This window comes from Salmo trutta, chromosome 9 (assembly GCF_901001165.1).
Source record: "Salmo trutta chromosome 9, fSalTru1.1, whole genome shotgun sequence".
Classification (NCBI taxonomy): Eukaryota; Metazoa; Chordata; class Actinopteri; order Salmoniformes; family Salmonidae; genus Salmo; species Salmo trutta.
The window spans coordinates 1,793,486-1,865,574 of NC_042965.1; the positions used below are offsets into that span (position 1 = coordinate 1,793,486).

Here is a 72,089-nt window from a genome sequence, read left to right on the forward strand (position 1 = left end):
TTTTAACTCACGGTGCCATGTCATAGCTGCCACCCCATTCTTACTGCAGACATCTGTGAATCTTAATTAGGAACAGATATTTAATAGAGTTTTTGGAAAAACTGGTCGCATAAAAACCTATGGGAAATGTTACTGCAATTACATTACCAAAGTTTGCATCTGCACAGTTCTTCCACTAAATTCATTTTAGTCAATGGTTTTTGTTTGGCATACATTTTAAAGTGAAAGAAACTGAGTCAAAATGTAATTCCGTTACCGTAGAATTGCCCACAACCCATATGAGGCTTATCATGCATGATGCAGTTTGTCTAGCCTGGGTGCGAGTCTAAAGCCGTTTACTACATACGTGATTTGAGGAGTTAGAGAGGTAACTTTGGTCAACTCGGAGTTCAACTCGGGCTAACCGGCACCACGAAAGTGTCTCACCTTTTAGCCAGGTGCATTTCTATGACAATGAATGGATTGATGTTTCAGCATTGTCTCAATGAAGAGTTGGGCTTTCGACATGCACCCACAGTTACAAGACTGCTAGCCCATACAAGTGCTTGGGAGTATGGCTGGGCGGTACACTGTCCTTCCCTCAGCACATATCAAAGCTGCAGGCTAAGGTTAAATCTAGACTTGGTTTCCTCTATTGTAATCGCTCCTCTTTCACCCCAGCTGCCAAACTGTCAATTAGCCTATCAGAAGCTTCTAAAGCCATGACATCATTTTCTGGAATTTTCCAAGCTGTTTAAAGGCACAGTCAACTTACTGTATGTAAACTTCTGACCACTGGAATTGTGATACAGTGAATTATAAGTTAAATAATCTGTCTGTAAACAATTGTTAGAAAAATGACTTGTGTCATGCACAAAGTAGATGTCATAACCGACTTGCCAAAACTATAGTTTGTTAACAAGAAATGTGTGGAGTGGTTGAAAAACGAGTTTTAATGACTCCAACCTAAGAGTATGTAAACTTCCGACTTCAACTGTATCTTCATATCAGCAAGAAATAATTTTCAAAAAACAAAAGTTTAAAATTGCTACACACATTTTATAGGGTTAGGGTTAGTGTTCCCACACTGCCAAATCTCCATGTTTTAGCACTTTACGGAAGACAAGAGGCGATCACCAGTGCTAATTAGCTATCTAGTGTGCTCAAACACCTGTGTGTAAGCGTAACTGGGTTCCGAAAAACATATCGCCAGCAATGGTTATTGACGTTTCTGAACATTAAAACAGAGAGTCGGGATTGTAGTTTACATGGTCCCACCGGTAATTGGTGCTTATAACTGAGAACCCTTGTGATAAGACAGAATGCCTTGTTAATGCCTTGGGTTCTCGAGAGCAACAAGCCTGCTAGAGTTAGCAGCAGGCAGGCGAGGAACTCAGTCGGGGTCTCAACTTAATGTTGCGAGTTAAAACAGTACAATACACAAGGTGCAATTTCAGCATCTGGTTGTGCATCAGCAGATTTTCTCTTATTTCAGTCACTGATAGTCGCTCAATTTGCCCATGTCAGCAAAACATTTTTTAGATTGGTATATTAGTCTAGAAGCCTGCTATCTAAACTTGTAGTAATCATGGTCGAATTACCAGCCAGGGGGCCCCCACACATTTTGTTAGTCAGTCCCATTCAGATATCATATTAATAACTGCAAACATTTATCTCCACCCTCCAGCAAAATGTGTAGAATTGCAGGAAATTAGCTGTAAAACAGAAAATGTTCCTTTTCACCTCCTTGGCAAAATGTGTAGAATTGTAGCAAACTTGGGGGGTGGATGTGGGTATGCAGACCCCAGCGCAACTGCGGCCCCTCATGAGTTCAGATTTTTTTGTGGCCCCACCCGCATCAAAGTTGCCTATCCCTGTGGTATGGGTTTGTGACCAACCAGAAACAATTTACGGCAATTCTACACCATATGTGGAGACAGCTAGCTTCAGGTAAAGTTTCTGCAGAATTCGTGAAAGAAGTCTGGATAATCTATTTTGGTCAATTGTGTTGATGGGAGTGACCGCTTCATTTATGCTGTGGATTTAAAAAATTAACATGTCAGCTTGTGCACACTAAACTAGCTAACATAGATGAATGAAACTGCTCTCTGAACAGATGGACATGACTATATTTCTCTTGTAAATATTGCTATATACCCTCGTGCAATTTTGTAAAGATTCACTAGCAAGATTACTTTTTTTGCACTTCTCTTCAGCTACAATATGTATCCCTTAGCCAGCTGGGCTAAGGGATACAAACATCAATCAGTCATGTTACCATGTAGAAAAAGCGTGAACTAGCTGCCTACCTTTGTTTCTTTGATGATGGCAGCCATCACTGTCTTCTGTTTGTTTAACAAATGAATGATTCGTTTCAAAGCTGAAATCTTTTCTCTTCTTGTTGTGAGACGGTCTGTGCTATCCGGACTCCTTGGGACATCCCTACCCCATTGAAGTTCAAATTAAAAATGGTTAAAGAGGCATGGAAACACTTTAGGAAGTAAAGCGAAGGAAAGAGATGTATTCCATCCATTAATATTGAACATGTGCATTTAACGTAGAAACACCTCCGTTTTCCATTCCCCTTTAAGGTAATGTTTAAGGTTAGGTTTAAATAAGGGCTATGGTTAGGGTAGGAGTTCGGATTAGGATTTACAGTAGGGACGTCCCAAGGATCTCGGATAGCACTGACCATCAGGGTTGACAGGTCAAGCGAACATTTCTATCACAATGACCACTTAAAACCCGCCCAAAAGGCCTGAAAACTAGCCCACATTTGTTTTCACAGCAAGAGGAGTTGCCATATTTATATAATAAACCTTTTTTCCATAACATTATTGAGCCAATTTAGAAGGAATATCAAATCTGTCACGTCACATGCGCGGAATACAACAGCTGTAGACCTTACCGTGAAATGCTTACTTACAAGCCCTTAACCAACAATGCAGTTAATTAAGAAAATAGAGTTAAGAAGATATTTACTAAATAAAGTAAAAAAACAAAAATTATAAAAAGTTACTACCTGTACATGGTACCATGTACAGGTAGTACCAGTACCGAGTCAATGTGCGGGGGTACAGGTTAGTTGAGGTCATTTGTACATGTAGGTAGGGGTAAAGTGATTATGCATAGATAATAAACAGCGAGTAGCAGCAGTGTAAAAACAAAAGGGGGGGGGGGGGGGGGGGGTCAATGCAAATAGCCAGGTGTCCATTTCATTAATTGTTCAGCAGTCTTATGGCTTGGGGGTAGAAGCTGTTAAGGAGCCTTTTGGACCTAGACTTGGCGCTCCGGTACAGTTTGCCGTGCAGTAGCAGAGAGAATAATTATTGCGAGCTATGACATGACGTAATAAAGAAATTTGAATGTTGCAAGATTAAATATAATTCGCCATCATCAAACTCAACAGATCATTGTCCATCAGTGGATGTCGATTTAACTCGTTTGACTGCTATGGTTAAGCAATAAACTACAAGGGGGCCTTGACGCAATGCGGAGTGACTGGATACATATACCAAAAACCCCTAGGGTGCCTTATTGCCATCATAAACTGTTTATTTGGCATACCAATGGTATATGGTCTGATATACCACAGCTTTCAGCCAATCAACATTCAGGGCTCAAACCAGGTTTATAATTGAAAAAAAATCCCTTTTGCACATGTGCATAACTATACATAAGTATTGGGAAGGAATACTCTTTGGGAAGGAATACTGTCACCTCCAGGTAGATGTTTGTCCCCCTGTGTGCTGACAGTGTCAGGTTCTTGTCCAGTTCTGGCATTTAGGTCGCCACAGACTAGTACTATACATGTCCCTGGGCCTGGAAATGGTTGATCTCCCTTCTAGGATGGAGAAGCGGTCTTCATTAAAGTATGGGGATTCTATTGGGGGGATATAGGTCGAACACAAGGACATTTTTCGCTGTTGAGATAATTTCCTTATTAATTTCTAGCCAGATGTAAAATGTTCCTGTTTTGACTAATTTAATAGAGTGGGTTAGGTCTGCTCTATACCAAATTAGCATAGCCTTGAGTCTCTTCCCTGTTTCACACCTGGTAGTTTGGTGGACGGGACTACCAGATCTCTGTAACCTAGAGGGCAACCAGTGGGTCAGTCTCCTCTATACCATGTTTCTTGTAGGATGACAATGTCTGTATTTCCAAACTATTTGATGAAGTCTGGGTTCCTGTTCTTTAGGCCAAAGGCAGATGATCTCAGACCTTGTATATTCCAGGATGAGATAGTAAAAGCTTTGTGTTCCATAGTGTCTAGTGTTGTTTTCCTGTGGTTTAGGCCCGGACCATTACAGTAGGTGTAAGCAGAGCATGTTGAGCATCTGATACATACCTCTTAGGTCACAGTATTGGGCTTGGGCCTGTTACTCTGCTCACGGCCTGGGCACATGTGTGGCTGTCATGTTGAGGTCTTTGCTGCAGGGGCGGGGGGTAGATGTGGCATAGGTCTGATCTGGGGGGCCTATAATGTGTGGCCAGGGTTTGTTTGGGGTGGTCTCAGCTGGTTGGGGTGTGGCTGGTGAAGCTGTGGTCTGGGTGTAGGTCCTCTTGGCGTGGGTTCTCTCGGTGCAGGTCCTTCGGGAGGGGGTCTTGTAGGTCTGAGAGGGTGTCTCGCTGGTCTGGGCAGGGTGTCCGTTGCTCCTGTGTGAGGTGCTGGGGCTGCGGTTGAGGTTTGACATCCTTCAGGGTCCTGGCAAAAGTTGGGATTGCTGCCTTGTAGAGGTGGACCTGGTCGTAAAAGCTGTTCCTAGTCAAGGGTGGAGTGGTGAGCCAAGTAGACATCAGGTTTTGAGGCACAGTGTTTTCGTGGTAGCAGGGTGGAGATAACCATTTGCGCGTTGGAGAAAGTGGAAGAAGCTTTTTCAATCACTCCCTTGAGTGCTGTGGCCTCCCTTTTCCTGCTGGGCCCTCAGGTCGTTTGTGCGTGTGTGAATTATCATGTGGCTGGTGGACCCTAGTCTGTCCTCTGACAACCGCTCCAGGGCATGCCTAGTGTTTGAGCACCAGAGTTTAGCCACTTTTTATTTGGGAAAGTTCTCTCGTTTGAATATATTTGCCATTTGAGTCAATGAGGAGCAGAATTTCTGGCTTTTGTGTGTCCACAGTGGGTGTGTGGGGGTTGTCAGGAGGGCTATCAGGGGGACTGTTAGGAGGGTGGTGGGGTCTGTTGGGATGGTAGGTCCTGTGTTGTCTGTTCCATTGTGGTTTTGAGGTAGTGGTCCAGGTCTGAGTTGGGCTGTTCTGCTGGCTTCTCTGTGGGAGTGTCCTGCTCTCTGTCACACCTCAGCTTTCTCACCTTCTCCTTCTTAGGGATAGGCGTCCCGTCAACGGGACAGGTGTCAATCACGCAGCGCCTTGTGTCACGATCGCAGATTTTAAAGAAACAACAAATGTCGGTACATACAAGTGTCTTATATTGGCTGAAAGCTTAAATTATTGTTAATATAACTGCCCAGTCCAATTTACAGTAGCTATTACTGCAAAAAAAAATGCCATGCTATTGTTTGAGGAGAGCTCCAAACAACAAAACACTTTTTTCCCCACAATAGGTTTGATAAATTCACCTCTGAAGGTGAAATGTGTACTTACATTCTGAGATCTTGCTCTGATTTATCCTCCAAAAGGTCCCAGAGATTACATGAAGTTTCGTTTTGTTACATAAAATCCTTTTTCATATCCTAAAAAGGTCCATAAAGCTTGCACGATCGATTTTGTATTTCCACTCTTTCAATTTGCAAACAAAGGAATCTGTGAAAATCTAACCCCAAACATTGTTTCAACCAGTCAAATCATGTTTGTATTTATTCCTCAGAGATCCTAGAACGTAACCAGACTTCACTATATTGTTATCCTATAGGACACAAAATTTGGTCAGAGAGCGACGCCTTCATGGCACGCCAATGACGAGGGCGGTCTTCACTTGATCAACTGTAACTTTGTCAAATAAGCACTAATCAGGGTCAAACAAAGCTACAGTTGAAGTCGGAAGTTTCCATACACTTAGGTTGGAGTCATTAAAACTTGTTTTTCAACCACTCCACAAATTTCTTGTTAACAAACTATAGTTTTGGTAAGTTGGTTAGGACATCTACTTTGAGCATGACAGAAGTAATTTTTCCAACAATTGTTTACAGACAGATTATTTCACTTATAAGTCACTGTATCACAATTCCAGTGGGTCAGAAGTCTGCATACACTAAGTTGAGTGTGCCTTTAAACAGCTTGAAAATTCCATAAAATGATGTCATGGCTTTAGAAGCTTCTGATAGGCTAACTGACGTCATTTGAGTCAATTGGAGGTGTACCTGTGGATGTATTTCAAGGCCTACCTTCAAACTCAGTGCCACTTTGCTTGACATCATGGGAAAACCAAAAGAAATCAGCCAAGACCTCAGAAAAACAATTATAGACCTCCACAAGTCTGGTTCATCCTTGGGAGCAATTTCCAAACACCTGAAGGTACCACGTTCATCTGTACAAACAATAGTACGCAAGTATAAACACCATGGGACCATGCAGCCGTCATACCGCTCAGGAAGGAGACGCATTCTGTCTCCTAGAGATGAACGTACTTTGGTGCGAAAAGTGCAAATCAATTCTAGAACAACAGCAAAGGACCTTGTGAAGATGCTGGAGGAAACAGGTACTAAAGTATCTATATCCACAGTAAAACGAGTCCTAAATTGACATAACCTGAAAGACCGCTCAGCAAGGAAGAAGCCACTGCTCCAAAACCGCCATAAAAAAGCCAGACTACGGTTTGCAACTGCACATGGGGATAAAGATCAAACTTTTTGGAGAAATGTCCTCTGGTCTGATGAAACAAAAATAGAACCATTTGGCCATAATGACCATCGTTATGTTTGGAGGGAAAAGGGGGATGCTTGCAAGCTGAAGAACACCATCCCAGCCGTGAAGCACAGGGGTGGCAGCATCATGTTGTGGGGGTGCTTTGCTGCAGGAGGGACTGGTGCACTTCAAAAAATAGATGGCATCATGTGGGAGGAAAATTATGTGGATATATTGTAGCAACATCTCAAGACATCAGTCAGGAAGTTAAAGCTTGGTCGCAAATGGCTCTTCCAAATGGACAATGACCCCAAGCATACTTCCAAAGTTGTGGCAAAATGGCTTAAGGACAACAAAGTAAAGGTATTGGAATGGCCATCACAAAGCCCTGACCTCAATCCATTAGAAAATTTGTGGGCAGAACTGAAAAAGCACGTGCGAGCAAGGAGGCCTACAAACCTGACTCAGTTACACCAGCTCTGTCAGGAGGAATGGGCCAAATTATTGTGGGAAGCTTGTAGAAGGCTACCCGAAGCGTTTGACCCAAGCTAAACAACTGAAAGGCAATGCTACCAAATACTAATTGAGTGTATGTAAACTTCTGACCCACTCTATTTCACATTCTTAAAATAAAGTGGTGATTCTAACTGACCTAAGACAGGGAATTTTTACAAGGATTAAATGTCAGGAATTGTGAAAAACTGAGTTTAAATGTATTTGGCTAAGGTGTATGTAAACTTCCGACTTCAACTGTAGCTAGATAGCCAATGAGGTGGGCTTTACAGGAGTATCCGGAAACCCCATATTTGTCGCACAATGTAGCTGCTATGATGTTGCTGCTATGAAAACTGGGTGTTTTGCAAATGTTGAACTTATAATATGGCTACTAATACTGGAAAAGCTAAATTATAGTCCAAGTGTTCAGATTTGACGATATTCTTGCAGAAAAATGTAATGTGAATGTAAATGTCTCTTTCACGATTTGCCCAAATGTACCTGGGCGACTTCATACTAAATGTAATGTAGTTTGCTCATACATCAAGTTATCCGTCTGAAACTTCGCACATATACTGCTGCCATCTTGTGGACACCATCGGAATTACAACCAGACTGATGGCTAGATTTGGGACCTTTCTGTTGCATTTCAAAGATGGTGGTAGAAAGTAAAAAAAAACTGATGTTTTTATCTTTGTTTTTCTTCCACCAGATCTATTGTGTTATATTCTCCTACATTCAATTCACATTTCCACAAACTTCAAAGTGTTTCCTTTCAAATGGTACCAAGAATATGCATATCCATGCTTCAGTGCCTGAGCTACAGGCAGTTAGATTTGGGTATGTCATTTTAGGCGAAAATTGAAAAAAAGGGGGCTATCCCTATTAATGCTGTTAGCTGTGCCATGTGTGCCACTCCCTCCTCCTCCACTGCATTTACCTGTGCCATGTGTTACTCTCCCTCCTCCACTGCATTTACCTGTGCCATGTGTTACTCTCCCTCCTCCTTCACTGCATTTACCTGTGCCATGTGTTACTCTCCCTCCTCCTCCACTGCATTTACCTGTGCCATGTGTTACTCTCCCTCCTCCTCCACTGCATTTACCTGTGCCATGTGTTACTCTCCCTCCTCCTCCACTGCATTTACCTGTGCCATGTGTTACTCTCCCTCCTCCTTCACTGCATTTACCTGTGCCATGTGTTTCTCTCCCTCCTCCTCCACTGCATTTACCTGTGCCATGTGTTCCTCTCTCACCTCATTCCGGAATGCAGCCAGCTGTCTCAGACAGGCGTCCATCTCTACCTTCAGCCCTCCGGGTCTTGTTGTGGGGGCTGTTGTTGTGCTGGTCTGTTTTGAGGGGTCTGTTCTGTCTGGATTGTGTGGTCTAGCTCTCTGAGCTCCACCGTGTCGCTCCAGCTCTGTGAATTGTTCCCTCTCAATGATGGAGAAGTGCAGTCCAGCTGACGACTATCCTCGTCTGCAGGACAGTTTGAGGAGGTGATCAGACTCACTCAGGATGGGGGAGTCATCACAGAGAGAGCTTTTCCTGCTGTGCTCGCTCTCTGATCCCGTATAAGTCCAGCTGGAACTGCTTGAGGATGCCCTGCACCATTAATGTCCCAGACTTGTTTCAATTTCCTCAATGTCTAGTATTCTGAGTTTCCACCCTGGGCCAATACCCTCTCTCTTGACATAGGGGTAGTGTGCTCCTCTAGCACACAAAATTAAGTTTCTTACGTTCTCCTCTTTGTAGCAGTCAGCAAATAGTGTTTCTGGATTGTCCTTAAGCTTATTTTTGTAATTATTCCATGCAGTATCTTTAATATACTGTGATGACATCTGCACAGGGTTAAGCCATAGCGCAGGGGGGCTTCAAAGACCTCTGCATTTGGGTGGGGGAGGCTGTGAAACACTCCTGCCATTGTTAGGCTCAAGAGTTTTCATATCTCACTTCAGTGCTAATTTAAGTTGCAGCCAGGTCTGTTCTGTCCTAGCAGCTTGGTAGCCTTATTTACTAGGCTTTAAATAAACAAAATCACCTAGAGATTGTCTTTTACTTTTTCAGAAGTAGGTTCAGACTGAACATTACTCAGTTGTGTGTTGGATGGTATTTCCAGGTTTTGGTTTGTTAGAGTCTTTTTGATAGTCCTTGGTAGTCAGAATCTATTCAGGTAATTTTGTCCAAAATCAAGGTTTTAGGTATGGAATTTTGATGTAGAGGGTATAAGTCCTGTATAAGTCCTTGTGGAAAAAAAATCCAAGTTTTTCTACATTATTCCAACAATAATTATATATTTTTTTGCAAAGGAACTCATGACTTCTCTCTCTCCCTCTCAGCAACAGCCTGCCTCGCTTCCTGACAGTCATCATGGCACAGTGAAATATAGTGTTTTAAAGAGAAATGCCTTGGCAGCCACAGTGAAAAAAAGAAATTGCCCAATATCCTGCAACCAACACATTTTCACACACGACTTCATTTTCAAAGTAGCCCCATTTATTAGGAAAACCAGACATGGCAACCCTGCTGACCATTGTGAATTGCTGCATTCGCGACCACCGTATTGCACACATCATTGAATCACTTTATTATGCAACAAATACGAAATCAACTGAATAGGACATTGTCATCCATGGTCCTATTACTTGTTTTCATAGAACCGGCTATGAAAGAAAGTACATTTTTACTAATTGTGTTGCGCAAGAGCAGAGAAAAGCAGTCACGTGCCATTATAAGCTGTGCTGTCACTGGGACACGTGATGGCCAAACTGCACCTAATAAGTGTAAACCACAGTACATTGTGAATCAGTTATTAATTGCATTGCAAAAAGTCTCAATGATAGGATATTTACTGTCCATAAGATGCAAGCTACTTGGATCAACAGCGGTCCAACTTGCACTTCTTTCAGAAAACCTATCAGGCACTATTACACAATTGTATAGTATGAAACCAGGTTCACTGCAAACACATAGGCATAAAATGATTCAATACTTTATTGAGTTGCAAAAAGGAGAAAAACTTACATGCACTGATTAAAATCAAGAGAAAATAATTTGATAAGACAAGATCATTTAAAATGTTGTATACAGACAAGACAAAGAAATACAATTCCATCATATTGTATATAACAATATTCTGTTCAGTTTGTAAAACAAACTACTAAGGTATGAATTTCCAATACTGTAGCAGCCAATACATAAATAAATACTTAATTTTCTCAAACAAGCCACATCAATGACAGTCATTTAAAACAAGGAAACAAAAGAATGATTTAACACCAAAGGAATTCACACAGTACCTTCCTTCATGATCTTTGTTGATATTTGTTTTGATTTTGGTAAACAAATTGCATCGTAAACATCGGTCAACTTCTGCACAGTGGGTCATGCCGCTATTTGAAGGAGGGTAAGTTTGGCACTTTTATACTGATGTCTCCAATGTTGATGTTTCTGGGCATTTCGGGAAGGTTCATGTTCTTTACGGCAGATACAGCACGAGCAGGTGCACCTGCAATACCAGCCTACACACAAAACACAGTTAAGAGTCACCAGAAACGCTTACAAACATATTGCACAACTTTCCCACCACCAGACCTAATCACAATGGACAGGGACACACAACTGCACAGTACTAAATATAAAAGCACTATACGGAGACAGTCACCAACAGACAAAATGCAAAGCATCAACTATTAACAGACGTGTGCAAATGTACATTCAAATGCCTAGCTTCATATGCACATGCATTATTTAATTCATTTATGATTTACATCACAACCAGAGCCAATTATGAATCAACTGTGAGAACATAGTGCTACATTCATAAATCTTGAAATATTCAATAATATTGACTTTTAAAAAGACGGAGGCAGCATTGCTTGAAAAGTGAACCCACCAAATTCTTGAGGACTGATGAGGATAAAAATGCAAGGAGAGAATTGGGTAGAGAAAAAAATTGAATTTGATATGAGAAGGAAATGAAGCTATAGATATGTATAGAATCTTTATTGAATTCCGAAAAACAAATTTGAACATGACTGAAGTGAAATATCTTATTTATGCGTCTTAGGAAAGAGGAACGAACTAGAGCAATATCAGATGAACTAAAGAAAATTATCACATTGCACTAAGATGTATTTTGCTACATGTTTATATATACTGTATTTATGTGAAAAGTTCTCAGATTAAAATTGTTCTCTGTGAAATAACACCATTATGACAATTCAGTATAGTTTTGTAGTCCTTTTTCTGGCCATTCCTAAAGTACAATAAACAGACTGTTTCACTGAAAGTGGATTTAAAAATGTGGGAACTTTTTCAAGGATATACAGTGCATTCGGAAAGTATTCAGACGCCTTCCCCTTTTCCACATTACAGCCTTATTCTAAAATGGATTAAATATTTGTTTTCCAATCTACACACACAATACCCCATAATGACAAAGCAAAAACAGGTTGAGACATTTTTGCAAAAAAAATAAATATATATTGTTTTTACAGAAATAGCGTATTTTACATAAGTATTCACACCCTTTGCTATGAGACTAGAAATTGAGCTCAGGTGCATCCTGTTTCCATTGATCATCCTTGAGATGTTTCTACAACTTGGGTGTCCACCTGTGGTAAATTCAATTGATTGGACATGATTTGAAAAGATACACACAACCAGTCTATATTAGGGCTGTGGCGGTCACAACATTTTGTCAGCTGGTGATTGTCAAGCAAATAACTGCTGGTCTCACAGTAATTGACCTTTAACACAAACACACCATCTCCTGGCTTCCACACAGCCTACAAGCCACTGATGCAGACCTTAGGAACATCTACAGTTTAGTCAATCAATGTAATATAGCATACACCGTAACACCTTAACAATAAATCCATGTCTAAAGAAACATGATATGAAGAAAATGTAGTCTATTTCAGAAGAAAATCATTCCAAACTGAGTTGTCCTTATGTTAGGTCCTGATCTGGCTATGCCATATGGCTGTGGGCTACACTAGTTCATTTAGCAGACAAGGTTTGCTTAGAATTCCGTGGCATTATTTTATATTATGAAGAATACAATTGAACAAAGCTGAATAAAATAGAAAGGATATTTTCTCCAAACGATGAGGGAGTGTGCACATGCGGCTATTCTGTGTTGAGCGGTTAACAAAGAAATAGGTACCCCTTTATGCTTAATTTAAAAAGTTAGGTAACTTTAGTTCTACAAACGTTGGGGTATATGTTTTGATTTTTAATACATTGTAAGGCTGCTTGAAAGGCATGACCTCTGCTTTGTTTTTGGCGCAGGCTGTACACACTTCAGTCTCTCCTTCACAATTTGACAAGCATCTGATAATGCTTCAAATTTCCCGGCGGCATCCCGTGTGTGGCCGAAACGCCCCCTAAAAAAAATCCATGCCTTTTGCAGGCTAGTGGCCATTGTGCCCTTGGGCTATATATAATAATTATAATTTCCTTCTCCCAGAGTGCTCCAAATCTGGGGTACCAAAACATTTCTGCAGCATTGAATGTCCCCAAGAACAAAGTGGCCTACATCATTCTTAAATGGAAGAAGTCTGTAACCACCAAGACTTACTAGAGCTGGCCACACAGCCAAACTGAGCAATCGGGGTAGAAGGGCCCTGATCAGGGAGGTGACCAAGAACCAGATGGTCGCTTCAGAGTTCCTCTGTGGAGATTGGAGAACTTTCCAGAAGGATAACCATCTCTGCAGCACTCCACAAATCTGGGCTTTATGGTAGAGTGGCCAGACGGAACCCACTCCTCAGTAAAGGCACATGACAGCCCGCTTGGCGTTTGCAAAAAGGCAACTAAAGGACTCTCAGACCATGAGAAACAAGATCCTCTAGTCTGATGAAACCAAGATTGAACTTCTTGGCCTGAATGCCAAACATCACATCTGGAGGAAACCTGGCAACATCCCCATGGTGAAGCATTGGGGTGGCAGCATCATGCTGTGGGGATGTCTTTCAGCGGCGGGGACTGGGAGACTAGTCAGGATCGAGGGAAAGATAGACAGAGCAAAGTACAGAGAGATTGTTGATGAAAACCTGCTCCAGAGCACTCAGGACCTCAGACTGGGGCGAAGGGACAAGTCTCTGAATGTCCTTGAGCCCGGACTTGAACCCGATCAAACATCTATGGAGAGACCTGAAAATAGCTGTGCAACGACGCTCCCCATCCAACTTGACAGAGCTTGAGTAGATCTGCAGAGAAGAATGGGAGAAACCCCCCAAATACAGGTGTGCCAAGACAATGCTGTAATCACTGCCAAAAGTGCTTCAACAAACTAGAGTCTGAATACTTAAATGAAATATTAAATGTACTTTTTTTTTTTTAATTGTAATAAATGTGCAAAATTTTCTAAAACACCTGTTTTTGCCTCATCATTATGTGGTATTGTGTGTAGATTGAGGATTTAAAAAATGATGTTTTAGAAAAAGGCTATAATGTAGCAAAAAGTGAAAAGGAGTTTGAATACTTTCCGAATGCATTGCACTGTAATATATTAGAATTGTAACAACTCAGTGGAAACACGCTGAGGTAAGGACTTACTAGTTGTATCGGGGGTGACAAGGTTCAGTGTTTGTCATATTTTACAATGTTCAATCTAATGTTTAATTATTAAAATGTACAGGAAAGTGTATAGCGACATACTATTTCCATAGTATTACCTAATGACATCATCCATGTGGGGAATTGCTGTAATACTGCCTCACAGGACCATCTCAATTTTAACCAGCATGGCTACCACAGCATTCTGCAGTGATACACCATCCCATCTGGTTTGTGCTTAGTGGGACTATCATGTTTTTCAACAGGACAATGACCCAACACACCTCCAGGCTGTGTAAAGGCTATTTTTCCATGAAGGAGAGTGATGGAGTGCTGCATCAGATGACCTGGCCTCCACAATCCCCCGACCTCAACCAAACTTGATGGGTTTGGGATGAGTCGGACCACAGAGTGAAGGAAAAGCAGCCAACAAGTGCTCCGCATATGTTGAACTCCTTCAAGACTGTTGGGAAAGCATTCCAGGTGAAGCTGGTTGAGAGAATGCCAAGAGTGTGCAAAGCTGTCACCAAGGCAAAGGGTGCCTACTTTGAAGAACCTCAAATATATTTGGATTTATTTAACACTTTTTTGGTTACTACATGATTCCATGTGTCATTTCATAGTTTTGATGTCTTCACTATTATTCTGCAATGTAGAAAATAGTACAAATAAAGAAAAACCCTTGAATGAGTAGGTGTTCTAAAACTTTTGACCGGTAGTGTATATTTCCACACTATGAAGTTAGAAGAATACTGTGGAATGGTGAAAATTATGATAACGCCCTTTTAGTGTAATTGCGGTTTGGCCTGCATGGTGAAATCCCCAGGTGGTAAATTAGTTGATAGACCAATAAGAAAAAGCGCCAAACCTCTGCCAATAACGGTTATTTTTCAGGTTTTCCCCTCCCCACAAAATTCTTGAGAAATTGCTCTTTACTATGAACCTGTTTATTTTTTGACCATTTTAATATATAAGAAAATATAGATTTTTTAAATCACAGTAAGGTACTTATGTTACCCAGAAATGGTTTAATATTGGAGATAAAAACAGCTGCATTGGGCCTTTAATTAAAAACATTGCAATGAAATACATGGAAGTTTCAAATGATAATTGAAACATGTTAACCAATTTCCGAAATAGCCAAGTCATTTGTGGTTTCAATGCTCCTTTTAAGTACCATTGATACATTTTAGGGTATGCTGTAAAAATATTTAGATGTTAGTGATGTCATTTTGTTATTAAGTGGTCAGTCTATGGAGAACTACGGATAGTGTAAATAAATTTGGGAAGTTACAGTACTTGTTGGAAATTTAGCAGTACCTGTGTCTACCTGTCCTGTCTGGGAGACTGAAAGATAAATGTCTGTAAAGAGAGAAGAATGGAAAGAACTAGAAAGGGTCAGGGGAAAAGAGGAATGAGGAATGTTGTTAAAGCAGATCAAAGAAATTACAGTTTATATAAATAGAAAGTGATAAGACCTATCGTAGACCGCATTCATAGACTGCACTGAGAGAGGCCTCAACACCTCCAAAGGCATAGCAACATTTCTGATGTTTCATATTGATGACCATGTGAAAGTGAACTAAATACAACCGATCATTCTTCACCAATTTGTATTGACTTTTAGAAAAAGTTTTACACACTAGGAATTGATTTTGTTTACGTCATTATTTATGGCTCTGAATTAGCGTTGAAGTTTGAATGATCATGACTATAAGAACACTGCGGTCTAGGGTAGGTCCAAGAAGGAAAAGACGGAGCACATCTGATGTTTGTTGAGCAGTCAAAGACTTGGCGTACAATACAATAATGATTCCATTTAAAATCAACCACACAATACGGCCAAAAGTTGTTACCAAAGCATGGTTTCCATTGTTAGATACAGCCCCATCGCTACAGTGAGGTAATATCTGTAAATGTTAGCCAATGGTGCAGCACCAATTTGATTTAAAGATAAGTTAACAGCAAGTTACACATCCGTAGGACTTTTGAGTCACACCATGTAACCTTACATTGTGCAGTAAGCAAACAAAACCTAAAAGAACTCAAAAGAACTTTGATAAACATTTGTGGCATTCAAATATTTGGCTTCATATCCATTTATTTAACTGGAATATTTTGTGTGTGTGTCAATTAAAAAATACACAGGGTCTTGTATTTAGATGGATCAGAATACACCTAGTCAGTCATAATGGCATTGTTCTGCCATTGGTAAATGGCAATGATTCCATAAAATTATCTCTGGCTGTAACAAATCAGGTTTTCATGAATGATGACATTTAGAAATTGTATTCAAAGAGATCTGAGAACAAAGAAATGTCTAGGCCTTAATATCTAGACTTGAACATCGAATGTTGTTAATTCAACATCGCTCTCTGACCACAACTAACCATTCAACAGCCATAGAAACACTACCAACATCTCCCCATTTAAGCAAATACGTCAACACGAGATGTCCAGTCTGTAGAGTGGGATGAGCAATGCATCTCATGAGTGTGTGATTGTTGAGGATCAAGATTCCGCAGATGCATTGGACAATGTGTAAATTTAGATTCCAGAGAAGAGACAATCGGTGTCTGTGATGATGATTATAACTTAGGGGTAGGAAGGAAGATAAATGTAATTCTGTGTGGTTCAGCAGTGCAGTAGCGGAGGGCCAGAGAGCACAAACACTCAGAGTCAGGAGCATCACAAGGGCACTGGAGAGGCATGCAGGTTCCAGCATACACACATGCCTACACATACCTGGAGTATGAGAAGTCAGAACGAATTACTGCTACTCTTACCTCCGATTTCTCCATTTTGTTTTGGGCGTCCACCTGTGTGATGATCTCGTTCATGTTGGTCTCTAGCACCATTCCTCCCATCACCATCTCTGCCAGTATATTGTGTACCTACAGGTTGAGTCCAAAATGTTCTATTTATAGGCTCTTCTCAGACTGAGAAAACATCCTACTGCTTTCACCCAAAAGAGATGTTTTAGGGGAGATTATTTTCTGTGCCTTTCATATACTTGTAACCTGCTGTAGAGAAAAGGTTTTCACGAACTCGGTCCTCTGTACACATGAATATCAATGGCATCTGTGTGTGTGAAATGCTGCAACCTGTGCAGAAAGTACTGTAATATCATGCTTCGCTGCCACAGACTTGGCTAGACATTCACAATAGATTTTCTTGTGACAAAAGCCAGCAGGGCCGAAGCATTGTCACAGGGATATCATTAAGATGACGCTGATAGACACAACCACCCTGTTTCTACAAGGATTTTGCTGCATACATGCATTTCGCTGCACCCGCTATAACATCTGCTAAACTGTGTACACGACCAACTTTGATTTGATGGGAGATGAATTCAGACAGCCTTATAGTAAACAAATTACACTATAACACAGTGAGTTTCTATGGGAAGTCAGACATTCATTGTGAGCATTTAATGCCGCTGTTTGGGGCAAGGTTGACTTACATCCTTGGTATAGTAAATATAAAAATGAAGGATGAAATAATAGGATATAGTTGATAAAATAATTCCTCTACCTTGTCCACGTGGAAAATTAAGTCAAGTTCACAAACATTCTCAAAGCATTTGTCCAGAGTTTCCACAAACACCTGTGGAGAGACGATCACATTCACTGAACAGTAACAATTTACCGTCCACCGAAAACTATCTAAAATTGTGGTACCAAATGGTCGTAGATGAACAATATATATATATTTTTAAATACAATTCCCCTAAGACTTTGGAAACATTACCTGGATAAGGTCAAGGATGCCAAGCTCACTCTCCGAGGAATCGACGCAGAATACGAAGTAGAGCGTAGCATAGTGTCTGTAGATGAGCTTGTTCTCTGACCCACCGATCAACCTAACGACACAAAAACAAAATGAAGGGATAATCAAAACTCTGAACAGGGGTGTACTCATTAGTGCAAACCGTAACAAAACCTTGAATGAAAAAGTGTTTCTAATTGGGCAAATTCAGGTAGGTCCTGTCCAGCCCGTATGCATGAGTTTGGAGTCTAGTAAATAAACCCCAGTTGGTGTGCGTTTGCCTGGGATCTGTGAAGACTGGCATGCATGTGGAAGTGAGCCAAGGTTGGTTAACAGAGATCAATGCAACAAGACATCTGTCCTGTGTGCTTACACTACAAACTGACACATCAGCAGCACCGTCTCCTAGTACTTCACCTCTACATCGGAACAACAGTCCACACGACAAGGGGCACACACTCACACGGCACCAATCAATGCATGGGATAGTCCAGTGTCATGTTAATTACTCAACACACTCATTCCATGATGTGAAACACAGCCAAGCATGCTGGTATGATGAACAAGTAAAAGGGTCACGTGTCTAGCGCAAGTACAGAAGCCTTGAACAATCTTTGTAAGGCCTGGTAAAAACATGATGACCTGGATCTGCTTGAGCAACATCATACTTGCTGATGAGCCTAAACAGTAGCAACAATCATATACCAGGGATCTATTTACTAAGAACCAAAAAAAAAAAAGCAAACAGGCCAAAACAGAGGGAGACTAACCTGAACTTGTCCAATAAGAAAGGCTCATTCTCGATGCAAAACATTTTTGCTACGGTGTGCACCAATGATCACACCCCAATTGTATTATTCTGTTGTGTGAGAGGAGGTTCCATAATGCAATAGCCTGCTTCATGAATAATTAAATATTTAACTATTCATGATGATCCAATTTCTCTCCCCCCCAAGCTGGCCACCATCTGATACCACTCTCCCTCTGTCCCTTAGCTCTCCCATGCAGTGCAATGCGTCATGGGGATGTTGCATCATGAAAAGCTGATTGAACTCGTGCAGCGTTTTGTTGAGCAGCCCACATCATAAGATCAAATCGTTGGTTTGTATCAGTTGTACATGACATTGAAAGGTGATGCATTTCATTGTTTCATGAGCAGGAAATGTTAAGACAAAGCCTTCTATATCAATAGGGTCCAACATGTGGGGGTTATTGTTTTCAGTACTTGTGGACAGTTTATGACATCTTAAAAGAAATCTTACATTCCACCTTCTAGGAAATTGCACACGTTCTCATCCCTTTTGGATACCAGATGAAATGTTTCTCTGATGATTTGTTGTTCTGTGTCTTCACTCTGTGGAACATAAAGGACAAACAGTCAGTGTGGATGAGAAAACAAAAATGTAAAGCTTTTGGTATAGGTCTGCAGAACATTTGTTTAAAACTATCCATTATTTTGTTCTGATAATTTACTGATGGCTGAGACTACCATATTTACACACGAATAACCTGGAAAAGTAGCAGTACATCCAAATGGTCACATAACCATGCATTTTTTGAGGAATTGAAAGCAGTAACTTCCCTCAATGTACAACCCTCAATGAGCTTTACTGACTAAGCCCAATAAAAAAAATATTTAAAAAAGTTAAGATACACTACATAACCAACAGTATGAGGACACCAGCTCATGAAACATCTCATTCCAAAAATCATGGGCAATAATATGGAGTTGGTCCCCCCCTTTGCTATTATGAACAGCCTCCACTCTTCTGGGAAGGCATTTCACTAGATGTTGGAACATTGCTGCAGGGACTTGCTTCCATTCAGCCACAAGAGCATTAGTGACGTTGGGCACTAATGCTGGGCGATTAGGCTTTGCTCGCAGTCAGCATTCCAATTCATCTCAAAGGTGTTCGAAGAGGTGGAGGTCAGGGCTCAGAAGCCAGTCAAGTTCTTCCACACGATCTCGACAAACCATTTCTGTATTTTCAAACCATTTCAAACCATTTTCTGGACCTCGCTTTGTCTATGGGGGCATTGTCATGTTGAAACAGGAAAAAGGGCCTTCCCAAACTGTTGCCACAAAGTTGGAAGCACAGAATTGTCTAGAATGTCATTGTATGCTACAGCGTTAAAGACTTCCCTTCACTGGAACTAATGAGCCTTGCCCGAACAATGAAAAACAGCCCCAGACCATTATTCCTCCTCCACCAAACTTTACAGTTGGCACTATGCATTCGGGCACGTAGCGTTCTCCTGGCATCCGCCGAACCCAACTTCATCCGTTAGACATCCAGATAGTGAAGCATGATTCATCACTCCAGAGAACGCGTTTCCACTGGTCCAGAGTCCAAAGGCGGAGAGCTTTACACCACTCCAGCCGATGCTTGGCATTGAGCATGGTGATTTAGGCTTGTGTGCGGCTGCTCGGCCATGGAAACCCATTTCATGAAGCTCCCGACGAACAGTTATTGTGCTGACGTTGCTTCCAGATGCTGTATGGAACTCGGTAGTGAGTGCTGCAACCGAGGACAGATGATTTTTACGCACTTCACGCTTCAGCACTCGGCGGTCCCGTTCTGTGATCTTGTGTGGCCTACCACTTCGTGGCTGAGCCATTGTTGCTCTTAGACGTTTCCACTTCACAATAACAGCACTTACAGTTGACCGGGGCAGCTCTGAACTCTTTAGTAAGGCCATGCTACTTCCAATGTTTGTCTGTGGAGATTGCATGGCTGTGTGCTCGACTTTATACACCTTTCAGCAATGGATGTTGCTGAAATAGCCGAATCCACTAATCTGAAGGGGTGTCCACATACACGTATATATTTCACTTTGACCTAGCTAGCTTGCTACTCAAAACACACAGCTCAAGCAAAGAGAGACGCTATGTTAGCCATTTGGCTATGGCTATCCAACCCTGGAATTCTTCCAAGTCAAGGTAATCTTTTGGTTTAATTAAATGTATTGCCACCGGGGCCCGCTGGTGTAACTGCTAAAGTGCTTGATTGTGGAGAGTTTACTAATGCGTTACTTCTATTAGCTATATCTACTACGACGTTAGATATGATGACAATGATGTAGTTTGTGTGTAGCGGTTATGATATGAAGGCTTGGCAAAAAAAAATCTCCTGGTTACAGACAGCTGATGTGTTGTGCACTGAAGTCCACAAGCAAAGGGAAAAAGTGAGATGAGAGGAGAGCGCGTAGATGCGGGACAGAATTTCAATGAGTATAGTGATCATGCTGTTAGTATGTGGCTGCTATGAAAGCGAACTGTGTTTGCGGGTGATAAGGGGTGTATTCATTCCACCGATTCTGTTGAAAATGTTTATTAAACTGAAGCAAACAGAACGAAAAACAGGAATATACATACCCAAATTTGTCTAATAGAAACTCTCGTTTGCAACTTTTGGAGTAATGATTACGCCCTAGATCAGCTAGATGCAGGCAAGAGTGTGCAGGGCGATATTAAATGTGTCACCATCTGTCACCTTGATTACAAAAAAAATATATAAAATGTTTTAAACTCTCCATGAACGTTGTAAACGTTCATTCGTAGGCTAGGTTGTAGCAACCTCATGTTGAGTATAGGGAAATTTGAGTATCATATAGTAGCCTAAATCTATTAACATTACATTGAGCTGGGTGAATAGAACATGAAGGACAGTCATCTAATATGCTGTAATAGAAATAAGTTCATGCTCAAATAAAAGTGTCATCCTCCCTCATCTTAAATGGCACCGAAATAACGAGAAAACAAGGCACTAAAAATCCAGAAATGAGCCTCTCAAGTTGAGCAGCAGTCAAAGGCTTTGGCCGGGGGCTTTCCTTGGCTCATTGCACTCTAGCAACTTGTGGCGGGCTGGGCACCTGCAAGCTGACTTCGGTCGTTGGGTTAAGCAAGCAGTGTGTTAAGAAGCAGTGCAGCATGGGGGGGGTAAAATTACACAAAAAAAAAATATTCCATCGATGTATAATTCTTGTGCAATTCAAATCTAAAGTGCATTCGGAAAGTATTCAGACCTCTAGCCTTTCTCCACATTTTGTTACAGCCTTATCTTCCCCCCCACCCCACACACACACACACACACTACCCCATAATGACAAAGCAAAACCTTTAATTTTGGCAAGTGTATTACAAATATAAAAAAAACTTTGTATGAACATAAGATTCAACAACAGACATAAACTGAACAAGTTTCACAGACATGTGAACAGAAATTGAATAATGTGTCCCTGAACAAAAAAGAGGGGGTGAAAATCAAAAGTAACAGTCAGTATCTGGTGCATTAAGTACTGCAGTGCATCTCCTCCTCATGGACTGCACCAGATTTGCCAGTTCTTGCTGTGAGATGTTCCCAAACATTTCTGGGGGGGGGGGGGGGGGGGGGGGGGCACGCACAGAACGAGCAGCATGGCTGGTGGCATTGTCATGCTGGATGTCTTCACTGTAACGCACAGCGTTGAGATTGCCTGCAATGACAACAAGCTCAGTCCAATGGTGCTGTGACACACCGCCCCAGACCATGATGGACCCTCCACCTCCAAATCGATCCCGCTCCAGAGTACAGGCCTCGGTGTAACGCGTATTCCTTCGACGATAAACGCGAATCCGACCATCACCCCTGGTGAGACAAATCCGTGACTCGTCAGTGAAGAGCACTTTTTGCCAGTCCTGTGTGGTCCAGCAATGGTGGGTGTGCCCATAGGCGACGTTGTTGCCGGTGATGTCTGGTGAGGACCTGCCTTACAACAGGCCTACAAGCCCGCAGTACAGCCTCTCTCAACCTATTGCGGACACTGAGCACTGATGGAGGGATTGTGCGTTCCTGGTGTAACTCAGGCAGTTGTTGTTGCCATCCTGTACCTGTCCCGCAGGTGTAATGTTCGGATGTACCGATCCTGTGCAGGTGTTGTTACACATGGTCTGCCACTGCAAGGACGATCAGCGTCTCACTGTACGGACATCGCAATTTATTGCCCTGGTCACATCTGCAGTCCTCATGCCTCCTTGCAGCATGCCTAAGGCACGTTCATGCAGATGAGCAAAGACCCTAGGCATCTTTCTTTTGGTGTTTTATCAGTCAGCAGAAAGGCCTCTTTAGTGTCTTGAGTTTTCATAGCTGTGACCTTAATTGCCTACCGTCTGCAAGCTGTTAGTGTCTTAACCGTTCCACAGATGCATGTTAATTGTTTATGGTTCATTGAACAAGCATGGGAAACAGTGTTTAAACCATTTACAATGAAGATCTGTGAAGCTATTTGGATTTTTGCAAATTATCTTTGAAAGACAGGGTCCTGAAAAAGGGACGTTTCTTTTTTTGCTGAGTTTAAATAATTTACATAAGTAATCAGATCCTTTACTCAGTACTTTGTTGAAACACCTTTGGCAGTGATTACCACCTCAAGCCTTCTTGGGTATGACGCTACAAGTTTGGCACACCTGTATTTGGGGAGTTTCTCCTATTCTTCTCTGCAGATCTTCTCAAGCTCTGTCAGGTTGGGTGGGGAGCATTGCTGCACAGCTATTTTCAGGTCTCTCCAGAGATGTTTGATTGGGTTCAAGTTCGGGCTCTGGCTGGGCCACTCAAGGACAATCAGAGACTTGTCCCGAAACCACTCCTGCATTGTCTAACATGGAACCCAAACCGCGTGCGCCATCGTGCGGTCTCGTGCATACATTTATTTTGTCCCCCTACACCAAACGTGATCACGACACGCAGGTTAAAATATTAAAACAAACTCTGAACCAATTACATTAATTTAGGGACAGGTCGAAAAGCATTAAACATTTATGGTAATTTAGCTAGTTAGCTTGCACTTGCTAGCTAATTTGTCCTATTTAGCTAGCTTGCTGTTGCTAGCTAATTTGTCTTGGGATATAAACAGAGTTGTTATTTTACCTGAAATGTACAAGGTCCTCTACTCCGACAATTAATCCACACATAACACGGCCAACCGAATTGTTTCTAGTCAACTCTCCTCCTTCCAGGCTTTTTCATATTTGAACTTATATGGTGAGCACATCTACACTTTCATAGTATTACCACGACAACCGGCAAAACAATTCATCTTTCAATCACCCACGTGGGTATAACCAATGAGGAGATAGCACGTGGGTACCTGCTTCTATAAACCAATGAGGAGATGGGAGAGGCAGGACTAGTCTACCAGTCCCTGGCGCTGAAAAACATCCCCACAGCATGACGCTGCCACCACCATGCTTCACCGTAGGGATCAAGCCAGGTTTCCTTCAGACGTGATGCTTGGCATTCAGGCCAAAGAGTTCAATCTTGGTTTCATCAGACCAGAAAATCTTGTTTCTCATGGTCCGAGTGTCCTTTAGGTGCCTTTTGGCAAACTCCAAGCAGGTTGTCATGTGCCTTTTACTGAGGAGCTGGTTCCGTCTGGCCACTCTACCATAAAGGCCTGATTGGTGGAGTGCTGCATAGATGGTTGTCCTTCTGGAAGGTTCTCCCATCTGCACAGAGGAACTCTGTAGCTCTGTCAGAGTGACCTCTGTCAGGGACCTTCAATGCTGCAGTATTTTTTTGCCTCGACACTGGCGCGTCTCGGAGCTCTACAGCCAATTCCTTCAACCTCATGGCTAGGTTTTTTCCTCTGACAGGCACTGTCAACTGTGGGACCTTATATAAACAGATGTGTGCCTTGTTTAATCAAGTTGTAAAAACATCTCAAGGAGGATCAATGGGGTCTGAATTAGAGGTCGACCGATTAATCGGAATGGCCGATTAATTAGGGCCGATTTCAAGTTTTCATAACAAATCGGTAATCGGTATTTTTGTCCACCGATTTGCCGATTTTTATTTACACCTTTATTTAACAAGTTAAGCTTTATTTTGATGTATTGCACTTGTGATTTCATGAAAGTTTAATATTTATAGTAATTTAATTAGAATTTGGCGCTCTGCCTTTTCACCGGATGTTGGCCAGGTGGGACGCTACCGTCCCACGTATCCATAAGAACTGCCTTGTTCAGGGGCAGAACGAAAGATTTGTACCTTGTCAGCTCGGGGATTCGATCCAGCAATCTTACGGTTACTGGCCCAACGCTCTAACCACTAGGCTTACTTCCTCCCCGGAGTTACCTCAGGATCCGATCTTGAATAGGAAGCCCCAAAGCAAGAAGGACCTGGAACCTCTGGATCCAGGGCAGCAAAGCTGTTTCTGATCTGTGTCAGGTCCAGGCTCAACATCTCCAAGGATACCCCCATTGCCAGAGGACGCTGTCTTCGACTTCCATGGCGAGTGATGTATCTCCATGGCTGGTTGGTTGTGTCGAGAACAGCTCCGTTCTCCAGGGAAGGGAAAGACCCTGTCGGGGATGGAACCCTGCTGGGCACCGGCCAGTCGCCTGTGGAGAATCGGCACGGCGGCGACACTTCCACCAGACCAGAGCGGTGTTCGGCTACTGGGGTGGAAGAAAATGTAGGCGGGCGTGGATTCCCCAGTAGCTTGTGTAGGTTTGCTACTTGCTTGCTAAGAGTAGCCACTTCGCCCCTGTAGTCCGTCGCAAGTAAGCAGTTGCTACATTGAAAGTCAGTGCGGTCCACATTGTCCCGGAACAAAGAAAAGTAAACACAGCTCCTGCAGCGCTGGAAAAGTTCAATAGCGACCTCCATTTGAGCCCGCCGAGCCAGCTAGGCTAGCTGGGCTTCCGTGTCTCTCCCCATCTGCGGAATCTGGAGGGATACCGGGACAGACAGCAGCGCTCACAGCAACTAAGTCCAACAGAGCCGCAGGATCCAAAATAAAATAAAAGTATATAAAAACAATAAACCAATGTTTCTCGTTCAGCTTTCGACATTCAAACATATGTCGCGCTCAGAAGTGTTGTCATTCAACTAGAGACAACTTGTTTTCATGCAAATATTTTGGCTTGAGAAATACTGCACCAAAACATCTTATTTACATATATGCAGTTGAAGTCGGAAGTTTAGCCAAATACATTTAAACTCAGTTTTTCACAATTCCTGACATTTAATCCTAGTAAATATTCCTTGTTTTAGGTCATTTAGGCTCACCACTGTACTTTATGAATGTGAAATGTCAGAATAATAGTAGAGAGAATTATTTATTTCAGCTTTTATTTCTTTCATCACATTCCCAGTGGGTCAGAAGTTTACATACACTCAATTAGTATTTGGAAGCATTGCCTTTAAATTGTTTAACTTGGGTCAAATGTTTCAGGTAGCCTTCCACAAGCTTCCCACAATAAATTGAGTGAATTTTGGCCCATTCCTCCTGACAGTGCTGGTGTAACTGAGTCAGGTTTGTAGGCCTCCTTGCTCACACACACACTTTTTCTGTTCTGCCCACAAATTTTCTATGGGGTTGAGGTCAGGGCTTTGTGATGGCCATTCCAATACCTTGACTTTGTTGTCCTTAAGCCACATTCCAGCCCACTTCCTCCACATACAACACCCGCTCTGCCAGTCACATTCTGTTAACGGTCCCCAAAGCGCACACATCCCTGGGTTACTCATCTTTTCAGTTCTTTGCAGCTAGTGACTGGAACGAGCTGCAATAAAGTTTTACAGTTTTATCTTCATCTCTTCATTCAAAGAATCAATCATGGACACTCTTACTGACAGTTGTGGCTGGTTTGTGTGATGTATTGTTGTCTCTACCTTCTTGCCCTTTGTGCTGTTGTCTGTGCCCAATAATGTTTGTACCATGTTTTGTGCTGCTGCCATGTTGTTGCTACCATGTTGTCATGTGTTGCTGCCATGCTATACTGTTGTCTTAGGTCTCTCTTTATGTAGTGTTTCTCTTGTCGTGATGCGTTTTGTCCTATATTTGTATTTTATAAAACATTTCATTTTTAATCCCAGCCCTCATCCTTTTGGGAGGCCGTCATTGTACATTTGTTCTTAACTGACTTTCCTAGTTAAATAAAAGTTGAAATAAATCTAAAATAAAATAAATAGATGTTAGAACATTGCTGCAGGGACTTGCTTCCATTCAGCCCCAAGTATTAGTGAGGTCGGGCACTGATGTTGGGAGGTTAGGCCTGGCTCGCAGTCAGGGCTCTGTGCAGGCCAGTCAAGTTCTTCCACACGGATCTCGACAAAAATGTCTGTATGGACCTCGCTTTGTGCACAGGAGCATTGTCAAGCTGAAACAGGGTCTTCCCCAAACTGTTGCCACAAAGTTGGAATCACCAAATTCTCAAGAATGTCATTGTTTGCTGTACTGTTAAGATTTCCTTTCACTGGAACTAAGGGGCCTAGGCCGAACCATGAAAAACAACCCCAGACCATTATTCCACCGCCAACTAACTTTACAGTTGGCACTGTGCGTTCGGGCAGGTAGTGTTCTCCTGACATCCGCCAAACCCAGATTTGTCCGTCGGACAGCCAGATAGTGAAGTGTGATTCATCACTCCAGAAAACACGTTTCCACTGCTCCAGAGTCCAATGGCCGCGAGGTTTACACCACTCCAGCCGATGCTTGGAATTGCTTACAGTGACCTCCCGACAAAGTTATTGTGCTGACGTTGCTTCCAGAGGCCGTTTGGAACTCTTGTGAGTGTTGCAACCGAGGACAGGTGATATTTACAAGGTTCAGCACTCGGCGGTCCCATTCGTGGCTGAGCTGTTGTTGCGCCTAGACGTTTCCACTTCACAACAACAGCACTTACAGTCGACTGGGGCAGCTCTAGCAGGGCAGAAATTTGATGAACTGACTTGTCGGAAAGGTGGCATCCTAAGACGGTGTCATGTTCAAAGTCACTGCTCTTCAGTACGGGCCATTCTACTGCCAATGTTTGTCGGTGGAGAATGCATGGCTGTGCTCAATTTTGTACACCTGTCAGCCATGGGTGAGGCTGAAATAGCCAAATCCACTAATTTCAAGGGTGGGGGATGTGTGTTAGAGGTCGACCGATTATGATTTTTAAACACTGATACCGATTATTGGAGGACCCAAAAACAAGCCGATACCGATTAATCGGCCGATTTATATATTTTGAAAAAGGGCGGGCTGACTACCTGTTATGTGAGTGCAGCAAGGAGCCAAGGTAAGGTGCTAGCTAGCATTAAACTTATATCTTAACATAATCACTAGTTAGCCACACATGGTTAATGATATTACTAGTTTATCTAGCGTGTCCTGCGTTGCATACAAATTAACAGGCACCGCATCGATTATCATTGAATCACAGCCTACTTCGCCAAACGGGTGATTTAATAACAAGCGCATTCGCGAAAAAAAGCACTGTTGTTGCACCAATGTGTGCATTCCTTAAAATCAATATACAAGTATATATTTTTAAACCTGCATATTTAGTTAATATTGCCTGCGAACATGTATATATTTTAACTGGGAAATTGTGTCCCTTCTCTTGCATTCTGTGTAACAGAGTCAGGGTTTATGCAGCAGTTTGGGCCGCCTGGCTCGTTGCTTACTGTGTGAAGACCATTTCTTCCTAACAAAGACAGTCAAGTTCGCCAAACGGGATGATTTAACAAAAGCGCATTTTCAAAAAAAGCACAATCGTTGCACGAATGTACCTAACCATAAACATCAACGCCCTTCTTACAATCAATACACAGAAGTATATATTTTTAAACCTGCATATTTAGCTAAAAGAAATCCAGGTTAGCAGGTCAGGGTATATGCAACAGTTTGGGCTGCCTGGTTCGTTGCGAACTAATTTGCCCGAATTTTACATAATTATGACATAACATTGAAGGTTGTGCAATGTAACAGCAATATTTAGAGTTATGGTTGCCACCCGTTAGATAAAATACGGAACGGTTCCGTATTTTACTGAAAAAAATAAACGTTTTGTTTTCGAAATGATAGTTTCCGGATTTGACCATATTAATGACCTAAGGCTCGTATTTCTGCCTGTTATTATAGTATAATTAAGTCTATGATTTGATTGAGCGGTGGTATGCAGCAGCAGGCTCGTAAGCATTCATTCAAACAGCACTTTCGTGCATCTGCCAGCAGCTCTTCGCAATGCTTCAAGCATTGCGCTGTTTATGACTTCAAGCTTATCAACTTCCGAGATTAGGCTGGCAATACTAAAGTACCTATTATAACATCCAGTAGTCAAAGGTATATGAAATACAAATGGTATTGAGAGAAATAGTCCTATAAGAACTACAACCTAAAACTTCTTACCTGGGAATATTGAAGACTCATGTTAAAAGGAACCACCAGCTTTCATATGTTCTCATGTTCTGAGCAAGGAACTTAAACGTTAGCTTTTTTACATGGCACATATTGCATTTTTAGTTTCTTCGCCAACACTTTGTTTTTGCATTATATAAACCTAATTGAGCAAGTTTCATTTTTTATTTGAGACTAAATAGATGTTATGTATTATATTAAGTTAAAATAAAAATGTTCTTATTCATTCAGTATTGTAATTATTACAAATACACACACACATAAAAAAAAAAATATATACATATACATACATACATACATACATACACACATATATATATATATACTGCTCAAAAAAATAAAGGGAACACTAACAACACATCCTAGACCTGAATGAAAGAAATAATCTTATTAAATACTTTTTTCTTTACATAGTTGAATGTGCTGACAACAAAATCACACAAAAATAATCAATGGAAATCCAATTTATCAACGCATGGAGGTCTGAATTTGGAGTCACACTCAAAATTAAAGTGGAAAACCACACAACAGGCTGATCCAACTTTGATGTAATGTTCTTAAAACAAGTCAAAATGAGGCTCAGTAGTGTGTGTGGCCTCCACGTGGCTGTATGACCTCCCTACAACGCCTGGGCATGCTCCTGATGAGGTGGCGGATGGTCTCCTGAGGGATCTCCTCCCAGACCTGGACTAAAGCATCCGCCAACTCCTGGACAGTCTGTGGTGCAACGTGGCGTTGGTGGATGGAGCGAGACATGATGTCCCAGATGTGCTCAATTGGATTCAGGTCTGGGGAACGGGCGGGCCAGTCCATAGCATCAATGCCTTCCTCTTGCAGGAACTGCTGACACACTCCAGCCACATGAGGTCTAGCATTGTCTTGCATTAGGAGGAACCCAGGGCCAACCGCACCAGCATATGGTCTCACAAGGGGTCTGAGGATCTCATCTCGGTACCTAATGGCAGTCGGCTACCTCTGGCGAGCACATGGAGGGCTGTGCGGCCCCCCCAAAGAAATGCCACCCCACACCATGACTGACCCACCACCAAACCGGTCATGCTGGAGGATGTTGCAGGCAGCAGAACGTTCTCCACAGCGTCTCCAGACTCTGTCACGTCTGTCACGTGCTCAGTGTGAACCTGCTTTCATCTGTGAAGAGCACAGGGCGCCAGTGGCGAATTTGCCAATCTTGGTGTTCTCTGGCAAATGCCAAACGTCCTGCACGGTGTTGGGCTGTAAGCACAACCCCCACCTGTGGACGTCGGGCCCTCATACCACCCTCATGGAGTCTGTTTCTGACCGTTTGAGCAGACACATGCACATTTGTGGCCTGCTGGAGGTCATTTTGCAGGGCTCTGGCAGTGCTCCTCCTTGCACAAAGGCGGAGGTAGCGGTCCTGCTGCTGGGTTGTTGCCCTCCTACGGCCTCCTCCACGTCTCCCGATGTACTGGCCTGTCTCCTGGTAGCGCCTCCATGCTCTGGACACTACGCTGACAGACACAGCAAACCTTCTTGCCACAGCTCGCATTGATGTGCCATCCTGGATGAGCTGCACTACCTGAGCCACTTGTGTGGGTTGTAGACTCCGTCTCATGCTACCACTAGAGTGAAAGCACCGCCAGCATTCAAAAGTGACCAAAACATCAGCCAGGAAGCATAGGAACTGAGAAGTGGTCTGTGGTCCCCACCTGCAGAACCACTCCTTTATTGGGGGTGTCTTGCTAATTGCCTATAATTTCCACCTGTTATCTATTCCATTTACACAACAGCATGTGAAATTTATTGTCAATCAGTGTTGCTTCCTAAGTGGATAGTTTGATTTCACAGAAGTGTGATTGACTTGGAGTTACATTGTGTTGTTTAAGTGTTCCCTTTATTTTTTTGAGCAGTATATATAAAAACCAAATTGAGCAAGTTATATATATATATATAAAAAAATAAAAATCGGCATCTGCTTTTTTTTGGTCCTCCAATAATCGGTATCGGCGTTGAAAAATCATAATCGGTCGACCTCTACTTTAAACCCCCTATTCCCCTTTGAGACCACTCTTTCAAAGTCACAGATCTCTTCTTCTAGCCACAGTAGCCAAAATAATGGGCAACTGGGCATTTTTATACATGACCCTAAGCATGATGAGATGTAAATTGCTTAATTAACTCAAGAACCATACCTGTGTGGAAGCACCTGCTTTCAGTATACTTTATAGCCCTCATTTACTCAAGCATTTCCTTTATTTTGGCAGTTACCTGTATGTCCAGTGTCATGATGCCTAGCCACAACTGTTCATCAAGAAATGTTATTTTAATGTTGCCAACACGTCTTACAAAACATAAAAACTATTGGAAGATATTAGTTGTTCCATATATTTTGACTACAGTACCAGTAAAAAGTTGACACCTACTCATTCAAGGTTTTTTCTTTATTTTGTACTATTTTCTACATTGTATGAAATAACATATGGAATCATGTAGTAAAAAAAAAAAAAAAAAGTGTTTAACAAATCAGAATATATTTTATATTTGAGATTCTTCAAAAGTAGCCACCCTTTGCCTTGACAGCTTTCCACACTCTTGGCATTCTCTCAACCAGCTTCATGCATTTCAATTAACAGGTGTGCCTTGTTAAAAGTTAATTTGTGGAATTTCTTTCCTTCTTAATGTGTTTGAGCCAATCAGTTGTGTTGTGACAAGGTAGGGTTGGTATACAGAAGATGGCCCTATTTGGTAAAAGACCAAGTCCATATTATGGCAAGAACAGCTCAAATAAGCAAAGACAAATGACAGTCCATCATTTCTTTAAGAAATTAACTCTGATGCATTTATTTGGGCTGCAATCTGAGGTGCAGTTAACTCTAATGAACGTATCCTCTGCAGCAGAGGTAACTCAGGGTCTTCCTTTCCTGTGGCAGTCCTCATGAGAGCCAGTTTCATCATAGCGCTTGATGGTTGTTGCGACTGCACTTGAAGAAATGTTCAAAGTTCTTGACATTTTCCGGATTGACTGACTGACATAAGTAGCAGACATCTCAACATCAACTCTTCTGAGGAGACTGCGTGAATCAGGCCTTCATGGTCGAATTGCTGCAAAGAAACCACTACTAAAGGACACCAATAATAAGAAGAGACTTGCTTGGGCCAAGAAACACGAGCAATGGACATTAGACCGGTGGAAATCGGTCCAAATTTGAGATTTTTGGTACCAACCGCCGTGTCTTTGTGAGATGCAGAGTAGGTGAACGGATGATTTCCGCATGTGTGGATCCCAACGTGAAGCATGGAGGAGGAATGTGTTATTTCATAGTTTTGATGTCTTCACTATTATTCTACAATGTAGATAATAGTAAAATAAAGAAAAACCTTTGAATGAGTAGGTCTGTCCAAACTTTTGACTGGTACTGTATGTCCTTTGACCTATGTATGTACGGCAGGCCAGTGGTCGAAAACAGGTCATTGATGAAAGACGAAAATTGTCGTACCTTGACATGAATGGGGTATGGCAGCTGACGACCTTAGAATTCCACTTCATTCAGCAAGAAACAAACTACGGTTGCGGTGGGCTAAGGAAAACACTGAACACTGGAGAATTGGAAAAACATTGCACGGTCTGATGAATCCAGGTTGCAGCTGATGGGAGGACTAGACTGTTGGGAAAGCATTCCAGGTGAAGCTGGTTGAGAGAATGCCAAGAGTGTGCAAAGCTGTCATCAAGGCAAAGGGTGGCTACTTTGAAGAAACTCAAATATAAAACATATTTTGATTTGTTTAACACTTTTGGTTACTATATGATTCCATGTGTTATTTCATACTTTTGATGTCTTCACTATTATCCTACAATGTAGAAAATAGTAAAAATCAAGAAAAACTCTTGAATGAATAGGTGTCCAAACTTTTGACTGGTACTGTAAACTGAACAAAAATATATGTCAAAGTGTTGGTCTCATGTTTCATGAGGTGAAATAAAATACCCCAGAAAGGTTCCATACGCACAAAAAGCTTATTTCTCTCAAATCTTTTGCAGAAATTTGTGTACATCCCTTTTAGTGAGCATTTCTCCTTTGCCAGGATAAGCCATCCACCTAACAGGTGTGGCATATCAAGAAGCTGATTAAACAGCATGATCATTGCACAGGTGCACCTTGTGCTGGGGGCAATAAAAGGCCACTAAAATGTGCAGTTGTGTCACACAACAATGCCACAGATGGCTCAAGTTGAGGGAGCATGCGATTGGCATGCTGATTACAGGAATGTCCACCAGAGCTGTTGCCAGAGAATTGAATGTTCATTTCTCAACAATAAACTGCCTCCAACATTGTTTTAGAAATTTGGCCAACCGGTCTCAACCGCAGACCATGTGTAACCACGCCAGCCCAGGACCTCTACATTTGGCTTCTTTACCTGCAAGAATATCTTAAACCAGACACCCGGACAGCTTATGAAACTGAGGGGTATTTCTGTCTGTAATAAAGCCCTTTTGTGGTGAAAAACTCATTCTGATTGGCTGGGCCTGGCTCCCCAGTGGGTGGGCCTATGCAATCCCAGGCCCACCCATGGCTTCGCCCCTGCCCAGTCATGTGGAATTCATAGAGTAGGGCCTAATTTAGTTAAATTGACATTTCCTTATATGAACTAACTCAATAAAATCGTTCACTGTTGCATGTAGTGTTTATATTGTTCAGTATAATATGAGTTGGTTTGGAGTGATATAACATGATTAGACACATTTTCATAATCCATTGTAGTCTATGTCAAGTGATGAAATATATAAAAAATATTTTAAAAAGCAGTTTGGTGGGGGATCAACTACAATCACATGTAATAAGGCAAAATGGGTGAACTTTCCCTTAAATTGGTTTTGGGAAACCGGCCCTGGTCTCAAATTACACCGTTTCAGAATATGACTAGCACCGTTAGCTAATGTTTGTTTTCAATAATGATGCAATTAATTAGCACAACTAAGTTTTAGCTAACAACATTGCCATAGCTAACTCGTTAACGTTAGCTAGTTGTCAGCCCAAAATGAAATAGCTAATGTTAGCTAGCTATGATGTCACATCAAACAAAGCTTTTGTATAAGTAACGTTACACGAGAATCCCAGTGTAGTTAGCTAGCTAGTTACTCTAACTTTACTGAATTCCTAACGTACAGTAAGTAACGTTATCTAGCTAGATCATTTTAACGTTAGCTGTGTGACAGATTTGCTTGCTACTAACTGTTAGTAGATTAGAAACAATCGCATACTCACGTAATGCTCGTAGAATTTAGAAAGCCGAGGTTTTCCATGGTTGTTGAATATTAGTATGGCTTTAATCATGTTGTTCTGTTTTATGAGGGGCGAACAAAAATTGTATACCTGGGACCCTAAAATCCGTTTCAATCTAGCTAGCTAAAACGGCTAACAGGCTAAATTACATGTCGCTTCTAAATCCAGTTTTTGCGGAAATACTCCACGTCAAAAAACATGAATCTTCTTCTAACTACAGCAGCCGTGGTGGGTCAAACTGCGATGGTAAACGTTTCATTTGACCAGTCAAACCTCAACCACCTTTTTCAAGACACTTGAGACAGCTGGAGATGTCCCATTTTACCAGATCTGAAACCACTGGATAGTGTTACCAAAATGGCGGAAAAGTCCGAGCGATCTTCTTCTTCGTGTAGTTTTCCGGCAGACTAGTCGCTTTATTGCATGTTGCTGCCTTTCACAGAGTGTGAATAGCACATTTTCTTTACAACCCCTGTAGTTCTTCTGCACTAAAATGTCGGTCACCCCAAAACGTATCTGCTGTTTACCCACCAAATCAATCTTCTGGGATTTCCATTTAATCTGTGCTGTACAATTAATGACCATAGCAATAAATCCGACCTTATTAGAACTCATCCTCTCTGGTTCTTTCTTTTCATGCCTAGGCCTACTCACTGGGGGGCTTGCAGTCAAATAACTCACCCTTATGATATCCTTTATTCTTTTCACTTATTCTGCATAGGAAACATTCTGCCCCACTCGAAACTCTGGCAGTGTCAACCTGCCTCTCTCTTATAGTGCACTTCGGATCACCAGCTGCATGGTCACCCCCACAGTTGACACACAGTGCTTTCTCTATCACAACTTTACACTCCATCTGACTATGCCCTCCTGCACATTTCTCACATCGTGGGATCTCTCTTCTACACACTGCTGCAACATGTCTGAATCCTTAGCACCTGAAGTTCGGAACAGTCCCTCACAGAATAGCAAATATAAACGAACCTGACCTTATCAGGTAGAAAATATGTGTCAAAGCTCAGTGAGACAGACAGGTTATTCTCAGTTACGCCATTGGGTCTAAGTCTCACCAAACGGTGGGCGTCACAAAACACCAGGAATATTATTTTTCATTTGATCCACCTCTACCCCACTAATCACTCAGGTTGAACCCTTCGACGCATGACTCGAAGCGGCAGCTTCCTCTGAGTGGAGGATGCACAAAACATTCCAAACAATTCCAATTCTCGAAACATTCACAGATGTAACCATTCCCAGTTTGTCCTTAACCAAGCTTGACACAACGTATGGGTTAGCCAAAAAGCAAGAATTCACTCTTTCCAAAAATGTCACTCCTACCAGTCCAAACTGCCAACTATTTCAAGATCCTCAAGAGAGCAAGTAGACTTATAGGTAAGTTTACTTGGTTTGTATCCAGGAGACGAAGGTATGTACTCAGGAAACGAAGGTCTGAACTTAGCGCCATTCTTGCGCCCTCGCGTCATAGCACTTCTTCTTAGCCAATCAGAAGAACACAATCTTTTTGCTTACACCTAACATACGGGTATCTTGAGGGGCCATCAAGAAGTGTGCAGGATTTGAGGCAAGGGGTTGATTTTGGATAAAAGGGGCCTTGCAGAAGGTTTTTTCATAAACTGAAACATGCTTGAGTAATTTTGTGGGAGAATGGAAGTATAAAGAAAAATGTATCTCTGGCAGACTGCAGACCATTTTATGTGTTTTCCTCTTAGGGATGACTTTTATGATATTAACAAAATAAGATATTTGAAGAATGATTCATGAACATGAACAAGTGGAGTTGCAGCCATGGTCCATGTCATAGGCCTGAAAATAACGTCATGCACACTACCCCCTAACTCAGGTCGCGCTCCCCTGCTCAGGAGTTGCATGGATCAACCAATGGTTGTGTGCCACGTCATTGACTGTGTCATCGACTGACAGATAGCTATATCATATGATGTGGTTAGCTGATACGTAAAAATATATATATCGAGGCGTAAAATCTGGCAGGTGTCAACAATGTCTCAGCAGAGGAACGCGCCCTCAGTATTTGCAAATAATGACAAAAAAAACTTGTAAAGGTTTGTCCCTGTGTGTTACACTGATTCTTTAAACCCCATCCTCTCTCTCTCGCTCTGTTTTCCCCCAAGATGAACCAGTCCATCAGATGTCAATGTTGAGTCTGAAGTTCAGTGCCGGGGGAGTCATTGCCTTCGGGCAGACTGTCTTAACCATAGGGGGCTGGGCTGCTGGCTCCTATGGCCAGACCCTTTCAGATTGCGAGAAAATGTGCCTGTTTTTAAGATTTCAAATAAATCAGAACAGAAGGGAGCTACCATTCCCACTGACAGGTGACTTCTAAGCTGTGACTCAGCACAGCTTTCAAAGACCTGCCATTTCGGGGTGTTTGAGGCAAACACTTGCAGCCCACAGATTGATATTAATCCAAAATGTAATCAGCTGTTAAGAATGATGTAACTGTCATCCACTTACATTTTTAAAAGTTATCTGGGCTGATTACAATTTGTTCATTTTTGTCATCTGAATTACGTAATACATTACAAGTAATCCGTTACTACCCAGCTCCTCCAACACTTCACTGAACTGATGCCCATATTCCAACCATGACCACTCTCCAATGTCAAACTCCTCTCTCTCTGTCTTTCTTTCTCTCTCTCTTCTATGAGTGAATTTGTGTGAGTCATCAGGTTTCCAATAAACTTTGTTGTACAATAGGAAAAACTCCAGGCTAAAGCCTACAGCTACAATAACATTTTTATTTTTGAAATGGGCCTATCCATATCATGTCAGCATTTCCTATTTGGTCCAGTCTTTTCATTTAGTAAAGTAGTGAAATAGCTGTGTGGGAGAATGACATCCCCATTATTCCCATTTACCTGATGAATTGGAAACAGCAATCTTCTGGTTAGGCCTACACCCATACTTCCCACAAGTGCCATCGTTTTCATTTTTGGACATGTTTCACCTAGGTTAAGCCACTAGGTGGAGCAAGAGCCCGATTGATTTAGATTAATAAGCAAACAAATATACACTGTACAAAACATTAAGGACACCTGCTCTTTCCATGACATAGACTGACCAGGTGAATCCAGGTGAAAGCTATGATCCCTTATTGATGTCACTTGTAGAATCCACTTCAATCAATGTAGATGAAGGGGAGGAGACAGGTTAAAGAAGGATTTTTAAGTCTTGAGACAATTCAGACATGGATTGTGTATGTGTGCCATTCAGAATGGGCAAGACAAAAGATGTAGGTGCCTTGGAACGAGGTATAGTAATAGATGCCAGGCGCACCGGTTTGAGTGTGTTAAGAACTGCAACGCTGCTGGGTTTTTCACACTCCTGTGTGTATCAAGAATGCTCTACCACCCAAAGGACATCCATGCAACTTAACACAACTGTGGGAAGCATTCAAGTCAACATGGGCCAGCATCCCTGTGGAACGCTTTCGACACCTAGAGATACCTAGTCAGTTGCACAACTGAATGCATTCAACCAAATTGTATCTTCCGCATTTAACCCAACTCTGAATCAGAGATGTGCATCCACGTCACCCGCGCCCGGGGAGCAGTTGTTGTTAGGGGTTAACTGCCTTGCTCAAGAGCAAAGTATCTTAACTGGGCTTTGGGCCACCACGAGTTGCCAGAACAGCTTCAATGCTCCTTGGCATAGATTTTACAAGTGTCTGGAACTCTATTGGAGGGATTCTACACAATTCTCCCATGATAAATTCCATCATTTGGTGTTTTGATGGTGGTGGAAAACGCTGTCTCAGGCGTCGTTCCAGAATGAGTCTCCCATAAGTGTTCAATTCGGTTGATATGGTGACTGAGACAGACAAACACAAACACACACACACTTTAAATCCCCTTTTCTCCTTTGCGACCCCTCTTTCAAAGTCACTGAGATCTTTTCTAGCCATGGTAGCCAAAATAATGGGCAACTGGGCATTTTTATACATGACCCTAAGCATGATGGGATGTTAATTGCTTAATTAACTCAAGAACCATACCTGTGTGGACGCACCTGCTTTCAGTATACTTTATATCCCTAATTTACTCAAATGTTTCCTTGATGTTGGCAGTTACCTGTATGTCCAAAGTGTCATGATGCCTGGCCATAACTGTTCATCATGAAATTCAATCTTAATATTGCCAATATTTCTTACAAAAGTGAAAACTATTGGACAAAATGATTAGTTCCGTATATTTTGACTATGTCCTTCTGACCTATATATGTATACATATATATGCCTATACTGTACACAGTTAATTTCTTCCCAGTTAATTTCCAGTAGCTGGGAACAAATGGCACCATGTCTGGATAACCTACAGGCTGTTTTTGTGGTAGGAAATAACATCCATGATTAAACGTTACATGGTGATTTCAATTTAGTCACCGTGTAATTTGGGGAGGATCCATGGAAGGTGTGCAGAAAGTATAGCAGTGGGTGAAAAAGGATATACAATGGTAATATTAACTAAAGACAAATGTTGACAATAAGCTAAACTACATGACCAAAAGTATGTGGACACCTGCTCGTCAAACATCTCATTCCAAAATAATGGGCATTAATATGGAGTTGGTCCCCTTTGCTGCTATTACAGCCTCCACTCTTCTGGGAAGGCTTTCCACTAAATGTTGGAACATTGCTGTGGGGACTTAATTCCATTCAGCAACAAGAGCAAGGTTGGGCACTGATGTTGGGCAATTAGGCCTGGCTCACAGTTGGCGTTCCAATTCATCCCAAAGTTGTTTGATGGGGTTGAAGTCAGGGCTATGTGCAGGCCAGTCAAGTTCTTCGAACACCAATCTCTACAAACTATTTCTGTATGGACCTCGATTTGTGCGTGGGGGCATTGTCAAGCTGAAACAGGAAAAGGCCTTCACCAAACTGTTGCCACAAATTTGGAAGCACAGAATCGTCTAGAATGTCATGGTATGCTGTAGTGTTAAGAATATCTCTTCACTGAAACAAAGTGGCCTAGCCTGAACTATGAAAAACAGCTCCAGTTCATTATTCCTCCTCCACCAAACTTTACAGTTGGCACTATGCATTCTGGCAGGAAGCGTTCTCCTGGCATCCACCAAACCCAGATTCGTCCATCGAACTGCCAGATGGTGACACGTGATTCATCAGTCCAGAGAACTAATTTCCACTGCTCCAGAGTCCAATGTAGGCGCGCTTTACACCACTCCAGCCAATGCTTGGCATTGTGCATGGTGATCTTAGGCTTGTGTGCGGCTGCTCGACAATGGAAACCCATTTCATGAAGCTCACAACAAACAGTTCTTGTGCTGACATTTCTTCTAGAGGCAGTTTGGAACTTGATAGTGTGTGTTGCTACGGCGGTCCTGTTTTGTGAGCTTGTGTGGCCTACCACTTCGCGGCTGAGCCGTTGTTGGTCCTAGACGTTTCCACTTCACAATAACAGCACTCTAGCAGGGCAGAAATTTGATGAACTGACTTGTTGGAAAGGTGGCATCCTATGATGGTGCCACATTGAAAGTTACTGAGCTCTTCAGTGAGGCCATTCTACTACAAATGTTTGTCTAGGAGATTGCATGGTTGTGTGCTCAATTTCATATACCTGTCAGCAACGGGTGTGGCTGAAATATCCGAACACTAATTTGAACGGGTGTCCACATACTTTTGTATATACCGTGTATAACCAAATGATATCCTTCAACCGTAATAATGCCTGAGCCTATAAAATGTCTCAGTTTAAACCCTTTCTCTGGCAATGACTGGCATTGAACCCAGATCATCATGTGCTGCAAATGTTGCAAGACGCTGAGCTAAGCATTGGCAATAGAGCCCAGGGAATTGACCCAAGTCTGACCCAAGTCTCAGACCTGTTACTCATTGCATGTGGATGGTTCAATTCCAGTCACCACACCCTCACGTCACACTTCACCCCCCTTTGACCTCCTCGCCCTCTCCACACCGACCCCAGCAGCTGATAAACTGACTGAATCTGCAGAGGTGGAAAAAGTACTAAATTGTCAAACTTGAGTAAAAGTAAATATACCCTCATGGAAAATGACTCAAGTAAAAGTGAAAGTCACCCAGTAAAACACTCCTTGAGTAAAAGTCTAAAAATATTTGGTTTTAAATATACTTAAGTATCGAAAGTAAATTAAACTGCTGAAATATAATTAAGTATTAAAAGTATAAATAATTTTAAATGTCTCATATTAAGCTAACCAGACAGCACCATTTTCATATATATATTTTTTTTTTACAGATAGCCAGGGGCACACGCCAACACCCAGACATAATTTACAAACAAGCATGTGTGTTTAGGGAGTCCACCAGATCAGAGGCAGTATGGAGGACCAGGGATGTTTTCTTGATAAGTGAGAGAATTGGACCATTTTCCTGTCCTGATAAGCATTCAAAATGTATTTTTGGGTGTCAGGGAAAATGTATGGAGTAAAAAGTATATTATTTTCTTTTGGAATGTAGTGACGTAAAAGTAAAATTTGTAAAAAAAATATAAATAGCAAAGTACAAATCAAATTTTATTTGTCACATGTCTCGAATACAACAGGTAAGCTTTACCGTGAAATTGTCATGTCCTGACCAGTATAAGGGGTTATTGGTTATTGTAGTTTGGTCAGGACGTGGCAGGGGGTATTTGTTTTATATGGTTCGGGGTGTGTGTATACTTAGAGGGGTGTTGTATTTATGTGTTCCGGGGTTTTTGGTTTATGTTCTTGTTTTGTATTCTAGGTTGTCTATGTTGTGTATTTCTTTGTTTGCCTGGTGTGGCTCTCAATCAGGAACAGCTGTACATCGTTGTTTCTGATTGAGAGTCATACTTAAGGAGCTTGTTTTTCACCTGTCCCTTTGTGGGTAGTTGTCTTTGCACTGCTGTTAGTTTAGCCTGTCATTCTGTCGCTGCTTTGTTTTCTTGTTTTTTTTTCGTGTTCCCGTTTAAATAAAATAATGAGCACGCAACCCGCTGCGCCTTGGTCTCTATATTACGACATTCGTGACAGAAATGCCTACTTACAAGCCCTTAACCAACAATGCAGTTTTAAGAAAATAGAGTTAAGAAAATATTTACTAAATAAACTAAACATAATATTTTTTAAATAAAAGTAACACAAGAAAATAATAATAATATGACTACAGTATATACAGCGGGAACCGTACCGAGTCAATGTGCGGGGGTCAATGTGCGGAGGTAATTTGTACATGTAGGTAGGGATAAAGTGATAATGCATAGATAATAAACAGCAAGTAGCAGCAGTGTAAAAACAAAGCGGGCATGGTCAATGCAAAGAGTGGCCATTAATTGTTCAGCAGTCTTCTGGCTTGGGGGTAAAAGCTGTTAAGGAGCCTTTTAGACCTAGACTTGGCACTCCGGTACCTCTTGCCATGCGGTAGCAGAGAGAACAGTCTATCACTTGGGTGACTGGAGTCTTTGACCATTTCTGGGGACTTCCTCTGACACCTACCTGCCACCCCTGTATACCTATATACTCCTCAATGGAATTGGATGAATCCCGGAACATATTCCAGTCTGTGCTAGCAAAACAGTCCTGTAGCGTCATCTGACCACCTCCGTATTGAGCCAGTCACTGGTACTTCTTGCATTCGTTTTTGCTTGTAAACAGGATTGAGGAGGATAGAATTATGGTTAGATTTTCCAAATGGAGAGCGAGGGAGAGCTTTGTACGCGTCTCTGTGTATAGAGTAAAGGTGGTGTAGAGTTTTTTCCTCTGGTTGCACATGTGACGGATTTAAGTTTGCCTGCATTAAAGTCCCCGGCCAATAGGATCGCCACTTCTGGAGGAGCATTTTCTTGTTTGCTTATGGCCTTATACAGCTTGTTGAGTGCGGTCTTAGTGCCAGTGTTGGTTTGTGGTGGTAAATTGACGGCTACGAAAAATATAGATGAAAACTCTCTTGGTAGATACTGTGGTCTACAGCTGTCACGCCCTGACCTTAGAGAGAGGTTTTATTCCTCTATTTGTTAGGTCAGGGTGTGATATGGGGTGGGCATTCTATGTTGTATATTTCTTTGTTTTGACCGAGTAGGGTTCCCAATCAGAGGCAGCTGTCTATCGTTGTCTCTGATTGGGAATCATACTTAGGCAGCCTTTTCCCACCTGTGTTTTGTGGGTAGTTATTTTCTGTTTAGCAATCTGTGCCTGACGGAACTGTTCGCTTTCGTTTTATTTATTTATTTATTTATTTATTATTTCTTGTTTGAGTGTTTCTTGGTAATAAATATCATGAACACTTACCACGCTGCGTTTTGGTCCACTTCTTCTTCAACTACAAACGACGGCCGTTACAACAGCTTATCATGAGGTACTTTACCTGAGGGGAGCAATACCTTGAGACTACCTTAATCGCGCACCTGCCGTTATTAACAAATAGACACACACCCCCGCCCCTCATCTTACCAGACGTGGCTGTTCTGTCCTACCGATGCACGGAAAACCCAGCCAACTGTATATTATCCGTGTCGTCAATCAGCCACGACTCAGTGAAACATAAGATATTACAGTTTTAATGTCCTATTGTTGGGATAGTCTCGAACGGAGCTCATCCAGTTTATTCTCCAGTGATTGCACGTTGGCTTATAGAATGAATGGAAGAGGCAGGTTACACACTCGCCAACAAATTCTCACAATGCACCCTGTTCTCCGCCCTCTGTATTTCCTTTTCTTCATGCGAATGACAGGGATTTTGGCCTTCTCTGGGAGCAACATTATATCCTTTGCGTCCAACTCATTAAAGAAAAAATCTTTGGCCAGTTCGCGGTAAGTAATTGCTGTTTTGATATGCAGGAGCTCTTTTCGGTCATAAGAGATGGTAGCATCAACAATATGTACAAAATACGTTACAAACAATGCGAAACACACAAAAACAATTGGTTAGGAGCCGTAAAACGGCAGCCATCTGCTCTGGCACCATTCTATATACCCCCAAAAAATATTTAAGTAGCACTTCAAAGTGTTTTTACTTAAGTAATTTACACCACTGTGAATCTGTGACATTGTACCAATGTGATCAAGTTGTTTGTAACTTTGCTCCACGAGATTGTGTTAGCCCACTGAGCTAAAGCCTTTACTCGAGGCGCCAACGCATCTTTTCAGGTCTCAGTGTAGTTCACTGCCCAACCGCCATTACACTTAAATGATTGGGTGTGAGCTCCAAATTGGTAGTTTGCACAGATGTATGAAAAGTTTAGGTGTTGTTATGATCTGATAGACTTTAAATAGGCCTATTTTCCATATTTAACCAACATTGATAACAAAATATTATCTTGAGTTTTCTTAATGCTGTTATTAGCATAAAATAATAACTAATAGTTATTATTACAAATCAATATCACTGTCTGAAACAGAGAAATATAATTGTTTTAAATTGATTTAATTTTCTCACAAGTGATATGCTGTTTTGTTATTAGGCTACTAAAACTCTGCTCTCTCTCTCTCTCTCTCTGACTCGTTGACTCAATTCCTAAGACCTGCCTCATTAAGAGGGCAAGGGGGCTATTCTAGACAGTCAAATACAAATAAAAGAATGATGAAAAGAAAGGAAAGATTTTGCTAACAGCTGCGGCCAAGGCAAGGATTGGTCCAAGTTCTTGATGTGGGGGTAAATAATGAATAATATTAAAACACCAAGAATTTAAGTGTATCTTGTAAATAAAATACCTGGTATTATTTACAATGTTAATGTTGATTTTAATATTGATGTTATTCCCATAAAGGTTTTTCATATTTTAACTAATATGTTCACCCCTTTTCATAATGGTACAGTCCAACAACAGTTGGCCCCAAAAAGAGTAGGCGACGCTATAAAGACTAGGCGATGCTCAAAAGTTAGTTAGAAAGCAAGCTTGCCGGGATAAATACGCACTTAAACATGGAGCAAACCGAAGTGATGAAACCAGAAACTCTTGATGATCTGATCAAAGTTTTGCATAAAATCTTTGAAAGTGACAATATCAATGTGGAGGAGGTGCAAAATATAATGGAAGCATATGACAGCAATCCACAGGAATGGATGAAATTTGCAAAATTCGACCAGTTCAGGTAAAAATAAACGAATAAATAGGCCTATGTTTATTATTTTGAAAAGTATATTTATGGCTCCTGTATTGTCGAGATTGAGTAGGCCTGTTAAATTTAAATGTTATCCTATGTCCTGATGATAAAAGTACTATTTTTTTTAAATCGGTACAAAAAATATCACTAATTAGGCTATATGCAGTTACCACCTTATCGTGAAATCCTGCAACTAATAGTATTACAATGAATTGCAAAAACTCCAGTCATTACCTTGAAATTGGTGGGGTGCTGGTGCAAACTTTAACTTCAAAGGTGTAGCACAAGTGATCAGCAGGAAAAAACCCTAAACATATTCAACGCATGACAAAGGCTTCTTCTCAGGGGATTTAACGGGAATTTTATTTACATTTTATTTAACCTTTTATTTAGCTTAATTTGATGTCTCATAATATATTTGCAATTATTGATTGTGTTATATATTGTTAATATAGCCTACATGTTGCATTTTATCTGCAAAACTCATTTGAATAGGCTACTAAAAAGCATAATTATATTCAACTTTTGCCATGTAAAAAGGTGTAAGCAATAGATTTAATATTTGTTAATTATAGCCTAGCATGCGTGCTTTCACTTTAAAACGTTCAAAAAGTTACATTCGAAGATGTTTAGAACAGAAGGAGACTTTCAAAATGAGTTTCATTGTGTGCTTCAACAAAAGAAAACGCTCTATCCACAGTTTTCCCGGCTTGCACCATAAACTGGGGGTTGTTTTGGTTCTTGTAGGGGTAAATCGAGGGTGGGAACCCCTCCGCCAATCAGAATTTAGAGACAGATTCCTTTTGCATTTGCGGTATGGTCACACAATCAGGGTTGCAGCTGCCACAAAAACACGATTTTCTATGCGCTCTAAAACGTGACTGGTGTACCCATCGACTTTCGTGCAAACGAGGGAACAACATGTCTGTAATGGCTCGAATTACTTTATAGACGTAATGCACGTGTTACTTACAGCATATGCGCTATTAAATATAATTTATGATTAGAGACATGAACTGGGCCATATGAGGTTCTATATCATCTGATATTAATACTCCCTTTTCAGTACTCCTAATACATGTATATAGGTCAGTCACTTATTAAGATTTTGAGAGTAGCATTTGTAGGTCTTTGGACAGAACTGTGGAAATTAGTGGATAAAACAGTGTGGAGCTAAAACATCATTTTTAAGTTTTCTGAATGAGTCACACCACTGAGAACAAAATACATTGCAATCCATATTCTTGCACTAACTGTAACTGTAATGACTGTAGACTCAAGATAATTATGCCCCAACTGACTGTGCAAACTAATGAGCTTTGCATTCAAGAATGTGAATGTCACTACTTGGCATTAGCATTTGTGCCAGATGTTTTTCATGTACAGGATTGGGGTAATCAGAAATCAGTTTGTGGCTATACCATATGATTCAGTTTCCTAAATTTCAGTGAACAAAGGCAGTGGATGTCCTACCTTTGTTCTAGACAAAATCATGAGTTGACACACACCCACAAATGTTGGAGTGGTAGTCATTTAAAAGGCAGTCGCACACCCTATATATGCTCCCAATAATTTAATGGGTAAGCACTACCTTTGCTCTAACCCACACTTCTGTTTGTGTTTTATATTTGTGTTCCAGGTACACAAGGAACCTGGTGGATGAAGGGAATGGAAAGTTCAACCTCATGATACTCTGTTGGGGAGAGGGTCACGGCAGGTAAGACATTTTTTTGAAAACAATGATGCAAGTTATTTGATCTGAGGCAATGCAATCCCTCTACTTCAGAATTAATGTGTTAATTAAGGTGCTATGTCTATAACAGTGTATATATTGGCATTGTCATAAATATTGACAGAACCAGTGTTATTACAATATATGACTTGTCAGATAGAACATCAGTATAGGTCTAGTGAAATGAAGAAACAGGCTCCAGGTAGAAAGTGTATGGAGATAACAAAGTCCAATGTTCTTGTGAAAGTCAACGTTATGCAAGTTTCATAAAGATAAATACATTTTTGGTAACCATATAATAAATTGCCCTTTTGAAACTTAACAGATATGAACAATTGGTCACGTTGCTTTAGGCACAGAGAAAGGAACACTATATCAGATTGTAGCTAATATAGTTTGAGCAGTTAAGTTATACTTTTTGTCAGTAGATGTGTAATATCCAACACAAAAGGCAGAGAGTTTCCCTTTAAACAGGACTTGTATTTTAGAACTAATGGTGGTGTGCATACATGTAACCACATGTTTGATTGCTGAGCCCCACATAACACTGTTCTGGCACATTCTAAGACTGTCTGTTTTCCACCACTTGCAGCAGTATCCATGACCACACAGACTCCCACTGTTTCATGAAGTTGCTGCAAGGCCAGCTGAAGGAGACGCTTTTTGAATGGCCCGATAAAAAAACATGCAACATGGTTCAAAAATCTCAGAGAATCCTGCAAACAAACCAGTGTGCCTACATCAATGGTAAGACAGTTTCAAGTTTATCAATGGTAAGACAGTTTAGTATTTCTTCAACATTGTGTGTCAGACATCATGAGGAGGCATTTGTTCATATGATTTACATACATAATATCGTCACGGTCTGATGAAAATGTCGTAATGCAATTTCTCATTCTTTTTTTACATTCTTTTTTTATTTATTGAACGCAGCAACTTCCCTCAATGTACTCTGAACATGTCATGATTCTAGGGCCAAGAACATTTATAAAAATAGCTTCTAAAGTTTCATAATTGTATGTTCGTTAATAGGAAAATATGGTAAAGTTTTCATCAGACAGCGACGATATGCATGTATATCTTTATATACATTCACTTACTGAATATCTTCACTTTCATTTATTTGATTGACTGAAATCTGGTTGTATATGTTAAAAAAGGATGGTACGTATTATACAATTTCTTAATGTATACTCTGGGACTCTGTGCTTTGTTTGGTCTATGTGCTGTGCTTGGTGTGAAATTACCATAAGCGGAACTTACAGCTATGTGATACATGAATGTGGAGGTCGACCGATTATGATTCTCTAACACCGATACCAATACCGATTAATCGGCCAATTTTTATATATATGTGTATATATATATTTGTAATAATGACAATTACAACAATACTGAAAGAACAATGATGTCAGGTGTGTGCGTACTGGTAGCGAAGTCAGGTACAGAAGAGCAGAGATTTGTAAACAGGCGCACACGTTATTGAGGCAAAAGTGCAAAACGCGCAAAACAGTCACAAGAATTATGTTTAACAATAAACATCTTCCTGAAATGCCATGGAAAAAACAAACCAGTCTGGCGCGTCAACAACAAGCACGTAACACAAACAATCCTACACAAAGATAGGATGGGGAACAGAGGAATAAATACATGTATATTGATTGGGGAATGAAAACCAGGTGTGCAGGGAACAAGACAAAACAAATGGATACATGAAAAATGGAGCGGCGATGGCTAGACAGCCGGTGACGTCGACCGCCGAACGCCGCCCGAACAAGGAGAGGAGACGACTTCGGCGGAAATCTTGACAAATGAAATTTTTTATTTTAATTTAATATAATACATAAATAACATCTATTTAGTCTCAAATAAAAAATGAAACATGCTCAATTTGGTTTAAATAATGCAAAAACACAGTGCTGAAGAAGAAAGTAAATGTGAAATATGTGCCATGTAAAAAAAGCTAATGTTTAAGTTCCTTGCTCAGAACATATGAAAGCTGGTGGTTCAATATTCCCAGTTCTTCAATATTCCCAGATAAGAAGTTTTAGGTTGTAGTTATTATAGGAATTATGACTCGTCGACTATTTCTCTCTATGCCATTTGTATTTCATATAACTTTGACTATTGGATGTTCTAATGGGCACTTTAGTATTGCCAGCCTAATCTCAGGAGTTGATAGGCTTGAAGTCATAAACAGCGCTGTGCTTCAAGCATTGCTAAGAGCTGCTGGCAAACGTTGAATGAATGCTTATGAGCCTGCTGCTGCCTACCACCGCTCAGACAGACTGCTCTATCAAATCATAGACTTAATTATAATATAATAAACACAGAAATATGAGCCTTTGGTCATTAAATTAGTCTAAATATTGCTGTTACATTGCACAACCTTCAGTGTTATGTCATAATTATGTCAAATTCTGGCAAATTAGTTCGCAACGTGCCAGGCGGCCCAAACTGTTGCATATACCCTGACTCTGCGTGCAATGTTCGCAAGAGAAGTGACACAATTTGCCTAGTTAATATTGCCTGCTAATATGAATTAATTTTAACTAAATATGCAGGTTTAAAAAAATATACTTCTGTGTATTGATTTTAATAAAGGCATTGATCGTGCAACGATTGTGCTTTTTTCGCGAATGCGCTTTTGTTAGATCGTCACCGGTTTGCCGAAGTAGGCTGTGATTCTATGATAAATTAACAGGCACCGCATTGATTATATGCAATGCAGGACAAGCTAGTTAAGCTAGTAATATCATCAACCATATGTAGTTAACTAGTGACTATTTGAAGATTGATTGTTTTTTATAAGATAAGTTTAATGCTAGCTAGCAACTTACCTTGGCTCCTTGCTGCACTCTCGTAACATGTGGTCAGCCTGCCACACAGTTTTCTCGTGGAATGCAATGTAATCGCCCATAATTGGCATCCAAAAATGCCGATTACCGATTGTTATGGAAACTTGAAATCGGCCCTAATTAATCGGCCATGCCGATTAATCGGTCGACCTCTACGTGAATGTTTCACATTCTGGTTCCATATCGTGTAAATGTTTGATGTTTATCTCTTTTAGATTCCTTTGGGCTGCACAGAGTAGAGAACGCCAGTCACACAGAATGTTCGGCCAGTTTGCACCTGTACAGTCCCCCCTTCAATACCTGCCAGACCTTTGACCAGCGGACTGGACACAAGAACACTGTCAAGATGACGTTCTGGAGCAAATTTGGAGAGAGGACTCCATTTGTAAGACTTCTTTCAGAAATTGACCAAACACAGAACCATAGATGTATAGCTTATCATAGCCATATCATTACCTGCTCTTCTAACTGCAAAATTGTCTTAATAAGTGTTAACACCCTAGATATTATCTCCAATCACTGAGGTAAAGTTGTACAACTTTCTTTTACCTAAGCGGATAAGTGCATCACCCAAGCCACAGGAGAGTGATGCAACTTGTGAACGTATTGGTGAAAGGTGCCATAAATTTGTTTATATTATTCAAGTGGCTTGCTGTTGAAAGTTTACAGAGTACCGTCAGGCATTATATTTCATTCGATTGTCCCAGAACTTTATTGAAACAATGGGACACCTGTTGTTGTCCCAGGAATGACGCATGGATGTCTTTGAAAAAAAGTCCTTTAAATGGCTGGCAGCTTATCTTAGGTAGTTAAGATGGAATTACAAAAACAACATTCTTTGAAAGCTGTAAAAACCTGATGGTGTGTGGACCTTCATTAACTAACAGCATTGTTGTAAAAAGTATTGTTCAACTTGTTGTAAAAGTTAATGTTTGGTGACTATAGGATAATGAGATGATATGTGTTTTGGTATCTAAACATCATGACAACACACCTGGTTTGTGAGCTCTTCACACTACTCTGTAAAGCTTATCTATTCCGTTGCCTGCAGACACAGCCGTACTGTTAAGGCTACATTTACTTTTCCTTCCAAATGTTTACAGATGTTTAATTACACAGGAAGTCTAAGTCGTTTCCGCCGATTTAAATAACAGTACAATCAACAATTCAGTGACACTCCCCTAGTATTTTAAAATACATTTAATGCATTTTCTATGCGTTTAAGTTTATATTTCAAAGTTAGCTTAAGAATTTCAGGATTCTGTTTCCACAGGCCGCCAGATGTGTAACAGAAAGACTGTATTCCACACGGTAATAGCTTTTAATCTATAGAGCAGGTTGGAGTCTGCTTTTAATGTTCAGGCTAGCTGTGTGCTGTTATGCTAGAACAGAACCAGACTAGTTCTGCTTGGGGTTTGCCAACAGCAGAGAGCTTATCTAAAATCCACAAATTGCACAAGTTTACCTTGACCAAACCACTGTCTGGCCAGCACTATTACAACATTGCTTGCATATAGGATAAGATAAGAGTATGGGCACACAATGATCTACTACCACTTACCTTACCACCTCTCCCCTCAATGAATTGACAAAATAAATGCTTATTCAGGTTTCAAATATTGGTTTAGTGCTGGATTCCTCTCATATTTCTCCTTTGATGCATATCGTGATGCTTCGGGCTATTGTCTAACTTACTGCTCATTTGTCTTTTACAGGAAACCACAGTCTCACAAGAAAATAACTAAGAAGCTGAAGACATTTGCGTTTGGAATGACAATGTTGTAAATTCAGTCAACATGACACTGCAAAGAAGCAAAATGCGGACCTACAACTAAACAACCGTTTATATTGGAGCGGACAGTTCAAAAGGACATGTGGGTAGTTAGAATGGCTTTATCACTGCCCAGTGTGAGCTTGGCAAAAACTGATGAGCACAGGATGAATGCATGAATAGGCTCAGCCATGGATTGAATCTGCTCTTTGTTTGGTAGGCCTGAGGAGACCCCTTCCCAATAACAGCATTCCTATGTGTCTATGACCTCTGTAACCACACTTTTGGACTGTTACGGCGGACAGTTGAAGTGTATAATATATGAGTGGAAATAGGTTGTCTATTCAATCACATAAAGTGATGATCTAAAGCATTCTGTGATCAACAGTTTTACACTCAATGGAGCACTTTTATTGCGGTATAGATTTTTACACAAAATTATCTTAACACTTGTCAAAATAGTGATGTAACATGAAATAGTTTGTAAAGTCAAATTAGAGCATTTGGCAAAGGTAAAGCTTTATAAATGTATTGGAAAATACGATGCCTGTAATTTATATTTGCTGTGTTTAGTTTTTGGGGATGAGAAGGGGTGTTAATTGGTATTAGCTATTTCAGTGTCATTCTTGAATGTGTTTCATTGGTTTCAACCTATGTATTAGGAGACCAGTCAAGGAGAGTCTGGACTTTAGGGGCAGGGTTGTATTATAATAAAGACAATGCTCTCACTTTTTCTCAGGATTTTGCCTGTTGTTTTAATTGTAGATGTATTTATATAGTTGATAGTTTACAACATAGTGCCACAATAGCATTGTCAGTTAGAGATTCTACAGTACTTTTGTATACTTTTTAGCCAATAGTTCTGAAAGTAGCGCTAACGAGACAAAAGTGGTCCCCGGAAATTGTGTACTACGTCACATGTGCAGATATGTGCACCACATCATTGCTCTCGCTCTGCTGTGTGTGCAACTTGTTAGCTGTCACTCAAATGGCGAGGGGCTGAAGCTCATTGGCAATAACTCGAATTGCTAGGGGGCTGGCCCATGGGGAAAATTTTGGGATTTCATAGCTAATTGAGGTAAGACAGTAATTCTGATCATAGATTATGCATGTATGAACTAAACATTGACATATCCATCCCAAATCTGGAAGCTTAAATAATTAGTAGTTGCCAAAATTACGCAACATGACTTTAAAATGCATGATATAAGATATTGTGAATGATAAGCCTTGCTTTGACTGTTGACCATTAAACATTACATATGTCATGAGAAATTGTTGTGTGTGTGTTTATTTTATCAATCTGTACTCTCCAACAAACAAAATGTTTTTGACATTACTGATATAAAACCCACTTACTCTATATATATTTATATAAGTTCTCACTTAACAAATGTTTGCATGTACAGTACATTTGTTCTTGAAACAATCTTTTATGAATGTGTTAAAATCTGAATTTGTCTCAGTATTGAATGTGGTAAAGTCTTGTCCTGGTATATGCTACACTGGATAAAAGTGTTTGATGATAAGAGTCCAGTTTTAATGAGATGAATTAATAAGGCAATTGTAACTGAGATAGGAAGAACACTAAATGTACCGTAGTTTGTGTTCATTGTGTGCCTAATGACATTTGAATGAAACTTCAGAAAATATCTTGATAATGGAAGTATAGTTCCTCTACCAACATTATCCTAATGCCAGTAATTCAGCTAACACGCATGTCTTCAAACATAGCAATATATCAACTCATTGATGGTGAAATGGACTGCACACACAACATACTTTAAGCAAATGTTTTTCACAGGGTAATAGTTGGTTATTTGGTGTGTGTAGGTACATGCGTGCGTATATCAAACAGTTTTTATAATCTCAGCATGATACAGTAATCATCGACTGACAATGGATTAATAGCAGTTTAAGGATATCAAATCAAATGTTGTTCCTTCTACTGTGCCAGTGACTGTAACAATCTTGCTGGCTTGGAAATATCAGATGGGCGGGGTTTTGGTCTAGCACCAAAGTACATCATGTACACAAGCAACAGCTAAAATTAGTAGAGTTAACTTCATGGCTATGGTGTCAGAATGAGTATAAATGTGTAATATAGGTTTCAATATGAGTTTGAGTTAAAAGACAAAGTTCATTATATTTCATAACCATAGTCTGTTCCTTTCTTAACGTAACCTTGCCTATGACCACAAACAGAAAAGAGTTTCAAGCTGTGCCAGAGCACTGTAGTTTTACAGCCCCGTCAGTAATGTAGCTAGGGGTCAGACAAATGCCATAATTTGCCACGTTGCTCATTTAACTCTTCATGGTTCAGAGGAGGCTCATTAGTATCCTAAGAATTTCTAACAGACAGTGAGAATGAGTTGTGTAAAACTAAGGATGTGTCCAGTAGAAACTTTGTGACCATAATGCAACCAGAACTGAACATATAAGGAGTTTGTCACAGATAAAAATTGTTACTGCATTGTGGTGGACTAAAGCCAAAGTTGCATAACCTGGAGAGTACAGCATGAATTGTGCCAGTGTGGACCTTTTATTGGAGGGCATATTAACCTACCACACATATTATTGGCACCTATTCCTAGGAACCTTGAGCTTAATCTGAAATCTGATACTTGTACTGGAAACTCAAATTAAACTTGATGAACACATGAGTTTGAAAACTGAGTAAGCAAAAATTGACACAGTCATTTTCTAATTGGTATAACCATAGAAAAATAAAGAAGCTATTAATATGAGGAAAGATACATATAAATGGCATGGATGGTGGTGACTATCTTATATGTACTTTGAAAACTAAAGTGAAATGTTCACTTATGTGATAAGGTATACAGTGCAAGAAACTATCTGACTACCCACTGGACATAATAGTTGCAAATCATTTTGACTGCTGATCAATTTGTTCAGGAAAAACATTCATGTAAAATGCCCTCTCATTCATACCACTGACAAAACGTTTCTAAATGCTGCTCATGCATGGATGCAGTTCAATACAACTAGTCCCTTTGCAAGATTCTTACAAATAAGAATGAAAAATGTAATCACAAACTTGAATGATTTTCGCTGTTGCACCAAAAATAATCAGCAGCACAAGCATGCAGATCTCAGTAGGTTATGAAAATATATTTCATAACATTTGACCTTAATGAAATGTTTCCTCTTCATAGGACATCTACTGTGCACATTGTTCTCAGTGGACCACAGTATCATATCTTTAGACCAGTTGTGACAGTCCATAAAACATAATTGCCATGTTTATTTTCCAAACCATTCCTCTGTTCTGCTCTGACAATTTATTGTTATTGACTGGGAAAGCACACAGCAAAGTCTGCAATCTGTCCACAAATGAAAATGCAGTGTTCTATGATTTATAACCAAGAGAATTGTTATTACCACTCCTGCCAATTCAGAAAACAGACAGGGAATCAATTTTATGAAATAAAGATCAACTAGGCAATCATTCTAAATTATGATTATGATAAATTATGATTGCTTCTCAATTATAATTTCACAATTTTCTGATCATTGTAATTTCATCATTTCCAAATGATTTTTCATTTCTATATATTTTTATGTCAGCACTTTACTGGTAAAAATATGCTACAACTTCCCGGAAACATAACGTTTTTCTTTGCCTGAAACCTCATGCAGGAACATACGGTCTTAACCCCAAATCTTTACTGGCAAAATGATATGTCAATTTCCCAAAAACCTCTGAGTGGGGTGGGGTGAGTGTGCATTGCATAACCACCAGTATTAGTCACTGTCTCTGGAGATTTATATCCTCCAGCGGCTCAGATGGGTCAGATCAAGCAGCAGCAGGCTTCACTGGTGACCGTAGGTTCAGGAAGGAACAAGTTTCAACAAGGCAGACAAGTGCCCAAAGCGGCCGATATTCTGTATGGAATTGTGCAGTTGAGTTACCCAATAATACAAACATGTTTGTGAAATAGGCCCTTTTATATGCCATTAAATATGCACTAGTGCTGTAAAAAGAAGCACAGTGTAGTGACATGAAGGCAAACACATTTAACTGGTCACTAGAGAAACATGTAGAGAAACTGTTTTCTTGGCCAGTCTTCCTTAAGGAGAATACAAAGAATCGAAAACGTGCCTATTCCAAAAGAACATTTTGTTCAAGGTCTGGCAATCCACTTGCTGAAACAACTCCATTACCTTATGTCACCCTGCATAACTGAAAGGAAGACATGGAAAATAGTAACACATCTCAAAAACACAGTGCACAGATGCACAGTGCTTGCCAGGTGATCAACAGGAGCATGGCATTCATCCTACTATGTCTCAATGAAGTGAGAATGGGGATATATTGGAGTGAACAAACTTAAACGATAAGGCAATAACCACGTCCGAAAACATATTTGTTTAAAGAGGTCATTGTGGATACAAAAACATCAGTCCAGGACACAATGTGTTCTCTTTCCAATGATTGCTCCATCCTTTCAACTCCCCTTTACTTTATTATGTCACCAGCTAAGTATTCCACTAACTTGTCCAGTTTGGACACACCTACTCATTCAAACTATGGAACAACACATATGGAATCACGTAGTAACCAGAAAAGTGTTAAACAAATCTAAATATATGTTACATTTTAGACTGTTCATAGTAGCCACCCTTTGCCTTGATGACAGCTTTGCACACTCTTGGCATTCTCAACCAGCTTCATGAGTTAGTCACCTGGAATGCTTTTCCAACAGTCTTGAAGGAGTTCCCACATATGCTGAGCAATTGTTGGCTGCTTTCCTTCACTCAGTGGTCCAACTCATCCCAAACCATCTCAATTGGGTTGAGGTCGGGTGATTGTGGAGGCCAGGTCATCTGATGCAGCACTCCATCACTCTCCTTCTTGGTCAAATAATCCTTACACAGCCTGGAGGTGTGTTTTGGGTCATTGTCCTGCTGAAAAACAAATGATAGTCCCACTAAGCGCAAACCAGATGGGATGGTGTATTGCTGCACAATGCTGGTTAAGTGTGCCTTGAATTCTAAATAAATCAACAACAGTGTCATCAGCAAAGCACCACCACACCTCCTCCTCCATGCTTCACGGTGGGAACCACGCATGCAGAGATCATCCGTTCACCTCCTCTGCATCTCACAAAGACACGGCAGTTGGAACAAAAAATCTCACATTTGGACAGATTTCCACCGGTCTAATCTCCGCTGTTCGTGTTTCTTTGCCCAAGCAAGTCTCTTCTTCTTATTGGTGTCCTTTAGTTGTGGTTTCTTTGCAGCAATTCGACCAAGAAGGCCTGATTCATTCAGTCGCCTCTGAACAGTTGATGTTGAGATGTGTCTGTTACTTGAACTCTGTGAAGCATTTATTTGGGCTGCAATCTGAGGTGCAGTTAATTGCCGCTTTCTGAGGCTGGTAACTCTAATGAATTTATTATCTGCTGCAGAGGTAACTCTGGGTCGTCTTTTCCTGTGGCGGTCCTCATGAGAGCCAGTTTCATCATAGCGCCTGATGGGTTTTGCGAGTGCACTTGAAGAAACTTTCAAAGTTCTTGACATTTTCCGGATTGACTGACCTTTATATCTTAAAGTAATGATGGACTGTCGTTTCTCTTTGATTATTTGAGCTGTTCTTACCATAATACAGACTTGGTCTTTTACCAAATAGTGCTATCTTCTGTATACCACCCCTACCTTGTCACAACACAACTGATTGGCTCAAACGCATTAAGAAGGAAATAAATTCCACAAATGTACTTTTAACAAGACACACCTGTTAATTGAAATGGATTCCAGGTGACTACCTCATGAAGCTGATTGAGAGAATGCCAAGAGTGTGCAACGCTATCATCAAGGCAAAGGGTGGTTACTTTGATGCATCTCAAATATAAAACCTATTTTGAGTTGTTTAACACTTTTTTGCTTACTACAGTCGTGGCCAAAAGTTTTAAGAATGACACAAATATTAATTTCACAGTCTGCTGCCTCAGTTTGTATGATGTCAATTTGCATATACTCCAGAATGTTATGAAGAGTGATCAGATGAATTGCAAAGTCCCTCTTTGCCATGCAAATTAACTGGATCCCCCAAAAACATTTCCACTGCATTTCAGCCCTGCCACAAAAGGACCAGCTGACATCATGTCAGTGATTCTCTCGTTAACACAGGTGTGAGTGTTGACGAGGCAATGCTGGAGATCACTCTGTCATGCTGATTGAGTTCGAATTACAGACTGGAAGCTTCAAAAGAGGGTGGTGCTTGGAATCATTGTTCTTCCTCTGTCATCCATGGTTACCTGCAAGGAAACACGTGCCGTCATCATTGCTTTGCACAAAAAGGGCTTCACAAGCAAGGATATTGCTGCCAGTAAGATTGCACCTAAATCAGCCATTTATCGGATCATCAAGAACTTCAAGGAGAGCGGTTCAATTGTTGTGAAGAAGGCTTCAGAGCGCCCAAGAAAGTCCAGCAAGCTCCAGGACCGTTTCCTAAAGTTAATTCAGCTGCGGGATCGGGGCACCACCAGTACAGAGCTTGCTCAGGAATGGAAGCAGGCAGGTGTGAGTGCATACCCCAGTCCTCACCGCACAGTGAGGCAAAGACTTTTGGAGGATGGCCTGGTGTCAAGAAGGGCAGCAAAGAAGCCACTTCTCTCCAGGAAAAACAGGGACAGACTGATATTCTGCAAAAGGTACAGGGATTGGACTGCTGAGGACTGGGGAAAAGTCATTTTCTCTGATGAATCCGCTTTCCGATTGTTTGGAGCATCCGGAAAAAAGCTTGTCCGGAAAAGACAAGGTGAGCGCTACCATCAGTCCTGTGTCATGCCAACAGTAAAGCATCCTGAGACCATTCATGTGTGGGGTTGCTTCTCAGCCAAGGGAGTGGGCTCACTCACAATTTTGCCTAAGAACACAGCCATGAATAAAGAATGGTACCAGCACATCCTCCGAGGGCAACTTCTCCCAACCATCCAGGAACAGTTTGGTGACGAACAATGCCTTTTCCAGAATGATGGAGCACCTTGCCATAAGGCAAAAGTGATAACTAAGTGGCTCGGGGAACAAAACATCAATATATTGGGTCCATGGCCAGGAAACTCCCCAGACCTTAATCCCATTGAGAACTTGTGGTCAATCCTCAAGAGGCAGGTGGACAAACAAAAACCCACAAATTCTGACAAACTCCAAGCATTGATAATGCAAGAATGGGCTGCCATCAGTCAGGATGTGGCCCAGAAGTTAATTGACAGCATGCCAGGGCGGATTGCAGAGGTCTTGAAAAAGAAGGGTCAACACTGCAAATATTGACTCTTTGAATCAACTTCATATATTGTTAATAAAAGCCTTTGACACTTATGAAAGGCTTGTAATTATACTTCAGTATTCCATAGTAACATCTGACAAAAATATCTAAAGACACTGAGGCAGCAGACTTTGTGAAAATTAATATTTGTGTCATTCTCAAAACTTTTGGCCATGACTGTACATGATTCCATCTGTTATTTCATAGTTTTGATGTCTTCACTATTATTCTACAATGTATGAAATTGTAAAAATAAAGAAAAACCCTTGAATGAGTAGGTGTGTCCAAACGTTTGACTGGTACTGTATATAAATGCATTTAAACCAGTCAAGGATATTCGTATTGTCGTGGAAATTATTCTAATCAAAGGAGATACTTTTAGATTTCTTCAAAACAATCAAACTTTATTAATTACTGCAGTAATGGAGTTGGTCGGTAACCACCCTGGAGGTGATCACTGAGAACGCAGAAGAGCAGAACTGAGTTACAGCTGTTTATAGCAAAGACATATCCTTCTGATCACATGTCAAACAGCAGATGTGTGGAATGGGTCAAAAGGTTAGGATTTGCATGAAATAAATTAATAATTCACAGCAGTATCTGCTGTGAAGACTGTTCTCATTGTAAGGATAGCAGGGTTTGGCCCCCAAAACGAGGTTCCTCTCAACCCGAGCCATCTCTTCCTGGTACCTTCCATTACACAAACACCAATTCAGTCTATGAACTGCAGGCTCAGTCAGACCGGAGCCATCTCCCTCACATGAATGGAATGTGGCTTGTTAGGTTTATCACCTAAGGCTACTGTCAGCATTAACACAGACACATGAGAGTTATAAGAACCTATGCTACGAAAACGTCACTTCCAGTCGTAGCTGTATCGAAGTGCCGATTTTTTAGGGAATTGCGTATCGCCACAGTTCGTGCCATGATGAAACTTGTACTCCTGTCGATCTGAATTAATTGGATGGTGAAGCTTGCATCCAGCCAACCAGAAAAGCAAGGGGAAGTAATTTGGGTCAGGCGACGTGCACTGAACACTCCTATGAAATCCTGAAATAAATAAATGGAGGTCACTTTCGAAGTGGGCAATTTTGCCAGATACAGTGCACGCTTCTTCTGTTCATTAAAAAAAACAAAAAAAAAACAAGTCCGCTTCTAGTCACCTTGATTGAATCCACCTTTCCCACTACTCTCTTCACAGTCCTTGATAGTAAAAATGGATCTCTCAAATGAACGTCCTTATCCAAAAATCGCAGTCCAACAAGAAATACATTATTGGACTGATTCTTGTCTTCCACTACAACTTTTGCTAATTTCGTTCCATTTTTTGATTTCACCGTTTTCCATTCATGGTCACAAACTTCAGTTGCCGTACTTTCAGATTCAAACAACATTTTCACTTCTGCCAGCTCCAACCTTCTCTCTATTGACCCTTAGAGCCTTCTTCAAGTTTTGGTTCTACAAAGCTGTGGTCCATCATAACATTCTATAATCAATCATCAATTAATTAATTATTGCACCATATGCGATCAATTATCAGTTTTAAACATGTATTTTTTTTCTCTATGCTGCCTGCAGCATTATATATTTTGCCTGCGCGCTGTGGCAGACCAGGGGGTTGGGTCAAAATGTTTACACAGATCAGACACGGACAGAGTAGGATTAGCTCAGTTTCAAAGGTGTTTATTAAAATAACAGTTCAAAAGAAAAGAATATGTCTCCTCCATGAGACCCTCTCCGGGATACCTTCTTACTGTACCCTGTGGGGATCAAAAACTGAACTCACTCCTGTTACCTCTGCAACCATCCCCAACTACACAGGAGTCCTTTCTTACCCCCCCCCCCCCCCCCCGGTGACGAGTCTCCCCCTGGTGGCTGACCTGCTGTACGCCACAGCGCATATATGACAGTCGTTGGTCGGTGTCACCAGAGGAGCCACTATTAATCCTGCTGTAGAATTCATTGCAGCCAGCAGGTCAAACTAACTACTAATGAAAAGAACAGTTGGTCACTAAATTCGGCGAGAACTAGGACAATGAAAAACAGCTAGCTGGAGCTCTTTTGAGCAGTTGACTGGATATGTCCTCACCCGCTATAAGCTTAATGCTGATTGGTTTTGGTTCTGCCCACTATTGTGCTGTCCGGTCAGAACATGATGAGGCCCATACTGAACACTTGGTCACCACCAGACACAAACACAGACACAACTGACAGTTCTGTATATTGTTGTTTGGTTATTTTCAATGGACGCACAACACTTCAAGATAGTAAAAGAGCATGTGGGAGTTCGTCATTATACAGTACTTGCTTCTTCTCGAGATGGCAGGTGAACACACTCTAACCTGATGTGTGGGGGGTGGAGCCCTGAGTGCATCCAAGCACCCTGATTGGTTGGATGGGGTGAAGGGTGATTGACAGTACTGAAGGCCAGTCAGGTTAAGAGGGCCTTTTTTTAGTGTCCTTTTTTACAGCCACCCCTGGATTTTTCTGCTGGAAATCCACACATTTTAAAAGGCCTCGATGGGGGGCTATTCCTGAAAGTGCCTAGTCCTAGCGGGACGGGAGACCAAGGGCCTAGAACTAGGGCAGGAGGTTTGGCATGTAGCACTGTGGGAGCTGACTGCTTGCCGACTGAGGCTGGGGGCTGTGGACCAACTGAGGGCAGAGACTGCAGACCTAGTGGGGTAGAGAACCTATAGCCTGGTGGAGCAGTGGACTGAGCGCTGGAGACAGCAAAACTAGAACGGCTGAAGGCTGGGAGCCTAGTGCTGATAACGTTGGGCCTGCCAGGGACACCGGCTCTGGGCCTGCTAGTGACACTGACTCTGGGCCTACCATTGACACCTGGTCTGGGCCTGCCAGGTAAACTGACTGAGAGCGATAGAGCTCTGGGCCTACTAGAAGAACTGGTAACACTGAACCTAGCCGGGCAGGAACCTTATGACCCACCTGGGCTAGGGACTGAGGGGCAACAAGTGCATGAGACAGTAGATTTTATACACTTAAAAAAAAGAAAGTTAACATTCCGCCTTGGGACTAACTCCCCAATTTGTTTTATGCATGCCAGCAAAGCCACTACACAACACTAAACAATACGTACATTGCACAAACTGTTAGGGCCTACATAAAGCTGTCCCAACAGCAGAGCTTTCATTTCAGAAGCATGGACTGATGCTGGACTGCTGGATTGACAGCATGGCCAATGTATTCAACCTTTTCTGGGCCATGGTGTTGCATGTGAATTTTTGTCCTTTTAAGCTTGGAAAAGAGACCCTTAAAACCAGACTTGGACCACACACCCTCTCCACTGAATAGCAGGCTAGTGATTGCTTTGCAACGCTTGCAGTTAGCCACTGAGTCCTTCCAAATTACTCATTGTTGAATTTGCGATTTCCAAATTGTTGTGTATGTTTATGTCCAATGGCCGATGAGCACCGATACATTTTATCTATAATTTCACTTCATATGACAAGGTTTGAAAACGATTTGCCAGTAGATTGTCGACTTGATTCATGATGATGACTGCTTGTCTACCTTACTAGCTAAGATTAGGAAAGTATGATGTTGACATGATCAGTCCAATCATAGCTATGGTAGATATAACGTGAATTGAAATGATTATATCTGTGGCCAATGACCTTGAGCCTTCTTGGATGGGCACTTCTAATGTAAATATATGGCAGCATCCAAGAGGCTTTAATTTTCGAGCTCTCCCTGTAGATTTTGAGGTGACGTAGTGTCCCAATGAGTGACAGAACACTGAGCATATCACAGCGCAACTAGAGAACATTACCAACCCGTAAGTTCTGTATTTTCCGCTCGCTGCCCCACCACCACAGAAAGCACTGAGCAAGGCTGAAACACCTGCATTTTGGAGCTGTCTTACTCAAGAAAGCAAAAAAGAGACCATGTTTTTTTAACATTATTTGCAAACTGACATGTGGCACGTATTAATGCCAAAATAACATGCAAAACAGGCCAACAAAACAGGTGGGGCTCAAAACACCCTGAATGACGGTTGCCACTGGGTACAACTATGGTACTTTCACTTATACCATGGTATAGTCTGTATCATGGAAATGTACCATAGTTTTAGCTTTGAAGTATTATGGTACTGCCAAGCACCTGTCACGTCCTGACCAGTGAAAAGGGTAATTTGCCATAGTAGAATGGTCAGGGCGTGGCAGGGGGGTTGTTTTGTGTGTTTTGGGGTTTGTTTGTTTCTAGGGGAATTTGTTCTAGTTTTCATTTTCTATGTTTCGTTTTCCATGTTTGGCTGAGTATGGTTTCCAATCAGAGGCAGGTGTCTTTCGTTGTCTCTGATTGGAAGCCATACTTAGGCAGCCTGTTTTCCTTTGGGTTTTGTGGGTGGTTGTTTTCCGTATAGTCCGAGTACCTTACGGAACTGTTGGATGTCGTTTGGTTGTTTTTTGTTGAAGTATTATCATTTAATAAAGTAAGAATGAGCACTCTACACGCTGCGCCTTGGTCCCCTTCATCGACCGCTGTGACAGAACGACCCACCAAAAGAAGACCAAGCAGCGTGGGATGAGGTACGTGGAGTCATGGACCTGGGAAGAAATCCTGGCTGGGGCAGGACCGTGGACAAGGCCGGGAGACTATCGCCGCCCGCAGGAGGAGATAGAGGCAGCGAAGGCGGCACGGTGATACTGGGAGGAACGGCTGGGACGGCAAGAGCAGGCTGAGAGGCAGACCCCCCCCCCAAAAAATTGGGGGGGCATACGGGTATTTTGGCTAGGTCAGGGGGGAGCCCTGACCTAACTTCCCGGGCGTATAGGAAAAAGCCGTGGAGCAAACCGGAGCCAGTTGAGGAGTCAAGCGCTGAGTTCGACGCGAGATTACGGGAAATGGTACTAGCGGAAAGAGCACTGCGGTGGGGGCGTGCAGAGGGGCGAGAAATGCATTATGGTGTGATGCGCACTCTCGCCCATCCGCACGCACAGTCCGGCGTGGTTGGTACGGGCTCCGCAGCGTTTCCATGCGAGAGTTGGCCGGCAGCCAGGAAGAAGTGCGCCGGCTCAACGCATCTGATCTCCAGTGCGTCTCCTCGGCCCAGTTTATCCTGCGTCTGCTCTACGCACGGCAGCCCTCATTCCCCAACACAGCCCAGTTCGCCCTGTGCCAGCGCTCCGCCCGTGCCGGGCTACAGTGACCATCCAGCCAGGACGGGGTGTGCCAGCCCTGAGCTCCAGACCTCCGGTGCGCCTTCATGGCCCAGTGTGCCCTGTGCACCCAGTCTCCTGTGCGTCTCCCCAGTCTGGTGAGACCGGTTCCAGCTCCCCGTAGGAAGCCTCCAGTAATGATCAACGGTCCGAAGCCTCCAGCGATAATCCATGGCATGAAGCCTCCAGTGATGATCCATGGCCCGGAGCCTGTAGGGTTAATCCATGGCACGAAGCCTCCAGTGATGACCCATGGCCCGGAGCCTGTAGGGATGATCCATGGCATGAAGCCTCCAGTGATAACCCATGGCCTGGAGCCTCCAGTGATGATCCATGGCACAAAGCCTCCAGTGATGATCCATGGCGCGGAACCAGTAGTGATGATCCATGGCACGGAGCCTCCAGCGACGCTCCTCAGCCCGGAGCCTCCAGCGACGCTCCTCAGCCCGGAGCTTCCAGCGACACTCCTCAGCCCGGAGCCTCCAGCGACGCTCCTCAGCCCGGAGCCTCCAGCAACGCTCCTCAGCCCGGAGTCTCCACCGACGCCCCTCAGCCCAGAGCCTCCAGCGACGCCCCTCAGCCCGGGACCTCCAGCGATGCCCCTCAGCCCGGGGCCTCCAGCAACGCCCCTCAGCTCAGGGCCTCCAGCGACGCCTCTCAGCCCGGGGCCTCCAGCGACATCTCTCAGCCCGGGGCCTCCAGCGACACCTCTCAGCCCGGGGCCTCCAGCGACGCCTCTCAGCCCGGGGCCTCCAGCGACGCCTCTCAGCCCGGGGCCTCCAGCAACGCCTCTCAGCCTGGGGCCTCCAGCGACGCCTCTCAGCCCGGGGTCTTCAGCGACGGCCTGCAGCCCGGGGTCTTCAGCGACGGTCTGCAGCCCAGAGCCTCCATAGGTGGTCGGCAGCGCAGAACGGGGGCTACGCCCGGAGCCAGAGCCACCTCCGTAGCTGGAGGATTGGCGGAAGGGCTTGGGTGTAGCACAGGAACTGCCGTAGACGGTGGTCACCCTCCCTTCCCTCCCTTTAGGTTTGGGGTTGTTTTTGTGGGGTTTTTGTTTGAGGTGCAGTCGGGGTCTGCACCTTGGGGGGGGGGGGGGGGGGGGGTACTATCATGTCCTGACCGGTGAAAAGGGTAATTTGCCATAGTAGAATGGTCAGGGCGTGGCAGGGGGGTTGTTTTGTGTGTTTTGGGGTTTGTTTGTTTCTAGGGGAATTTGTTCTAGTTTTCATTTTCTATGTTTGGCCGAGTATGGTTTCCAATCAGAGGCAGGTGTCTTTCGTTGTCTCTGATTGGAAGCCATACTTAGGCAGCCTGTTTTCCTTTGGGTTTTGTGGGTGCTTGTTTTCCGTATAGTCTGAGTACCTTACGGAACTGTTGGCTGTCGTTTGGTTGTTTTTTGTTGAAGTGTTATCATTTAATAAAGCAAGAATGAGCACTCTGCATGCTGCGCCTTGGTCCCCTTTCATCAACCGCTGTGACAGCACATAAATAATACCACGGTATTGCCTAATTTTTACTATGGTATACAGTGCATTCGGAAAGTATTCAGACCCCTTGACCTTTTCCTAATATTGTTACGTTACAGCCTCGTTCTAACATGGTTTAAATTATCAATCTACACACAATGCAACATAATGACAAGGCGAAAACAGGTTTTAGAATTTTTGCTCCATGGATTGATGAATAATTGAAAAACGGTATGGTTGAAAGAGATGGGGCAAAAGGGGTCGCTAATAAGTCTGGCTGCACACCTGACTGGCTGAAGAAGAAACTTTATTATGAAGCCAAGATCAATGGTATAAAAAACTTTGGAGTACTTTAAATGACATTATGGGCAGAAAGCCAAATTCACTCCATCTTTCATCGAATCAGATGGCTTATTCATCACAAAACCATTTGATGTTGCCAATCATTTTATTGATTACTGCATTGTGTCTCAACCTGATCTGTATCATCTGTCTTTGTGCTCGTCTCCATCTTATCTTATGAACTCTGCTCTGGACTACCGACCCCTGCCTGTCCTTGACCTTTCGTTTGCCTGCCCCATGACGAAATCGTCCCACCTACGTAACAGCCAGTGGAATCCTGTGGTGCGTTATTCAAATACCTTAGAAATGCTATTACTTCAATTTCTCAAACATATGACTATTTTACAGCATTTTAAAGACAAGACTCTCGTTAATCTAACCACACTGTCCGATTTCAAAAAGGCTTTACAACGAAAGCAAAACATTAGATTATGTCAACAGAGTACCCAGCCAGAAATAATCAGACACCCATTTTTCAAGCTAGCATATAATGTCACAAAAACCCAAACCACAGCTAAATGCAGCACTAACCTTTGATGATCTTCATCAGATGACACACCTAGGACATTATGTTATACAATACATGCATGTTTTGTTCAATCAAGTTCATATTTATATCAAAAACCAGCTTTTTACATTAGCATGTGACGTTCAGAACTAGCATACCCCCCGCAAACTTCCGGTGAATTTACTAAATTACTCACGATAAACGTTCACAAAAAACATAACAATTATTTTAAGAATTATAGATACAGAACTCCTCTATGCACTCGCTATGTCCGATTTTAAAATAGCTTTTCGGTGAAAGCACATTTTGCAATATTTTAAGTAGTAGCATCACAGGGCTAGCTATTTAGACACCCAGCAAGTTTAGACTTCACCAAAGTCAGATTTACTATAAGAAAAATGTTATTACCTTTGCTGTTCTTCGTCAGAATGCACTCCCAGGACTTCTACTTCAATAACAAATGTTGGTTTGGTTCAAAATAATCCATAGTTATGTTCAAATATCCTCTGTTTTGTTCGTGCGTTCAAGACACTATCCGAAGTGTAAAGAAGGGTGACGCGCACGACGCGTTTCGTGACAAAAAAATTCTAAATATTCCATTACCGTACTTCGAAGCATGTCAACCGCTGTTTAAAATCAATTTTTATGCCATTTTTCTCGTAAAAAAACAATAATATTCCGACCGGGAAAGCGTGTTTACGTTCAAAGAGAGAGAAAATAAAAACATGGGATCCCCTCGTGCACGAGCCTCAGTCTGATGGTCCTCTGACCGGCCACTATCCAAAAGCGCTAATGTTTTTCAGACAAGGGCTAGAATTACATCATTCAGCTTTTTCCCGGGTTCTGAGAGCCTATGGGAGCCGTAGGAAGTGTCACGTTACAGCAAAGATCCTCAGTTTTCAATAAAAAGTGTCAAGAAGAACAAGAACTTGTCAGACAGGCCACTTCCTGTAAGGAATCTTCTCAGGTTTTTGCCTGCCATATGAGTTCTGTTATACTCACAGACACCATTCAAACAGTTTTAGAAACTTTAGGGTGTTTTCTATCCAAAGCCAATAATTATATGCATATTCTAGTTACTGGGCAGGAGTAGTAACCAGATTAAATCGGGTACGTTTTTTTATCCGGCCATGCAAATACTGCCCCCTAACACCAACAGGTTATATAATAAACGTCTGTTATTTGAACTGTCTGCATCTGGGTCTTGTCCTGAGCCGTAATACATTCACAAAGTGGGCAAACTTAGGCAAGAAATGCCAACAACGAACAGGGAGCCATTGTATTCATGCACAAAAAACAAATAATGAAAGAAAAGCATTGCAAGTTCGAATTTTGTAAAGTTAGTGTGGGAGAGGTGGAAATATGATTGTTATCGATCAATAATGACAAACCTCCTGGCATTAATAACTTAGACGGAAAGCTACTGAGGATGGTAGCTGACTCTATAGCCACCCCTATCTGTCATGTCTTTAATCTGAGCCTAGAGAAAAGATTTTGGCCTCAGGCCTGGAGGGAAGCCAAAGTAATTCCGCTACCCAAGAGTGGTAAAGCAGCCTTTACTGGTTCTAACAGCAGACCTATCAGCTTGCTGTCACCTCTTAGCAAACTTTTGGAAAAAATGTTGTTTGACAAAATACAAAAATGTTGTTTGACGAAGAAATGTGTCCTATTTCTCTGTAAACAAATTAACAACAGACTTTCAGCATGCTTATAGAGAAGGGCACTCAACATGTACTGCACTGACACAAATGACTGATGATTGGTTGAAATAAATTGATAATAATAAGATTGTGGGAGCTGTACTGATACATTTCAGTGCAGCCTTTGATATTATTGAACATAACCTGTTGTTGAAAAAATTTTATGTCTTATGGCTTTTCAACCTCTGCCATATCGTGGATTCAGAGCTATCTATCTAATAGAACTCAAAGGTTTTTCTTTAATGGAAGCTTCTCTAATTGTCAAACATGTAAAATGTGGTGTACCGCAGGGTAGCTCTCTAGACCCTATACTCTTTCCTATTTTTACCAATGACCTGCCACTGGCATTAAACAAAGCATGTGTTCATGTATGCTGATGATTCAACCATATACGTATCAGCAACCATAGCTAATGAAGTCACTAAAACCTTTAACAAAGAGTGGGTGGCCAGTAATAAACTGGTCCTGAACATCTCTAAAACTAAGAGCATTGTATTTGGTACGAATCATTCCGTAAGTTCTAGACCTACGCTGAATCTGGTAAAGAATGGCGTAGCTGTTAAATAAATTGAGGAGACTAAATGAAGGACGAAACTGTCATGGTCAAAACATATAGGGTGGGTTGCACCAACATGGATTAACTCTTAAACTGGATTAAATCAAGGTTTATGTATTCATCTTGTTGCACCAAATGTTAAGCCTAGTTTTAAATTAATCATAGTTAAATTAAATCCTTCCTCTAATGTAAGTTTAGTTTTCACTTTAAACCTAGATTAATTTTAAGCCTGTTGCTCAATGAATAAAAAAAAAATATAAACTTAGATTGGAGATTAATTCTAAACTGCCACTTGAGGTGGTTTAACTGATAAAATGGCAGCATATCTACTGTGAATCATATCCAACATGAATTACTCAGAGAATAATTAGAGACAGGTTAAATCCTTTTGAGTTATATGATAATTAACTCATTATTAGTAGGCTATTTACGTGCATATTTTGTACAACAATTGAATTGGGGCTTATGATATGCTCAGCCTTGGTACGAATGATGATGTTATGCAACATGCTGTAACGTGCCTGATAACGGTAACTTTGTAGTGAAGTAGCATTGACGTTAGTTTTAACGTGCATTATAGGCATTGATATTTACCAGTTATTTATGCTTACTAAATATCGGTGGGTCAAATTGTCCGTCATCGTCACAGGGGTTATGGAGAGGGGCAGACCGCTGGGGAATCATCTTGCATATCTTCTGGGTGATAGGACCAATGCCCTTGGACTGAGACCCCCCTCCGGCTACAGTCTGAAATAGCCCCTGCCTTTCCTCTGCTGCATCCTTTTTGGCTTTCGCTTTTATGTTTTTTTCCAGCACATTTTCATCCGATTTGGCTCCCCCTTCTCTTTAATCTGTGTCGATCCTATACATTTGTCACATAAAATGGCCCAGGTGTCTTTCTTATTTTTGACAGTCATGTTGTCTGTCTTTTTATCCTTTACTAAATTACTTCATCAGCTCCGACAAGAGTTCTTTTCATAAGCGAAGAAATTTGAACTTCTTTGACATGCCATGATCAGGTGGCTAGCGGACAAATAATACATGGCTAAATAACATTAAGTAATGGCAATAATAAATAATACTGTATGCTAGCTAGCTTGGTTTATAAACTAGCTAGCTACAGTAGCTAACATTAGCTAACAAATTTGTTTTCTGTCTAGTACTGGCAAATAACAGATTTTATTTTAAATCAGCCAACCCATGAGAACCTTTCACGAAGGAGTTGCAGTAGTTCTGTAAGGTTCTGTATTTATTTTCTTAGTCAACCTTGTGTTCTGTTTCGTTATGTTCTTGAACGTAGCCTTGTTTCTTTCTGTTCTTTAAAGTAGCCCTGTCTTTCATTTTTGTTCATTGATTTCCCCTGTGTTAGTTACTCACCTGGTCTCATCAGCTTCTTATTTAGTTCAGTTCATTCTGTTTGTGCCTTTGTGGGGTATTGTTCGTTTGACCCTACTACAGCCTTTTCCTAGCTCGTTTGTGAGAACCAGTTATAGCCTTCAGTCCTAGTTTTGATTCACCTATCTGTTTGCCTACCTGTGTATGACCATTGCCTGCCTGTGACCACAGTTCCTGCCTTCTGCGAAGGCTAAATAAACACCTGCGTGTGAATCTACACCTTTTTCTCCCTGAGTATTCATTGCAAGTTCTAATGTTACATTGTTATTATTTTATCAAGGAACAGCAACTTTGTGGCCTCATTTGTCAAGTAGGTTAGCTACTTAATTTCAACTCACAAAATACCTCATATATTGGTGTAACATGTCACTAATGAAAGTTTAAAACCGTTAACCACAGATTTACTGATCCAGATTTAAAATTAAGTGGTGCAACACATCTCGGATTAATTATAAACCTAGATTTACAAAACCAGAATTACCTCTCATTCTAGATTAATGTAAACCATGTTGGTGCAACCCACCCATAGATGCAATGGTTGTAAAGATGGGGAGAGGTATGTCTGTAGTAAAAAGAGATGCTCTGCTTTTTAGACATCACACTCCAAAAAGCAAGTTCTGCATGCTCTAGTTTTGTCTTATCTTGATTATTGTCCAGTTGTGTGGTCGAGTGCTGCAAGGAAAGACCTAGTTAAGCTGCAGCTGGCCCAGAACAGAGCGGCACATTCTGCTCTTCATTGTAATCAATCAGAGGGCTGATATAAATGCTATGCATGCCAGTCTCTCTTGGCTACGAGTTTAGGAGAGACTGACTGCATCACTTTTTATTTTTATAAGAAACAATGTGTTGAAAATCCAAAATTGTTTGCATAGTCGATTTACACACAGCTCTTACACTTACCCTACCAGACATGCCACCATGGGTCTTTTTACAGTCCCCAAATCCAGAACAAATTCAAGAAAGCGTACAGTATTATAATAAAAACAGATAAACTAACACCTCATGGCACAACGTCTCTCCCCTATTTGACCTAGACAGTTTGTATGTATTGATATCTAGGCTATGTGTGCCTTTTTTAAATGTTTTATTATGTAGTTTTGTCCTTGAGCTGTTCTTGTCTATTGGTTAGACTGGTTAGACTGTAAACTCTCCTTCCAGACTCACATTAAGCATCTCCAATCCAAAATTAAATCTAGAATCAGCTTCCTATTTCGCAACAAAGCATCCTTCATTTATGCTGCCAAACATACCCTCGTAAAACTGACTATCCTACCGATCCTCGACTTCGGCGATGTCATTTACAATAAATGAACATAATTAGTCAGTGTATTGGTAAAACAGTTGGTTATGATTGGGAAACCAGCTATAAATTTAAACCCTACATGAAAATGTGCATATACAACATTTAAAATTACATAGAGTAATTAAAACATATTTTGATGGAGAAGAAATTACTCTTTTCAAATGATAAGAAAGAAAGAAGTTCCTAACCAAATACTGTTGTTTGTGTGTTTGTGTCTGAGTGTGTGTTTGTATAAACGGAGAATGATAAGAAAAGAAGGAGAAACAGGGATGATGATGATAATGACTGTCCACCACCTAACCTTGCTTGTTACAACTGTGGAAAAGAGGGACATTTCACTAGAAAGTGTCCAAACCCAAGAAAACAGAGGGCAGCGGGGGAAGGTTGGAAAACCGGACCTTCAACGAAAACAAACCTTTACAACCCACATATGGACTGATGCGAGTTAGAGGCTGTTGACGCCCTTGGACAGCATTTAAAGATTTTTTTTCAAACCCCCGCAAGAAGCCGATGGTTTGTCTCTTCATCAACAGTGAGATAATAGATTTTCTAGTAGATATTCTAGTAGATTTTCTAGTGGATTTTCTAGTAGATACTGTGTTGTTTTAACCCCCACATTGCTTAGTCTCCCAGATGCAAGGATGATTTAGAAACAATTAGAGATTACGTTCTACTCTTCCAGGCTATCCCTATCTCGGTTACACCCACCACATCTTGTCTATGGAATGCAGTCTTTAACTCATTTGTCAGCTCAAGCCATCTCTAGTGACCATATGCCCAGACCCTAAAGACACAGCCTTAGTAGAACAGAAATATCTTACTATTAGTTAAATGTGAATTGTTAAACATTAACATCAAATAAATCAGATAAATACGTAATTTTTCTCTCACACCAGATGAACTATTTTACACTTTCAAGGTGTCATTCTTCTCACATGCTGTCCAATGGCGTCAACTGTCTCTAACTGGCGCTGCAATGTCTGTCATAAATTCACGTCCAAACCTCCCATGTCAAATGAATCAATCAGCAATGTGGAGTGACTATGAAAGAGTTGCTCACAATGCCCCTACCTGTTAGAATTGATAGCACATGCATAAAACGTCAATTCATTGCATGTTGTTCTGTAAATTTGGCAGGAAGAGATCTTCTCTGTAAATTGGGGATTACATGTGACTGGTACTATGCATAGGATGTACAAGATATCTTCTCAACTGCTCGCAGTTGTTGGAAACAGAAAGACAGTTTTGTGTCACAGACTGGCTTACATTGCAATGCAAATGTCTCACCATTGACAAGACATTTATGTTATGGACAGATGATGGATCCTAACTTTGATGAATTAATGTGTTGTCAACAACAGTGATATTTGAAGCGTGAGGCTGGTATAAGACATTACTTCTCCCATATTCTCCAGTAGTAAATTGGCAGACGTTCCAGTATTGGTTCTAATACAAGGTATCAAAACCGTTACCAATTAAAAGGCACAAATACCATAACTACTCTCCAGGGAAGTGGGTATCACTACCTTCGAAAATAGTTAAATTGACATATATTAGAGCGGTGAGTGAGTAAATCTAAACACTTTGGACACGGTCAAGAAGAGGTAAACTATAGCAAAATCATAGAGACTCTAAAAGAAGCGCAAGGGTATTCTAACAACTCGGCATGAATATGAAAATATCCATGGATAAAATTGGGAAGCATTTCCCTGCTGATGGGAAATCAACGAGAGCGGATACAAATTCATTGCTTTACCTAATTATGACAACCGGATAGCATAACATTACAGCAGTACAGTATGTACAAGTAATATATGTTAGCTAGCTACCTAATGTTAGTTGGCTACTAAAA

The 72,089-nt window shown here is 41.4% G+C and overlaps 2 protein-coding genes across 3 annotated transcripts; one reads left to right on the forward strand and one right to left on the reverse strand.

Moving 5' to 3' along the window:
- Positions 1-9,756: 9,756 nt before the first annotated feature.
- LOC115199721 (AP-3 complex subunit sigma-1) lies at positions 9,757-34,389 on the reverse strand. Of its 2 annotated transcripts, XM_029762094.1 has the most exons (7): positions 34,020-34,389; positions 18,873-18,964; positions 17,593-17,704; positions 17,377-17,448; positions 16,629-16,736; positions 15,163-15,204; positions 10,684-10,799 (listed from the first exon to the last, which is right to left on the reverse strand). In XM_029762094.1, the coding sequence occupies exons 1-6, from the start codon at positions 34,086-34,088 to the stop codon at positions 15,169-15,171; spliced, it is 489 nt and encodes a 162-aa protein (XP_029617954.1). In that variant the 5' UTR covers positions 34,089-34,389; the 3' UTR covers positions 10,684-10,799; positions 15,163-15,168. The 2 variants fall into 2 exon arrangements, with proteins under 2 accessions (XP_029617953.1, XP_029617954.1); XM_029762093.1 differs by lacking the exon at positions 15,163-15,204 and having other exon boundaries at positions 9,757-10,799; positions 34,020-34,386.
- A 9,505-nt stretch (positions 34,390-43,894) lies between these two features.
- LOC115199722 (cysteine dioxygenase type 1) lies at positions 43,895-51,768 on the forward strand. Its single transcript, XM_029762095.1, has 5 exons — positions 43,895-44,120; positions 45,772-45,849; positions 46,457-46,611; positions 48,938-49,107; positions 50,438-51,768. The coding sequence occupies exons 1-5, from the start codon at positions 43,951-43,953 to the stop codon at positions 50,465-50,467; spliced, it is 603 nt and encodes a 200-aa protein (XP_029617955.1). The 5' UTR covers positions 43,895-43,950; the 3' UTR covers positions 50,468-51,768.
- Positions 51,769-72,089: the final 20,321 nt, after the last annotated feature.

Coding starts and splice junctions, on each gene's coding strand:
- LOC115199721 (XM_029762093.1), bottom strand. CDS start 34,088: ATGATTAAAGCCATACTAATATTCAACAACCATGGAAAACCTCGGCTT. Junction 17,705..18,872: donor AATTTCCTAGAAGGTGGAAT/GTAAGATTTCTT, acceptor TTGTGTCGTTAG/GTTGATCGGTGGGTCAGAGA. Junction 17,449..17,592: donor GCATCCTTGACCTTATCCAG/GTAATGTTTCCA, acceptor GTCTCTCCACAG/GTGTTTGTGGAAACTCTGGA.
- LOC115199722 (XM_029762095.1), top strand. CDS start 43,951: ATGGAGCAAACCGAAGTGATGAAACCAGAAACTCTTGATGATCTGATC. Junction 45,850..46,456: donor TGGGGAGAGGGTCACGGCAG/GTAAGACATTTT, acceptor CACCACTTGCAG/CAGTATCCATGACCACACAG. Junction 49,108..50,437: donor TTGGAGAGAGGACTCCATTT/GTAAGACTTCTT, acceptor TGTCTTTTACAG/GAAACCACAGTCTCACAAGA.